At 35.3% G+C, this 72089-nt stretch overlaps 1 protein-coding gene across 2 annotated transcripts; it reads right to left on the reverse strand.

The window, feature by feature from the left end:
• Nucleotides 1-23248: 23248 nt before the first annotated feature.
• LOC111156798 (cAMP-dependent protein kinase inhibitor alpha) lies at nucleotides 23249-51526 on the reverse strand. Of its 2 annotated transcripts, none has more exons than XM_022517859.1 (3): nucleotides 51441-51526; nucleotides 27849-28026; nucleotides 23249-24557 (listed from the first exon to the last, which is right to left on the reverse strand). In XM_022517859.1, the coding sequence occupies exons 2-3, from the start codon at nucleotides 27997-27999 to the stop codon at nucleotides 24478-24480; spliced, it is 231 nt and encodes a 76-aa protein (XP_022373567.1). In that variant the 5' UTR covers nucleotides 28000-28026; nucleotides 51441-51526; the 3' UTR covers nucleotides 23249-24477. The 2 variants fall into 2 exon arrangements, with proteins under 2 accessions (XP_022373567.1, XP_022373566.1); XM_022517858.1 differs by lacking the exon at nucleotides 51441-51526 and adding an exon at nucleotides 34599-34703.
• Between the last annotated feature and the right edge of the window lie 20563 nt (nucleotides 51527-72089).

The following is a 72089-nucleotide window of genomic DNA, read 5'->3' on the forward strand; positions in this document are numbered from 1 at the left end:
AGGAAGCAGGCTCCCTGCCGAGCAAGGAGCCCGATGCGGGACTCGATTCCAGGACCCCAGGATCATGACCTGAGCCGAAGGCAGTGGCTTAACCCACTGAGCCACCCAGGCGTCCTGGAACTCCTGTTTTTAAAAGCACTTCTTAAATTTTATCAAATTGAAGCATTTTGCATAAAGGTCACTATACTTCTAGGCTGTAATTCCCCTCACAGCTGGCAACAGTTTGGTAGGATCCTGGCTACAAATGGAGTTAACCCACAATTTTGTCCAGCCATATCTATCCACAAATGGAATGCAACTCACATTTCTGTCTGGCCTTATTTTGGGACCCCCAACCTGACAGTTACCAAGCCCAGCATCCTTAAAACACAAAAGAAGCTTAGTAAGATTCTGCTGGGTTTTTTCTTTTATTTAAAAAAAAACAATTAAGATTTTATTTATTTATTTGACAGAGAGAGAGAGATCACAAGTAGGCAGAGAGTCAGGCACATGGTGAGAGGGAAGCAGGCTCCCCACTGAGCAGAGAGCCTGATACAGGGCTCAATCCCAGGACCCTGAGATCATGACCTGAGCTGAAGGCAGAGGCTTAACCCACTGAGCCTACCCAGGTGCCCCAGATTTTGCTGTTTTTGATAGATATCTGCAACTTTCTGGACAGAAAATAAGCTGGGGTGCTGAAAGGTGGCATATTTGGCTTTTTAGAATTTAAGGATCCCATTTTCTAGGACTTTGGGCTTCCCAGAGCCAAAATAATAGCTAAAAGGGATATGCTGCTGGGTTGAGGATTGTGTGTGTTTTATAGTGTACCTCATTTCATGGAAGTTTTCTTGGGGTTGGCAGGTAACCTCGTGTCAGTCTAACCTGTTCTAACATCCTATCATAGGAGTTCTCTGGAGGTGGTGAGTGCTCTAACAGCCTCTAAATGCTCTACCCATGCCCACCAATTTTTTTTTTTAAAGATTTTTTTTATTTATTTGACAGATCACAAGTAGGCACAGAGGCAGGCAGAGAGAGGGGGGAAAGCAGGCTCCCTGCCAAGCAGAGAGCCCGATGCGGGGCTCGATCCCAGGATCCTGAGATCATGACCTGAGCCAAAGTCAGAGGCCTAACCCACTGAGCCACCCAGGCACCCCATGCCCACCAATTTTTGAGGCTTTTTGGCCTCCAAGATCCCCTGCCCCAGCAATAGCCTTTATTTGCATAAAACAGAACAAAGGAACATGTGCAACTTAGTGTATTGGCAGTAATCAAGACATGTTACTGAGTTCCGGCCATGAGAAGGCCTTGTGTGCACTATCACCAATTCCTGTGGAAACTTGCTGAGGTTTTCTACCCAGGGAATTGTGGTCTGAAAGGCTAAGGGCTTGGCTCAAGCATATCCTCCTGTCAGCTCAACTGAGCTCCAGGCAAAACTACCAGCTCAGTTTGCCCTGGGGAGAACCACCTGCCAACTCAAGCTTACCTGCCTTTAAAGGAAAGCCAATTCGATAAGGAACTCAAATGCACAGAGAGTGGAACTGAGAACGCAAAGGAGTTTACCCACAGCCCTGAGAAATGGCATGAAAGACAGTGAACTCAGATATTCAGGGTACCATGCCTGTGTTCCTTGTTGTCCCCAAATGCTACTGGATATCCACTTCAGATCCTGTCACTGCCACAAAATCTGATAAATAACAAAAAATTCAACTGAGTAAACTTTAAAGATCTAATTGGCGTTATTAATTCATGAACCATCAGCATCTTCTTTAGCAAATAGGGCCTGCAGAGAGCTACAAAAAAGGAAAGGTTTTTAAAGGTGGAGAAGGAATAGAAAAAAGGAAATTATTAGTAAAGAAACCATTGTTTTAGGCAAAGTTACCCTTCTAATGGGAATAGAGAGGGTCTATCAGCAAATTTCCTGGTGCTGAACAGAATATTCTCATGTTGACCAGTTGAAGTTTACATTTCTGGGGTATTGAAATTATACTCCAGTTAGGCATTAAGTCTTGATTTACTGACTTGGGATCTTAACCTAAGAGATGCAATTTTGGACCTGTAATTTTCTTTTTAACAAGTTAAAACCATCATATGATTAAAAACCAAGAAGTATCATGGAGAAAGTACAGTGATTAATTCAAAATGTAATAATCAATGAACTTCATACATATAAACAAAATTTAATGGGAGAAAAGATCCTATACACTATAGTAAAAACAAAAATCAACAAACCACTCACCACCAAAACCCCTCAAAATTTGGCATGAACTTGAAAAGAAATGCCCAAATCTATTTAGCAAAAACTATAAATTACTTCTGAGATGCAAAAGTAGGATTAAGTGAATAGAAAACAAATCGTGTTCTTGAAAAGAAAAACTGAGTATCAAAATAATGTCGACAAGTTAATGTATTAATTTTATATGATTCCAATGAAAATATCGAAATTTTTTCTGGAGCTTAAATTTTGATTATAAAGTTAACTTGGAAAAACAAATAAGCAACAACTACTCAGGAAGAAAAGGGGGAACAGGTGCAGTGGTGTAAATGATGTCTCCTGAGCTTAGCAGATGTTAAAGCATATTATAAGATCACTATAATTAAAAGGGTGTAGGATGTAAATATAATAGGATGTGAATATAAGATGTGGTGTATACACACACACACACACACACACACACACACACTAGAATACTACTCAACCATCCAGAAAAAAAAAAAGAAGAAGAAAGAAATCATGCCATATGCAATGACATGGAGTGGAACTAGAGGGTGTTATGCTAAGCAAGATAAGTCAGTCAGAGAAAGACAGTTACCATGTGATCTACTCATATGTGGAATTTAAGAAACAAAACAGGATCATAGGGGAAGAGAGGAAAAATAAAACAAGATGAAATCAGAGAGTGAGATGAGCCATAAGAGACTCTTAATCAAAGGAAACAAACTGAGGGTTGCTGGAAGGGAGAGGGTTGGGGGATGGGGTTAAGGAGGGCGTGTGATGTAATGAGCACTGGGCATTATATCAGACTGATGAATCACTGACCTCTATCTCTGAAAACAATACGTTTAATGTTAATTAATTAAATTTAAATTTATAAATAAGTAAAATAAAAAATAAAGTTTGCATAACACAAGTAAAAAAAATAAAAAGGTACAGGATTCTTCCTTGTATAGTCATATTAAAAATAGAAGAAAATACAAATTATAGAAATAGACTCAACTGTATTTGACCATTTAATATATGATAATGGTGGCATTCCAAATGTATGAAGTATAATCTTTATAGTATTAAAAAGACAGACCTTTTAAAAAGTAGTGTTAGTATACCTGAGAACACATATGAAAGAAGATAAAATTTGGGGCACCTGGGTGGCTCAGTTGGTGGAGCGACTGCCTTCAGCTCAGGTCATGATCCCGGACTTCCAGGATTGAGTCCCGCATCAGGCTCCCAGCTCCTTGGGGAGTCTGCTTCTCCCTCTGACCTTCTCCTCTCTCATGCTCTCTCTCACTCATTCTTTCTCAAATAAATAAAATCTTTAAAAAAAAAAAAAAAAAGAAGATAAAATTTGCAGGGCACTTGGGTGGCTCAGTTGGTTAAGCATCTGCTTTCAGCTGGGGTCATTGTCCCAGGGTCCTGGGATTGAGTCCCACATCAGGCTACCTGCTCAGCTGGGAACCTGATTCTCCCTCTCCCTCTGCTGTTCCCCTTGCTTATGCCCTCTCTGTCTCCCTCCACCACCCACCCCTGTGCCAAGTAAATAAAATCTTTAGAAAAAAAATAAAATTTGATTTGTTCTATCATGATGCATTCCAAATGTGCTAGATATTTAAATATTAAAAAAGTGAAATCACAAAAGAAACAGAGAAAGCATTCATTCATCTACAAATTGGGAATAGGAAAAACTCTCCTATGACTCAACATCCAGAAGTAATAGTGAAAAAGACTGATACATTACTACATAAAGTGGAAAATATTTTTTGTAAAAACACCAAAATAAAAATGTTTTAAATGACACTGGGAAAAATATTATACATTAAATATGTTTAACTTAAATCATAAACTAAATATTAACACATCTAATATATAGAAAGATTCTCAAGAGTAAAATAAAAGACCAACAGTATTATAGAAAAATGGGCAAGGAATCTAAATACTTCTAAGAAGAAAATTATAAGTGGCATATCACCTAATGAAACACAAATTAAAGCTGTACTGTCATACCATTTCTCATCTAAAATACTCTGTTTGCAGTCTGTGGGAAAATAGGCATTCAAACATTGCTGATGAAAATGCAAAATATTTCACTCCTAATGAGAATTTGTCATTATCAGGCAACATTACATATGCACTTACATTCAGATCCAGAAATCCGGTTTATAGGAATCTATTCCTAAGATGCATTGGAAAAAAAAAATACAGAAAAATGTATCCACGGTGATATTTGTTGTTGTACTATTGGTAAGAACAAAATATAGGAAACAATGCAGATGTCCATCAATGAAAGATGGGTTCATAAATTGGATGATTTATCCAAATAAAAGGAACTCTGCAGATATAAAAAAGAATGAAGAATATTTTTATAGGCTATAATGGAGAGTATTTTTATATTTATATAATAATATATATATTATATATAATATTAAAATGTTTTATATTTTAATGAAGAATATTTTATTTTATATGAAGGATATTTTATATAAACATATTTATATTTTTATAAAATATAAATATTTTATAAGAATATTTTTATATGAAGTAAGTTTCAACAAGTACTGGGAAGTGGAAAAAGCAAGGTGAAAAAAAAAGGTGTTTATTTTAAGTGACCAAATAAAAATATGAATTTATTTAGAGTAAAATTTTAAAAATACTAAAAAAAAAAAAAAACTGTCTCTCTATGATCTATCTATCTATAAGTTACCTAAGGGAAAGACAGAAAATTGAATGAAGGGCACAAAGTTAGAGGCTTGATTTCTTTAAATGTATTTTGTTTTAGAAACATAAACAGGGGCACTGGGTGACTCAGTCGTTAAGCTTCTGCCTTTGGCTCAGGTCATGATCCCAGGTAGTTGGGATCAAGCCCCACATCAGGCTCTCCACCCAGAGGCGAGTCTCTTCTCCCTCTCTCAGTGTGATCTCTCTCACTTTTGCTCTTTCTCAAATAAATAAAATCTTTAAAAAAAGAAAAAAAATCAGTACAAGAGATACAAATATCAGAGAAATTAAGTAAACACTATAATTCTAAATTTGAAATGTGAATACAAATATGAACTTACGATACACTATCTTTGTTTAGTTATTTCTTGCCTATTTTCACTGAAACCCCTATAAAATTATGCCTAACCCAGTAGCAGTGAGCATCCCTGGCCATTTCGCACGCAGATTGTGCTCTTTAAATAAAGAAATAGCTAATTCAAGATCTATAGCATAAAAGGGGAAGCCTGCAACATCTTGTCCATGGAAAACAAAAATTTAACAGACTGCAGAAGTCTTGGCAAAAAGAACTCTGCAGCCACTAAGGAAGAATAAGAAATGTGCCGTATGAAGACACATTAAATATTCCAATACTTATATATTTATAATGTCATTTAAATATAAAATGGTATAGAAAAGAAAAATTTCCTGGCCACTTGTACATGGGAGACCAGCCAACATAATTTATTTGAAATACTCTCAGTTAAATCTGATGTCCCTTTGTAAAAATGAGGCAGAATTGTCTGGAATGTAGTCTGTCTTAGTCAAAGTCAAAATCACTTTTTGATTTTGAGAAGAATATATATTCTGTTGTTGGATAAAGTAGTCTATAGATGTCAATTATATCCAGTTGATTGATGATATTGTTGAGTTCAACTATGTCCTTACTGATTTTCTGACTACTGGATCTGTTAGTTTCTGGTAGAGGAGAGAAGTCTCAGACAATGATAGCGGATTCATCTATTTCACCTTTGAGTTCCATTAGTTTTTACCTTTCATAGCTTGACAATCCGTTGTTAGGCTCCTACATACTAAGAATTTTAGGTCTTTTTGGAAAATTGATCTCATTATGATTATGTAATGTCCTTCTCTATCTCTGGATAACTTTCTTCGATTTGAAACCTGCTCTCTCCAGAATTAATAGAACTATAGTTGACTCTTGAACAACACAAATTTGAGCAGATATTTTTACAGTACAGTATTATACAGATTTTTTTATAGTACATAATTATAAATTATTGTGGCTTTCTTAATAACATTTTCTTTAGCTTTATTGTAAGAATTTTAAAAATATACATATATAAATATATGTTATGTTATATTAAGTATATATTAAAATATGTTGTCTAGGAGCGCCTGGGTGGCTGAGTGGGTTAAAGCCTCTGCCTTCAGCTCAGGTCATGATCCCAGGGTCCTGGGATCGAGCCCCGCATCGGGCTCTCTGCTTAGCGGGGAGCCTGCTTTCCTTCCTCTCTCTGCCTGCCTCTCTGTCTACTTGTATTCTCTGTCAAATAAATTAAAAAAAAAGAAAAAAAATATGTTGTCTATTATATATGTATATAATATATGTTGTATATTATATATGTTGTATATTATTAATATATATTGTATATTATATGTGTATACAATACATATAATATATACATGTAATATATGTGTGTGTAATACACATAGCATACAGAATATGTTTTAATTGACTGTGTATGTTATTGGTAAGGCTTCTAGTCAACACTAGGCTATTAGCTGTTAAATTTTGTGGGAATCAAAAGTTACATGTGGATATTTGACTATGGGGCAGTTGGTGCTCTTAACCTCCACATTGTTCAAGGGTCAACTGTATTTTTGCTTTCTATTTATTTATTTACTTGACAGAGAGAGAGAGGGATCACAAGTAGGCAGAAAGGCAGGCAGAGAGAGAGAGAGGGAAGCAGGCTCCCCGCTGAGCAGAGAGCCTGACGCGGGGCTTGATCCCAGGACTCTGAGATCATGACTTGAGCCAAAGGCAGAAGCTTAACTACTGAGCCACCCAGGCGCCCCTCTGCTTTCTTTTGATTAGTGTTAGCATGGTATATTTTTCTCCATCCATTTACTTTTAAGCTATATATGTCTTTGTACAAAGTGTGGGTTTCTTGTAAACAGCATATATTTGGGTCTTGATTCCTGATTCACTCTGAAAATCTACTATTTGGTCCATTTAGAGCATTAACATCCAAATTAATTGCTTTAATTCAATTAATAACTATTATTACTGTTTTCTATTTCTTGCCCTATTCTCTGTTTCTGTTTTTGTCTTACATACCTTTTCTGCCTTTCGTGGTTTTTATTTTTTTTTATTTTTTATTTTTATTTATTTATTTTTTTTTTTAAGATTTTTATTTATTTATTTATTTGACAGACAAATCACAAGGAGGCAGAGAGGCAGGCAGGGGGGGAGGTGGGGGAAGCAGGCTCCCTGCTGAGCAGAGATCGCGATGTGGGGCTCGATCCCAGGACCCTGAGATCATGACCTGAGCTGAAGGCAGAGGCATTAACTCACTGAGCAACCCAGGCGTCCCAGTGGTTTTTAACTGACCTTTTCATCTGATTCCATTTACTCTTCTCTCTTAGCATATCAGTTTCTTCACTTTTTTCCCTCTTTTTACCTTTTTTAGTGGTTGGCCTAGAGTTTCCAATATACATTTACAACTAATCCAAGTCCACCTTAAAATAACACTATGTCACTTCCTGGATAGTGTGAGTACATTTTAATAACAAATAATTCTAATTCTTCTTTCTTGTTCCTTGTATCATTGTTGCCAAATCAAATACATTATTGCTCTTTTTATTTTAAACAAGCTGTTACCTGTTAAATTGATTAAGAATAAGAAAAATAGGGGCACCTATGTGGCTCAGTTCCTGGAATCAAGCTCTGCCTCAGGCTCCATTTTTGGTGGGAATCTGCTTGAGAATTCTCTCTCTCCCTCTGCCACTCCTCCCACTCAGATGCTCACTTTCCTCTCTGTTTCCCTCTTTCTCTCAAATAAATAAATAAGTCTTAAAAAAAAAAGAATAAGAAAAATAATAGTTTTTATTTTACCTTCATTTATTCCTTCTTTGATGCTCTTTCTTTCTTTTCATAAATCCCAGTTTCTGATCTTTACCATTTTCCTTCTCTCTAAAGAATTTTTTTTAACATTTCTTGCAAAACATATCTACTGGCAACAAATTACCCCATTTTTGTTTGTGTGAGAAAGTCTTTATTTCTCCTTCTTCTTTGAAAGATAATTTCAGTTATTTTTGTCAGATTTCTCCTTGGTAAACTTATTCCTTTCCCCTCTCCAGATCATGAATAAATGAATGTTAGTCCTTGATAGTTAAATATTTCTTTTAATGAATTTATTATTTCCTTCAATTATTTAAGAGGACATTTTTCTATGATAATACAACTCATATGCTCAAAATAATAGTAAAAAAAAGTTCAGTGATTTGGGTTCGGTTAGCTTTATTATATTTATTAGTTGTATTAAAATAATATATATTCAGTCCTTTCCCTTCTGCAGAACACTAATGAAAGGAACATTGTGAGGTATGTGAAATAACTCCTAAATATTTTCTATATCACTTTCCTATCTAAATCCTCATTTTGCAATCAAAAATGTTCTAAGTACTTAGTCTTGAGTTAATTCATCTAACAATCTCAAAATTACAGATTTTGGCAAATTAATCTTAGCCACTAAGATCTTCTTTTGAAACATGAGACTTGTATTAAAAAATTATTCTGTATCATAAGCTTATAAGTAACTTATGTTAAATATTTATTAGTGACATGACATATAACATATTTTGCTATTATTGCTACTGAGGCAACTCTTAAGAAATTGAATCAGATTTTGATAAGTCATAGTTTTAAAAATTATTTTGACAAAACCTCCTGCATTTCAGTTTTAGTAAGCAGTGCTATGTTCCTGTCAAATCATGTTTGACACTTACCAAAAGATTTTATTTTATTGCCAAGCAAAGGTACTTAAACAAAGAAGCATACATTTCTGTGGCCATGTCAGATTGACACAAGGGACCTTACATCAGGAGGTGTATCAGGGGGTAATAAATAGTATGAAGAATATTCTGTTCGGCTAGAGGTAATAAAGGCATGTTGCACTGTAACCTTAGGACCTTGAGACTTAAGGGAAGATATTTGTAATAAACATATTAGAATTACCAGCTAAACTTTAAAATTTTATCACAACTGGTTTTAATGAGGACTCTTTGGAGTTTATGTACATATATTTATGGCTTATAAGCCAGTTGAGTCTAAAAGGAAACTATTGTGTTCCACAGTGTCCTTGGAAGGCACTGATGTTGGCTACCATTGCTGCTTTTCCCGTTCTTGGTACCAAGCTGACCCACCATTGCTTTCCAGAGTGAACAGCTTTCTAAAAAAATTCTGAAACAAAATCGCTGTTGTGTTTTAAGAGACATAGGGTATTTTTTGCTTTTAGAACCGCATATGGCCACCAGGAGGCAGATATCTATAACTTACTATTTATTAATATTTACAGAAATACAAAGTAGACAGTAGAAATATGGGAAAATGTAGAAACATAGGAAAATATAAATGTATATTTTTATTTTTCACTTGAGATATGTGCAAGGAAAGATTGGTTTAACTATTGCTAAATAACTTGATTTTCCTATCTGACTGAGAAATGTACCTTAACACAAAAATATTTATTCAAGGACAATTATAATAAATATTTGATTAACCAGAATATCTATTATATAGAATTTGCTTAGGATTAAGAGGAAAATGCTTTTTATTTTGAAATTATTATTTATAGCAATAAAATTTTAAAAGTCTACTTTTCTGATCAGGTAAATAGACTTATAAGCTTCATAACCCCTGTGTATGCTGGTTGAGATTATGAGGGGTTTTAGGACCTTTTTTTCTTTATTAATCAACAAGAAAATACTTATATGTGAGTGCTAAATCAATCATGTAATTATGTCTGTATGGTGGATAGAGATACTTATTTAAAGATAGCTTTCATGAGCTATCTAACTAGTAAAAGAGGAATCTCTTAGTGCAGGAAGTGGGATAGGAGAAAGCATCTATGGATGAAAAGGGAGAATTTTCTGGACAGTGTCTCATTACCTTTTAAAGGATCTCATGAGTAATGGGAAGACCTTGAGATATCCTGGAATATAGTTAACTAGACTGAGAAATGAGAAATGGAAAATGAGAAAATGAGAAATGAGAAAACTTCCTTTAGTAAGCCAATCAACTAAACTATTTTTCCTCACTTTGGTCTTTTTGGTGCTTACCAGACTCTGCCTAATCTCAGTTTTACCAAGGGGAACCAAGAGAATCAGTTTTTGTCTGTGCTTGAATCAGAAGACTAAAAATAAAACAGCTTCCCAGAGGTACCAGTAAGAGATAACAGAGGAAATCAGTATCATCAAATGCCTAAGCCTGTCCAGTGGTCCCCCCTGTCCTACTGCCAGTCTCTCATGGCTTTGCATTTTATTTTATTGAGAACTTATGTCTCCTACTATTTATTGACATTATGAAACTTCAAAGGTAACAGTTCTAAGAAAAAAATCAGAGATGAACTTGAATTGTCCCTAAGAGAGTCCTGAAGTTGTTTCCCTGTCTCTTTAATCTTTTTTTTAAAAAGATCTTATTTATTTATTTGACAGAGAGATCACAAGTAGGCAGAGGGGCAGGCAGAGAGAGAGGGAAGCAGGCTCCCCACTGAGCAGAGAGCCTGATGCGGGGCTCGATTCCAGGACGCTGAGATCATGACCTGAGCGGAAGGCAGAGACTTAACCCACTGAGCTACCCAGGCACCCCTCCCTGTCTCTTTCATCTTGATTGGAATTTTGCTCTTCACAATTTGGCTTTCCTACAATAGATTAGATTAAATACTTTATTTCATTTGCTAGGATTCAGCTAAGCCAGGCTTTACCAATCTGTGAGCTTTACATGGCTGGAGATCATTCCTATGGTTAAATTATTGTTTAGTTAGCATCCTGAAAGTACCTGTCACGTAGAAGGAACTCATTCATATTTGTTCAATAAATGAATAAGTTAAACCTCTTTGCCATTAGGTGGCACTACTCATTTAGAGGTAAAAGGGGGTGCATGGGTGGCTCAGTTTGTTAATCATCCAACTCTTGATTTTGGCTCAGGTCATGATCTCGGGGTCATGAGATGGAGCCACTCATCAGGCTCCATGCTCAGTGCAGAGTCTGCTTGTTCTTCTCCGACCCTAGCTCAAGTGTGCTCTCACTCCCTCTTTCTCTTTCTCTCTCTAAATAAATAAATAAAATCTTTAAAAAAAGAGGTAAAAGCCATTTGACTCTGCTCTCTGAATGATCTTAGACTGCATATCTCATATAACAACACAACAATAATAACATTAATAGCTAACATCTATACTATGTGCCCAGCACTGTTCTCAGTGCTTTATATGTACTAATAATCTCAACCTTTTAACATTCTTCTTAATATTATTCAACATTCCTAAGAGATGCTTTTATTATTTCCTCTTACAGATAAGAAACTTATACCCAGAGTAGTTGAGTAAATTGGGAGCGATCATACATTGAATTAGTAAGGAATCTGGATTTGGAGCCCATTTTATTAAATTCGGTCTCTCCTACATATATTTTCTGAGTGTTTCCTAAAATTATCAATGACTTGGAGTCTCAGTGAATGGACAAATGAAAAATTAAGGTCTCTCTCTGATATTTGGCAGATTTGTATAAAACTTGTAGTGGTGGCAGTTGGTGGCACGGGGTATCCTCTACCCCCTCTCCTATAGTTGATAAATGGCTTAGTGGAAATCTATAGTATTAGAGGTGAAAATTGCCCTTGCCACCATGTTACTTGCGCCTTTTCCCCCTTCATTTTTTTCTTATGCTCTTCTTCTCCAATACCTCAGATTTATTTCCATATTTCCAGCATACTTCAGATTGATCTTAGAAGCCTCAATATAGAACTTCTTTCCTTTTTCTCTTTTTCCCACATAAAGTTAGGTAGGACTGAGTAGACTGTAGAAAGTGTGAGGCAGAGGGCTTAAGGGAAAAAGCTGGATTTGGGAGGATGGAGATTGGAAAGGAATTAATTGAGTATTCTTGAGGGTTGTAGGAATTATGAAGCAATAAAATGGAGGAAAGTTCTGAGCAGGAGGAGAGGAACATGGAAAGACATAGTGTAAGTGAAGAAGTTCAAATGGGAAACTGGTGGAACGAGGCAAGTGGGCAGAGAAGAATGGTGTCATGGAGGAAGACAACTGTGTTAGGATGTTGTCAGATTGAACCATGAAGGGAAGAGAACAGATGGTCATATTTTGCTATTTTCAGCTGCAGATGCTGTCTTTGCAAAGTCACACTCATTCAAAATATTCTTGTATAGGCTGGAAGTACAACAAGACACTGTTCTGAGAGCAGGGAAAAAACCAATACTGTGAAGCAATTGTAATTCTGACAGATGACAGGCTGAATATTGCTGGATATTTAATACTTTGAAAAGTTGTTTATTTAGGACTTAATTGTAGCATGGAACTCACAGATTCAATTAACTTTATTTGCTCAGGCTGGCCTGAGTTAGGAAATGTTTTAAATTTTTTTTTTTGTCCTGATTAAGCCAATGAGGGAACACCTGTTGCAGACATAGTTTAACTTTTCTTAGAAATGCACTTTAAATCACTTGGATCTGGGGAAGGTAAAAGATCAGCAGAGAGAAAAAAAAAATGCTGTTTCCAAAGAATTGAATTTATAAGACCAGAGGCTCTCTGTGGTAATGAGAAGACCTGGAGCAGAAGGTTGGGCAATTAAGTACCAAGGTAAAGGGCATTAACTTGGGACTTATATTAAAGCCTGTTCAGCAGGACATTGAAGTATTACTGGTTTCACAAAACTGTTGTCCATATGATCTGTTGCTAATGAGGGAGGTAAAACTCAGGTGAGAAAATAGGTGGATTGTGCAGGAAGGAGGAAGTCCAAATCTTTGGGATTATGCAACTAAGAAGGGCTGAATGAAGACAGAGCCAGTGGTTCTAGACAAGTGGAGATTGGACCTGCATGGACCAGGGGATATAATAGTTTCAATGACCTGTTTCCTTGGGTAGAAATCCTCTAGAAGGTGGATGGGTTGGCACAGGATTCATTATTTCTGGGACTACAGATTGACCTGAGAAACCCAAGCATAGGACCCTGCAGAAGAGCAACCTGCAGTGAGCATTAACATATTAGGTGACAGTTTTGGGCTGAACTCCAGGGCCTGCTCTGTAAGAACAGATTCAGTCTCAGTGGATATAGCCCTTTGCAGGGGGTGGTGACTAGAAGAGAACCTGATGAGGACTTCTAGGGTATTGGAATACTCTTTTTGATCTGGATGATGGTTATCTGCATGTGTTCATTTTATGGGAATACATAAGACTGCGCACTCATGAGCACTTTTTAATATTTATTATACTTCAGCAAAGTGAAAAAAAAAAAAAAAGTTGATGCCCTACCCTGCAATAAAACCAAAATCCATAGAAAGGAGGCCAAGTTCTTAATATGTTTAAAAGTTCCCAGTGATTCTGACAGGAAGCCAAAGTTGAGAGTCATTGAGAAAGGATTAAACACAAACATGCACACTCTACACCCCCCTGTCCCAAAAGTGAATCCCTTCTCTGCTTAATTCTTGGAAAACAGAATCGGGCTTATAGTTTGTGCCCTATGATATGTGCTCTTTGGTACGGATATGCCATATGGTAACCAGACCATTTGAAATGTAGGTAGTCTGATTTGAGATATCAGTATAAAACAGACACTGGGAGGTGCCTGGGTCACTCAGTCATTAAGTGTCTGCCTTTGGCTCAGGTCATGATCCCAGGGTCCTGGGATCAAGCCCTGCATTGGGCTCCCTGCTCAGCAGGAAGCCTGCCTCCCCCACTCCCACTGTCCCTGCTTGTGTTCCCTCTCTCATGGTCTCTGTCTCTGTCAAATAAATAAATAAATCTTAAAAAAAATTAAACAGACATTGGATTTTGAAGAATTGGTACTAAAAAAAAGAGAATGTGTTGTTAATTTTTATATTGATTGTATATTAATGTCAATCTTTTTGATATATTGGGTTATTTACTGCTTTCTTATTTTGACGTGGCTACTAGAAAATGTAAAAATGCATGTTTGGCATGTTCTATCGGACAGCTCTGGTGTCCGATAGAACACGTAGTTGACAAAGCGTGGGAAATTGTCATCAGAGAAGTTGAACATAGGTTTCAGTCCTGGCTTAGCAAAACAGAAACTGCTATGGCCTTGGACAAGCCACTTATCTTCTCTGCACCTTAGGGTGGTCATTTATAAGGATAGAAGTATATTCATATTTTGGAGTAATTGTGAGAAATAGAGTCGATTTAATCGAGTGTCCAGTACATAGTCAGAACCTGATCGTTATTATTTCCCTGAGAAAAGGTCACCTTTCTATGGTGCAATATAAAAAGACCTCTTTCTGTTGTACTTAAACCACATGTCAGCAGAGAAGTAGGGTAGGGTGCCTTTAAAAGCTGAGGAGTATGTCAGGGCCCAAGTGGAAAGCATGGATGAAGGACAGCGGCAGCTGCTTTGCCAGGCAGGATCCTGTCTGTGTCTCTTATATGCACCTCTGCTTTTTGCTTTTCCTCTGACGCCTGCTTTTTGCAGGCACCGGATTCTTAACCTTGGAATACATCCTACTTTCATCTCCAAGCCCTTAACCTCTCTTCAGAAACGTAATTCCCACTTTTAGAATTCTTTCGATTCTGTGTTAGACTCCTTGGCACGGATGCCCTCTTTCTCAGATTCTCTGTGCCTGACATGTGCCCTGATGCCCATACTCTTCCCTCTGTGTGACCTCATGGAGCTGGTTTGTCAGCCACACCCCAGGGTCTCACCTCAGACTTAACATATATACTGTGCTCTAGAAAACTGGGATTATTTAAAAAATATATGACCCTATGCTTTCCTACCTGTGTACCTCAATTTATGTCATTTTTTTCTATGTAGAATGTCTAATCTTTTTCTTCAGTGAAATGAATATTTCAGGGAATCATTCCATCACATCCTTCTCTATGATCTTTCCTGTTGAGTGACATTTCTCCCCCAGCATATGGGATGTTCCACGTTCATCTGTTATTGCTCATCATATTCAGACATTTATTATAAATATGTATGTACTTGTCTTGCCATTTGCTATTAAATGAATATACTTTAATAAGCCTTAGGGTCTCATGTGGCTCTGTCTTTGCATGGAGTCACATTAAAAAAAAAGTCTCACCTAAAAACCAGAAATAATTGAAAAGTATTCTCAGTCTTTACATGTATCTCTTAGAAGGTCTAGTTCATAGCCTATAAAAATGCTCTTTTTAATCCTAATTTTCTTTGACTGGTTCTTCATTGAAATCTCTTGTGAACCCTCCCAAACTTTTAGAACCCCCCATTTCATAGATTTTCTAATTTTCCCCCTAAATCTTAGCTTTTTATTGTGCAAATTGACTTAAACATGTTAACTTAAATTTTTTTTTTTTTTTTGTCTACTTCAACCATTACTTGATTTATTTTCGGCAAAGAACAACCCTTATATTAATTCTTCATAAAAAAAATATTTTCCTCTTACCACTCTAACCTGTGTCTAGATCTGGTTTTCCAATTCTGTGTGACAAAGTCCTGGGAATCAGCTGAGCAAAAAGTAAATTCTCATTACATGGTGGGATTGAAGGAAATTCCTTATAATAAAGGGATGGAGTGGCAATGGGAAAAGGCTAGGAAGATGACAAAAAAACCCTTATGTTCACTATCACATATTCCAGTTCCTATTAGTCAAAGATTTTGTGGTATTTTTTTTTTAATTTTACTACTTACTCTACCTAACACAGTGACTTAAACTTTCTAAATGCTCAACAAATATTTCCTAAATAAAAGTGATTATTTACTGGATTTTATTTAGGACCATCCAGGAAGGCAGGTTCTGTTTAAGTGGTTGCTCCCTAGCTATAGCTAATTTTTACAAAATTTTTTGCTCTTAAAATTCATGACTATATATTGTTTTATGGATTTTAAAGAACATATGGGATAAAAGAAAACTTAAAAATTCAACAAGCCAGTCATAATAGTAACACCATCCTACTCCAGGGAAATGTGTAAAGTTAATCATGGTAGCCAGAGTGCAAACTTGTGTTCTGTTAGGAGTAACCTACATCATTTCCTTGGCTATTCTTACTTTTTAGTTTCAGAGTCAAAAAGTACACAATGCTTCTTTAGTTCTGCCAGTTTTCCAGTGTTAATTTGATCACTACTATTTTTCTGTGTTTTTGAAAAGATAATATTCAGGAAAAGGACCTTAAGGTTTTATACATCTACATCAGTGTCCTTTCCTTCTTGATTGTATAAAGACATGTCTCTTGGTCCCTTTGTATTATTTTCTTTTTTTCCATGAATTCCTGCCATTTTGAAGTTCATCATATTCTTTCAGAACTCTCATTTCTTTAGCCTATTAGAGTACATTAGTTTTTATTTCTGCAAAGCATATTCTTAGAAATTTCAATTCCCCTTGTTTAAAGACCAAGTCTCCCTAGAGATCTTGGTCTCTGACTAGTATGTTGCTTAGGCTGGGAAACTATGGTATAATCTCCTTTTTTCTTTTTTTTAGTCTATTCCCAATTGTAGCAAACTGAAGGGAATTTGTACTATAGAATGCCAAATACCTTTACCAGGTCACTATTTAGCTGAATGACTTACTCTAATTTGCTCATTTATTTATACATTATCCTATTGGACATTTCATCTCTGTATGCCATATCAAATCTGTGTGTTGTGTAAATGTGCAGCATACAGTTTGAAAATCAAATTTAAAAATAGTTACATTAATGGGCCATCTGGAAGGCTCAGTTGATTAAGCATCTGACTCTTGATTTTGGCTCAGGTCATGATCTCAGGGTTGTGAGATGGAGCCAGCTCAGGCTCCCTGCAGGTGTGGAAACTGCTTAAGATTCTTTCTGTCCTTCTGCCCCTCCCCATTCCCTCTTAAAAATAAATCAAATTAAATTAAAAAATAAATAAAAATAGTTACACTATTTCATAAACTAGAAAAAAATTAAGCTTTTACATTCTTTAAGGCAATATTATACAGGCTTTACTATTTTCAACTCTCAACTTTATCTCTGTATTGCATTTTCCCTAATCAATCTGTGTGTACTTTTGTTTCTTAACTACCTTGTGAGCTTCAGCAGGGCAGACATTCATTTACAAATTTACTGAGTATTAATAGACAATGAGGAGACAGAGATGAACAAAACAGGGCTTTTCCCTGAAAGAGCTCATATTGTAGTTGGAGAGATACACACGTAAACAAATAGCTATGATCTAACCAGATACATTTGCAGATCAAGTATTAGGGGATTAAGGAGTATAGAATAGCTATTTCCTAGGGTGGGGCTTGGGAATGAGGATGCAAGTCAAAAAGGCTCTTTTTGGGTAAAGTGGGACACAATCTGAAAGGACCAATGAGAACTTGCTGCCAAGCATGAAGAACATCTTAGGAACAGGGAAACAGTAAACACAGAACAAGGAGTTATATAAAAATAATATGTAGCACTTACACCAAAAAGTTTTTTGTCTGGCTAAATTTAAGGATTTTTTTTTTAAGTTTAGGGGAGTGAAACAATCACACTTAGGTTATTAGAAGGATTCATCTGGATGTGAGAATGCCAGACAAGGCAGGTCCTGATCAGCAGGTTATTGCATTATATTAGATAAGTGATGATTTAAAGGGTTATAATGCAGACAAAAAGAAATGGGACATTTCAAGAAGAATTAGAATTGATGAAGTGAAAAACAAATTGGAGGAACAAGAGTTAAGAGAACTGTAAGAATTATAAGATTGCTGAGAAATCAGTGCTTCCATTATATGAGATCTGCAGCATATGAAGAAAAGTAGTTTTGGGACTGGGGTCATACACTGGACTTAGTGTTGGAATGTTGAATTTTAAGATGCTTCTGGGAAATCCATATTGAGCTGTCCAGTAAGTTGGGTGATCAGGAATGACCTCTAGGATTCATCACAGCAAAACCGGTGATTGATGTTAACCTAGAAGAGGTCATGTGAACACTGGGATTAGAGAGGGGTAAAGATAGAATCCCAAGGAACCACAGTATTTAGTGGGGAGATAAAGAAGGAGGGATTTGTCAAAGAAGGTGAGGAGTTGCCAGAAAAAAGGAACAAAGGATTAAATACATACATACATACACCAGGGGGTGGGGGAATGGGGTAGGAAAGTAAAGGAAACATCTCAAAAAAAATCCCACGGTGAACAGGATTAAATGCCATAAGATAGGCTTGTAAAACATACACAAACTATCCATTATATTTGACCACTGGAATTGATATATTCACTTAGTTCTAATTCAGAGAACTAGAGTGGGACTGGGTACAAAGAAGTTGAGTGGTTTTGCTTATACATGGCTGCCTTGAGAGAAACTAGTGATACTGTTGGCAGTCATCCTGGAATATAATGGAATGCAGAACTCTAAAACTTCACAAGCTAATCTTGCCCATCTCTGGATGTCCAGGCTCAAGGCTAATGCCTACATATGTGCAACCACCCCTATGAAGAAATGAGGATTGTAGGACTGGAGATGTAGCAAATATTATGGGGAGAATGTGGTGGAAGAGAAAAGACACAACCATATATGATGGAAGATGTGAACCTGAAGAACTTTTTTCTTGGGATACATAGATTCCATCCTTAATGATACAGCTAAACCCTGCCAAACTATCAATTAGAATTATAGAACCATTAAATTTTACTTTAGGAGAAGCTTGAGTCCTCTGGAACATCATCATTTTTTAATTTCAACATTGACTGGGGTTTTTGTGACAATTCTAAAAGTCCAGGAACTACTTAAGATGTTATTGGTAATAAAATGTAATTGTAGGGGCGCCTGGGTGGCTCAGTGGGTTAAGCTTCTGCCTTCAGCTCAGATCATGATCTCAGGGTCCTGAGATCAAGCCCTGCATCGGGCTTTCTGCTCAGCAGGGAGCCTGCCTCACCTCCCCACCCCCCACCCGCCTCTGCCTGCTCTCTGCCTACTTGTGATCTCAGTCAAGTAAATAAATAAAAATTTTTAAAAAATGTAATTGTAAGTCAAATTGCAAAAGGATAAGAAATGAGGAGAAAGATGAAAACAAGAGCAAAGATTACTATTCTTTTTTTTTTTAATATTTTTTTAAAGATTTTATTTATTTATTTGACAGAGATCACAAGCAGGCAGAGAGGCAGGCAGAGACAGAGGGGGAAGCAGGCTCCCCGCTGAGCAGAGAGCCCGATGCGGGGCTCGATCCCAGGATCCCGGATCACGACCCGAGTCAAGGCAGAGGCTTTAACCCACTGAGCCACCCAGGCGCCCCAAAGATTACTATTCTGAGAAATACAAGTAGTGAAGTTAAGAACGGAACTAAGGACTTGAGCACATTTGTAGAAAAGGGTGAAGTCAGTGAAGAAAAAATGAGTAATTAAAAGACCTCCTGAAAGAAAATGGTTTAAAAATGTCAGATGACTTGGGAGACCCGGGTGGCTCAGTTAGTTAAGCGTCTGCCTTTGGTTCAGGTCATGATCCCAGGGTCCTGGTTGGAGCCCTGCTTCGGGCGCCTGTTTCTACCTCTCCCTCTGACCCTCTTCCCTGTTCATGTGCTGTCTCTCTCTCACTCAAATAAATAAATAAAATCTAAAAAAAAAAAAAAAGATCAGATGAAAACCTACATTTTAGACAGTAGTGGGGAAACTTCCTTTATCCCCAGGAATAGGACCAAAAAAGAGCTTCATAGCACTCATGTCTAAAATGCAGTTACAAACAATGAATAAGCATTGTTAGAAACTTTTTAGTCATTCTGAAGGCAAGTAAAGTGAAATCAGATGGTTTGATGGTTCTGATTGGGCAGAGATGACAGAAAGACAAGAAAGTAAGAAAATCAGGAGCACTGAGGAGGTTAACAGTGGATTTCAGAGTGGGAGGAGAGCTGCTATGGAAAAATTCATCTTGATATAATCAGAAAGTAGATGTGGTACAAACTAGAAAGTTAACCAGTTATAGTCAGAACATTTTATTAATTTTGACTTTATAGTGAGATATGGCCAGGATCCCAAATCCCCACATTCTGGCCTAGATAGAGGCAACAAGTATACAAAGAGAAGAAACACCAAAGACAATAAGAACTTGTTTTGCGTGGCTAGCATTTTGTGCCAAATCCCTGTGTAGTATTTTATCCTTGTGACCTAAATAACAGGAACCTAAAGATCTACACCCTCTCTTACCCTGTCTGCTTAATTCCTTGCCTGAACTCAGGATGTTATTTGATGCTTACTTTCTCCTGGGTCCCACCTTGGATTCTGCTTGGTCTTTCCCTCCCTTTATGTGATTGAACAGAGAGCAACAGCAAAATAAAAGAAGTTAAACTCTCTGCTTTTTCTACCCCAAGATGTTATTCTTAATAGAGTAAAAGCAGGGTTGTCTGTGAGCACTCCATTTTTGTTACTGACTCATTTTAAACATTTTTAGTGGCATAAACAGAGCTGGTGCATCTGGAAACTTTGAATTTTTTCTTAATCAGTGGTTCTCAGGTTGTGAGGGTGAGGGTGGGGCAGGAAAAAGATGCCAAAGTTACATAGGGAGTGTTTTCAAGGTGGAAGAGTGTGTGTGTGTGTGTGTGTGTGTGTGTGTGTGTGTGTGTGTGTACGCGTGTGTAAGAGAAACAGAATGTATATGGGTGGAGGAAGGAGTATTGTAAAATTTTCAGGGGATTCTGATAAATACTGGTCTTTCTTCTGATTAAAAATCAATGCCCTGCAGACGAGCAAGTAAGAACCACAGGAAGACAGTGGTGCTTACAATTTAAGATTTGACTCTGGTAGATGTTCTGAAGTCCAGGAAGTGGGCTACCAGAGTGGAATGGAGGTGAAAATTATTGGAGTAAAGGCCCAGAAAACGTGAGGCCAGAATGTCCTGTATGTCCACCACAGGATGGCTGAGGCTTTAATTTCTCCTTCTCACTTGAAGCACTTTCTCAAGCACCAAATACGTAGTTTATGTTCAATAAATACTCTTAATAGACTGTGCACATTTCAGAAAAAATGTATTACTTTTAATATCAATTATGTGAGCATGCAACATTACTAAATACAAGAGTCATACAAGCTCACAAATGACTTCAGAGACTGCCACTCTTTGATTAAAGAACAATTTGGGGCCTATTAAGACATCATAAATCATAGATGGTTTCCTGTTTTTACCTGATAACTACACATTGTCTTCCTATTATGACAAGCTTTACTCAGAAGATAAGCTACCTGGCAGTGACATTTGTTTACCCATTATTGCTTCTCTGAAGAGAAAGAGCAAGATCATTCATCTTATTAAATGGTACATTTTAACTGCAAGTTTAGGGCATTTATAGTAAGCAGTTCTTGGGATGTTGCCTAAAAACTGAAGACTGCTTGTTATATATTGGAAAAACATTTCTATGAATTATGAAATATGTTGGCATAGGATGTTTATAATTGATAAAAGGTAAGTTTGACAAGTTCATACTTACTACAAATGAGTAAAACTGAAATTTTCGTATTTCTAGTTAATTAAACAAAACAAGTAGCATGGAACATAAAAAAAAATCTGAACCATGCTAAATTTATAGACTACATGCCAGAAAAGTATTCTGAAGTATAACACAAAAAAAATAAACTCTAATTGAAGTTCTTTCGTTCTTTTTTTTTTTTTTTTTTTGGAAATATACTTTCTATGATCTGGTCACATCTGTGTTTTTACTCATCTAAGTAACCTTGAGAAAGACAATTCCCCCTTCTGAGACTCAGTTTCCCTCTATAGTATATGGAGGATGAACCAGTTCATCTCTAAATGTTCCCTTACAGATAAAGATGCTCTATAATTGGCTTTAATTGTATGGCCTGTGCAGTAGAAAGCTCCTTGGAAACCGACAAAGATAGGTTCAAATCTTAATTTCATCACTTATTAGCTTTTTAAACTTGGAAAAGTTATAACTTATTGAGCCTTAATTTCTTAATCTGTGAAATGGGATAACACTACCTCTTTAATTAAATTCTCTGAGGAGAAATAATTAAATTGGAGAAAATGTGCTGGAAAGTGATTAGCATAATTTTAGTTGGTTAGAGGGCATTCAATACATATTCTCAAACCGAATGCCTTAGTTTTCTACCTTTTCCTTTTCTCCTTAAAAAATTCCATGTATATTATTGATTTGCAAGTAAGATATTACAATACAATTTGGAAGACACTTTTGCTGAGCAACATTTGTAGGATATGGATATTTTGGAAAGTAGATTTTTATCTTCTAGCTTGGGACTCTCTCTGGGTTTTAATATAGCAGACAAAGTAGCAGTAAGAGGTCAAAATAATTCAAAAGCTCCATATGACTTTGCAACTTAGCACTATTATATATTCAAAGACAAGCATGACACCACATGCATTAATAATAGTATATCACATAGGAATATAAAGTCTCCACATACACTCAGCACTAGTCCTAAACTTTACAAAATCACATGTAATCAATTTGGAATTCTACAACTTTAAGGATGGAGAGAACTTTACCTAGATTCACAAGAAAGCTATGAAGATAGTAAATGAGGATACTGAAAAAGTGATTTTATGGGTTGGATATTTTAAATGAACTACCAGAGATTGTCTAAAAATGTCTCAGGAACCTTTCTTCCCACTTGTGAGTCTATTAATAGGTGGAATTATTTGAATTTTAACTGGGCATTTTGGACCCCAACTGGTTAGAATGAAGTACTCTAATATTTACTCTTCTATTTTCTGAGAGACTCACCCTATTAACATTTTTTCTAGTAATACATGATTGAGGACCAAATGATACCCATGCCCTTATCCTACTCATTTGGAAAGTACTGTAAGGAGAGATGAGGGCAGACTGACCTTTCATCCTATAGGCAGCTATGGAGGAGGGCTGAGTTCCTGGTACATGGAGATTATCTGTGGAAATGTTGTTTAACCGACCTCAAATGGGACTGTATCTAAGACCTCGAGGATAATTTAAGTGGGCTCTTTATTGTAAAGGGTCTTCCTGTTATCTGTTATTTGTCCAGTAATCCATGAGCCATGGGCATATTATCGGTTCCTTATTTATTACTACTGATAAATGATTTTATAATACTGACCAATGGGATTACACAGCTCACAGAAACTTTCCATATAAGAACCATGATGTCAAAACACAGCAGAGGCTATCAACAGTATTAATGAGGATTTTGTTAGCTTCTAATGATGATTATTATTGTATCAGAATGCAATTCACACTAATTATTAGTAAAAGTTTACAAACATTAAAAAGTGCATAATAACATTTGTATCTGATAGGGCTGAAAAGACATGAAAAACACAATGCAAGGGCTTTACTTTTGTGATTGGTGTCCACATGATTGCAAGATAATTTTTTCCATCTGTTACAGCTCCATGCTGATAAGTTGTCCTCTCAATTTAAATAGTAGCATACAGCATTGAGTAATTCGATTCCATTAGAACAAAAAGCTTCCTGTTCTTAATATTATCTTATCTTTCCCACCATCCTGATTCTCTAAAATTCTCATAATTAAAAAATTTAAAAAATTTATTAATTGGGAAAAGTTCTCCAATTGAAAATAAAACAAAATATGCATATTGAATTCTGGTCTATACAGACATCAAACAGACTGAATTCAAGTAAAATTCACATTAGTGGATATTTTCAAATGCCTCTGTAATAAAGCAAAAAAGTCTTGATGAATTGGTTAGATTTAATTCACCAACAGTGGATCAAGGGGAAAGATTAAGTTAAAAAAAAGTATGATCTATCCTGTGTACACCACCACACTGTGGAGAAGGAAAAAGGCAGCCCTTTTAAAAATGAGTGGTATAAAAATTCACAGTAACATACATTATTTTTGTTTCTCATGAGCAATCAAAGAAGGGGGCAGTGCTGAGCGTGTATACTATACAATACAAAACAGTGTAAATAACACAGCAGAAACACACAGATACATAATGCTAAAAACAGTGCTTTCTGGATGGTTCTTTTACTGGGTGAATACTTAGACCAGAGATATTTAAACTCTGGGGTTCAACCAACCCTTTGCAATTAGACACAATTAAATCCTCTGACATTTTGAGGGGCCAGATGCTGCAGGAAGAATCATCATCTAGGTCAGTGCTACTCTCTACAAGCATTTTATCATATGGTCAAGTGAAAGGATCCATACAAAAATGACATCCAAACACAAGCCACATGATTTCAACCATTGCTAATGACAGAGGTAGAGAAAAGTCTGTCTGCAGCCACAGCCTCTGCCCCCATTTTTGACATGATAATGAGCAGATTCCTATAATGCAGCACAGCTACTTTTTTCCCCCCTCTTTCACTCTTGGAAACAAATGCATTCCAGCCAGGCCTGGAGATTTGAGACATTGTCAGGTGTTGCTGAAGTTATCAAAGTGGGATGTTAGCTTTCAGATTTTGCTGCTTCCCCCTGGGCTTCCCCACTTTGTTCTGTGGAATTTCGTTGTGCATCTTCTTCACCTTCTGTAAGAGATAATAAAAAAAGGATAAAGGCAAAAGAAAAACTATTGCCTATATTTACTGACTCTTAATATATCATATTGGAAATTTCAGAAATACTGAAAACGTCTGAAATTCTCATAGAGACAAGTATATTTTATTGGTAATCAGTTCCTCAATTAGTGTTTTTTAAGGTTGGCTAATTCTGGTTCTATGAACTTGGGACAGCATGGCATAAAACAAAAGAATAACAATTTTTACAATGGTCAGTGATGATTTATGCTAGGAAATCTCAAAGCCAGATCATGGCACTTCTAGTTTTACGGGTTGCAGAAATCAGAATTCATTTTAGACAGAAATCAAAAGTGGGAAGCAAGTTTACCTTTTCACTCCTTTCTTATTTTAAGAAATATTTAAAAATTGCATTTTACATTATTTATAGTACTTGTTGATAACCCATCTGATTTTTTTAGAGTTTTAGCAAAATATTTTTGGGTGTTCAATATATAACTATATCAAAGTTTGTTGAGTGTTTGTTACCATAATTCAAATGAACAGAGGTGAGTGGGTTGTTCCATTCTTTGAATGGAAATGTTGAAAGGCAATTTCTCCTTTGCTCTTAACAAGTATACACAAAACATTTCACCAGACACCATACATTAGGGAAATTAAAAGCAGTTCTACATAAATACATATATATTTTTTTTTAAGATTTTATTTACTTATTTGACAGAGAGAGATCACAAGTAGGCAGAGAAGCAGGCAGAGAGAGAGGGAAGCAGGCTCCCTGCCGAGCAGAGAGCCGGCCCTGAGATCATGACCTGAGTTGAAGGCAGAGGCTTAACCCACTGAGCAACCCAAGCACCCCAATACATATATTTTCCGTTTCTAAAGGAGTTCTCTGGGTATGACCAGGCATGTATATATGTATATATATGTGTGTGTGTGTACATATATATATATATTATACACATGTACACACACACACACACACACACATATATATATATAGTTCATAAACTACTTTCGTTATTACAGCAATAAACAGCCTCCCAAGATGTGTAGATGTGTAGATGGCCTGAATCTGAGATGTGTAGATTCGCATGCAACAAAAACTTGATCAACAGGAACAAGAATGAAGTCAAATTAGGGCAGGTACAAGACAGTAGAATATTTAAGGATGAAACTGACTGCATAAATACAAGATGAGGACTTTCTAGGTGTCTCGGAACACTTCTCAGCCCTTAGCATAATGCTGCAATTGCAAAGCCATTGCTAAATACATGCTTGTTAACAAATCAAGGTAAACATGGGACAGCAATATTGTGGAGTATAAACTAAAAAGAAGTTGAAACATTCATGAGTTACAGAGGAAGTCTCTCCCACAACTCAGCTATTGATATTTCATTTGTCATTTATATATTTGTCAGTATTGCAGTTACTATTTTTAGTTCTTTGTACTTAGAATAATAAAAAAGTTACTACTGCTTATATTTTGCCTGGCTCTGGACTTTAGGATTAGAAGACAAACAAAAATTTCTAGGAGCCTGGAGAATAGCAATTAAAATCTACAAATGTTTAGAAAAAAAGACATTTGGTAGCATAAAGATATTTTAATTATTCTAAATTGTTTAATAATACCATTAATATAAAATATAAAATAATTTTATTATATTTATTAATAAAAATCAATGTCTTCCATTGTTATATAATAATTTAATATATTCTCTTGTATAAGACAGGTCTTGATGCTGATGAGTCTCAATTTCAGGGAAGACAAAAAAAGAAGAAATGGAACTGCTCTGTCAATAATATTAGGGGTGTCTAAAATTAATGCAGATTATTTTAAATAGAATATTAATATATAAAGAAAAATATAAATCTTGGGGTGCCTGGGTGGCTCAGTGGGTTAAAGCCTCTGCCTTCGGTGCGGGTCATGATCCCAGGGTCCTGGGATCGAGCCCCGCATCGGGCTCTCTCCTCAGCAGGGAGCCTGCTTCCTCCTCTCTCTCTGCCAGACTCTCTGCCTACTTGTGATCTCTGTCTGTCAAATAAATAAATAAAATCTTTAAATATATATATATATATAAATCTTATAAAAGAAAATTAGCAAATTCTCAAAGACCACAGAAAAAATTTTACTTGCCTCATGCCACCAAATTGCAATAATTTCCTTAACCCCTTCTGAGAGCTGCTTTGATAAGTAACTTCTGGTAATAAACAGTAGGGAAACAACAAAATCTAAAATATACATAAGTCTATATATTCCAAGGTGGCAATGTTAAAGTTTTATTTTCAGTTTGAATTTGAAAAGACCAATATGTGACCTGCTGACCTTTAGCCATTGAATAAAGTACTGTCCCTAGGTATGTTAGGGTAACATTGTTAAACTGTTTCATTAACATATACTCTGACTCAGTTTTCCAGTAACTGGAAAGCTCTGCCATAAAAATTCTAATAGCAAATTAGTACTGAGTGGTTACCATGAGCCAGAAACTGGTAAGTGCTTTTCATATATACAACACTGTGGTTCCTTGATCGTGAACTCCTTTTTTTACTTTTAAAGGTTATTTCTTTTACAAGATTTGTTAGGGAAATACATTCACTTTTAAATCCTGCAAAAGCAATGAATGAAAGAACTACTGGCATTCTTTTATTTTATTTTTTTTTTAATTTTTTGGCAGCGGCAGCGTCTGTTTATTTGAGGTGTTGCGGGGAGGGGGCCGGGCAGCGCCCCCATGGCATTCTTTTAAATACTCAAAAGTACTTTGATATTACAATCTTGTTTTACTTTTTCATTGGTACTTGGGTAAGAAGACTGCAAAGCCCAGTAATAAGACAAATTTTCCACAAACCCATTCTATCATGAAAAGAAAACTGAGAGACCTTTTTACTGAAGACATTGATGTAACAAACAATTTTACTTCCGTTTTCAATAAAATTGGTCCCAGAGACCCTTTCCTTTGAAATGGCCAATGTTACTGAAGGTAGGAGTTCCAACATTGTTAAATATTCTATGTAGAAATTTCAGAGCTTTTATAGATTAGAATTTTTTTAAAACCCATGTGCTTTATTGATTGCATTAGTAATAGAAGATTAAGAATTCTGCATTTGAGTGGGAAACCCTATACAGAAAAGTCACTGAAAATGGAGTAGGAGTGATGAAGAGATTAGTCACTGACTTTTTTCTTGCCTTAGACTGTTTGTAACGCTATTAGATTACTTTCAAAGGTGGCTTTTCACGTTTTAATCCTCTTCAGTGAAATGCTACAAATAATCCCACCTTGGAAGAAAGATGTGTGTCAAACAACTCACCTGTCTTGTTGATATCAAGACCTGCTAATTTCAAGGCTAATTCATTGCTGTTGCCACTTGCAGAGGAAACCAGGATATCATGTATTGCATTTCTTCTACCTGTTCTTCCTGAAGCAATGAAATCTGCATATGTAGTTTCCACATCAGTCATTGCTAACAAATATCCACATAGCAGGGACTACAAAACAAAGAAAAACTAATAGGTAAATATAATGTTGGTCAATGATAACATTTCACAAAGACACTTGTTAAATTACTGGCCTACAATATGAATGTGAAATGATTGTCTTGCTTACATGTCTACAAAGCAAGTAATGCTTTAATCCTTGATCCAAGGTCAGTGAATTTTTTCTGTAAAGGCCTGATAGTAAATAAATTAGGCTTTGAGGGGTATATGGTCTCTAATCCAACTACTCAATTTTGTGGTTGTAGTGCAAAAATAGTCCAAGTAAAATATGTTAAATAAATGTAATAAACTGTGTTTGGAAAAATAGTAATGGGACCAGATTTGGCCTGAATACTGTAACTTGTGGGCACCTAGTTTAGATCATAAAATTCTCCTTCTCTAATACCATTTAGTCAGTCTTCAACTGCAGAGAGAAGAACTTGAGATTGGTAGCATACCAGGGTTGGGGGTGGAATAGAGTGGTCCATCCTAGAGTACTTTGTCTGAATGCAAGTACTTTGTCTGCAGAGTCTAAGAACAATAATGAAGTTTACCAAAATTTAGTTTGCTTTTTAGATCACCATATACCAGCAATTCTTATTTAATTTAATTTATTTATTTGAGAGAGAGTGTGTGCAAGCAGGTGTTGGGGGCCGAGGGAGAGGGAGAAGCACAACCCCGCTGAGCCTGGACCCTGACAGAGGGGCCGATCCCAGGACCCTGAGATTATAACCTGAGCCAAAGGCAGATGCTTAACCAACCGAGCCACCCAAGCACCCCCCAGCAATTCTAAGCAATGTCAGTGACCAAAGAGCTACTTCCAATCCAGGAGGATGGTTCCCTGTGGTCCCCTTATTAAGTGATTGCTTGAGAGGAATAACAATCTTTCTTGACTGAATCTTCGAAATAAAATATTCAAGTTTAAAAAAGACTCAATGATGGGTACCTTTGTGGCTCAGTTGGTTAAGTCAGACTCTTGATTTCAGCTCGGATCATGATGTCAGGGTTGTGAGATCAAGTCCTGCGTTGGGGTCCATGCTGGGCATGGAGTATGCTCGAGATTTTCTCTCTCCCTCCCTCTTTGCTCCCCCTCCAAAAAAGGAGCCCATGAAAATGAGTCTTCCAAAAAAATATTTTCAAGGTAAAATAGGATATATGTATTAAAAAAAACCCACCAAATACAAATCTTTGGTTTTTTTCTATGTTTAAATTTATGTCCTTACCTAAAAGTCAAAAGAAGGATGTATAGCAAGGTAAGAAAAAAATACATTTATTATTGAATTAATTTATTTGAACAGAACTTTAAAATAATTTCCTCCTATTTCTAAATATTCCAATCATATTTTATTGTAGTTTAAGATTAAAAACAGATCAATAATCAAGAGAAGGTATCTTTTCAAAATATAAGAAATATGGGAGAAGCAAAAATGGTGGAACCCATACATCATCATGGGCATGCATATTTGCACTCTGAAATAACTTGATAACTTGATTTACACTGCAATTTAGGATGGCAGTCAGTAGCACATTCTTTTAGGCTGAGTTCCCCTAATGCATACTGATGAGGGAGCTATTAATTCAATCTAGAGGAAACTTTTATATTTTCTCTTCTTAAAGAGGAAGATGAAACAGGAATGAGGGGGTAACACCATAATACACTTTTGAAATAGAAAATATATCTATACTATATGCTTACTGTGACTATATTATAGATAACATTGGTTTTCATTCATTCAACTATATCTACCATTATTTTTTAAGGGAATATGGTAATGGCTATTATTTTATTTAAAACTTCAAAATGCTCTTCAGAAGATCCTGGGTTTAGTCATAGAGTGACTTTTGGAAAATCACTTGAACCTCCTAGTCTTCCATTTTCTAATAAGTAAGGGGACAGCTGAAAGGCATGATGAGTAATGCTACTTAAAGTGAAGATGTAAAAACTATCTCATTTCTAAAACTATCTCATTTCTTAAATTCTGAATTTGGAGATTCCTTTCGTGGCTATAACCACCTATTCTTTTTTCTATCTCTTCTTCTTAATGACTCTGTACTTCGCACTGGTTATATTTTTAGTTCTTTTAACCCTTTTTTAGCTTCCTCCAGGTTCAGTCTGGATCAATTGCCAACCAATTTCATGTAACTTTTTTTTGGCATCAAGTAGTCTCTTTGACTTACTGTCACCTTGATCTTCCTAAACCTCACTTGGGAAAACAGCATCATGCACTCCGATCTCATTAACTGGGTAGCTGAGTGTTACCAGAAAAAGTCACAAAATTGTGCCAATTGGCTCAACTAGAAATTTTTGACTCTATTATTAGTATACACTCTGAGTTGTTCAGAAATTCTTTTTTTCACCTCTGGTTGACTCTTCCTTACGCTTTTCTCTGTGGGAAGAATTCCAAATGCTTTCCAAGCCACACAACCAGATACCACTGCCTTAAGAGATGACTTTACATCTTCCTTCTCTGAGAAGATATAGGACATCTGCTGCATATTCTCTTAAATTTCTTCCTCTCTCAAACACATTGCTCTGTAAAATACTATTCTTTCTTTCCTAGACGAACTAGCTTCTTTCTTTCTAAGGCATGCTATTGATTCTATTTCCTGCTGCCTCCTGTAGGACCTTGCTCCTTCCATTATTTGTTTTCCTCAATAATTTGAGTCTTCTTTCTCCTCTGCATTTCTCCTGTAAGCTTGTAAGCGTGTTCAAGTCCTCTTACTAAAAAAGCAAAACCAGAAAACAACAACAAAAAAACAATCATTTAACCAAATATTCTTTATTCAATTTTCATACATCTTTGCACCATCTTTTTCCTTTATTAAATTTCTCAGAAAGGTTCAGCTACTTTTATTTTCTCACTTTCTTTGAACAACTCTTTAAAAAGTCTGTATTCCATTGGTTTTTATGTAGTATGTTTTATGGAGATTACTTTCTTAGAGATCACTAAAATGATTTGTATTAACATTAAGTGACTGCTTAATTATTACATTTCTTGTAAGTGCCCATCCTGGTTTGGTCTCTCTATAATACATGACATTTACAGTTACACTCTCCTTGAAAATCTCTCCTAGCACATATTGCAAGCTATAGAGGCAAGAATATTACAGGTAGTTTTATAGGTATTATTATAGCTATCTGTATTCGAATTTAGACTTTCCATTTAGTTGTTATGCTATATCTAATATTTCTGTACTCACTGTTTCATCTATAAATTGTGATAAATATACTTAGCACTCAAGGTAGCTATGAGAATTCATTTGGATTATGTATCCAAAAAGCCTAATAAATGTTAAGCATATGATGGGTGCTGATAAAAAACAGCAACAACAATAACAGCAACAACAACAAAACACCACAACTGTCACTTTACTATCCTGGTTCTATCCTATTTGACTTTTGTGTTCTTTACAGATTTCTCTTCCTGGGGACATTTTGTAGGAATTTAAGATCAGTCCTTGACCCTTTTTCTTTCTTTCCTAACTCGTAAAAACTTATCTAATCCATGGCTTCTAATTCCTCACAATGGATAATGCAAAAGTATGCATCTTCTCTTTAGACTGTTTCCCCAGGCTCCTCACACACAAGGGCAACTGCCTGCTAAATATTTTCACCTGGTTTTGCTTAAGCATTTCAAACTCAATAAAACAAAGTAAGATGACAACAGAACACTGAATAAACTGGCCTTACAAATACACTATGTTGGAGCATACTTTTGCCTATTTCTCTCACTTGATAGCCATGTCTAATCACTTGCCAGGTATGTTGATTTGTATTGGATGTCCCTCATATTTACTGCCTGTAAAACACAGAAAAGCTCTTCCCAGGATTATTGCTGAGTTTTTCCATAATCTGGAAAGAACCCTCTTTTGTTGCTTTAAGTTCAAACACTAGTTCTCATACTTGGTATGTTGCAGAATAATGTACAATATTTTTCCAGAGCTGCTCTGCGGCACTACTGCTCAAGTCTGTGATTCTACCTGGAATGCCTTCCTCTGACAAACTTGCTTGTTGAAATGGGTTTAGCCCTCAGAATTCAGCCAAATGCCACCTTGTCTTTGTCTTCTTTTCCCTGTCTTTTCAGCTGGCAATCCCATATGGGCCTTGATTTGTGCCTGTCATAGAGGGCACTTAAATTCTAACTAGCATTATAGTGACCTCTCCTTCTAGACTGAACATAAGCTCTGACAAGACAGGAACTACATTTCAATGTTTTAGTTACATACAATTCCTAGTAGAGTCCTTTGCATACAGTCAGTGCAAAATAAAAGTATGTTGAATAAAACTAAACAATGAAGAAAAAATAGACGACGTCCTTCATCAGTAGCCACAGAGAAGTTCCCTCTTCCCTGATTATACTCAATTACCAAATCCTAAAAATCCAGAAAGTTGGTGAAGAAGCTGAGGACTAGACAGTTCTATGATTTGCCCATCTTAACACAGTTAATTGTCTGGCATGAAGGTCTACAAAGTCTCACTTCATTTTTCTACTTTACCAGGTTGCCTGTCTGCGAGTGAGTTACAAGTCTGAATAAGGGTTTTGACCTTGGAGTAATTTAGTGTTTTTCATTATCTATTCTACCACCATTAACCAATACAGTATCTAATTTCTATGCTATTTTGGCGATTTAGAATTAGACATGCATATCAACCTAATATTATCTCATAAAAGTTTAAGGAAAGGTGGAGTTACAGGAGTAAGTTTGTCTTATAATCACTCTTACTGTTTCTCACTCTCAGTCCCTTTATGGCTTTTTAAATCACAGGCTTTTTTTTTTTTTTTTTTTTAAAGCACAACTGCTATCATTTCTCATCTGATAGCAATGCTATGGAGTAGGCAAAAATATCCTTATTTTCAGATGAAGAAAATAAGTCTCAGAGATACTAAGTGACTGCTAAATAGTACACAGAACTATGACTTAACCCAGGTTCTATAGGTTTTGCACAGAAAACATTGTATTTTGCAATAGAAGTTCTTCTTTTTTTTTGCCATTATCATTTTTCTACATAGACTGTCATAATAATACATGTGACTATGGGGGTTTAATATCTAATTCACTGTGCTTTTAATAGTTTTAAGGAGATTTGAAATATCAAGAATGAGAGATAAAAGTGGTGACATTTCCCATGAGAAGATGTGAATTAAAAGAATGTGTGCTGTGTTATGATTTGTGTCTCTGGGAATGTTAAAAGATCCTGGCAGTAATTCTACTTTTAAACAGGGGAGCCAACAACTTAATTTGAATTTTCACTTAGTGTTCTCTTAAGTAACAAGTACACGGAATAAGAAACAAGGTCTTGACAGATGTAAACGTATATTGTGTTCACCTTTAAAATGTATATATATGGCTTTCAATTGGCTTGAAAGACACTAATGGCATTTGTGAAAAGAGCTTATCCCTATAAACTTCTTTCTTTAAGTACTTATAAAACACAGTTACTAGATTGATGTGCTGAGTTTGGAGCATTCAATTATGGTCCATTATAATTATTATAATAATAATCATAAAAGTAGTATTTCATTTTTATTACATTTTTTCCTCTGGACAATAGACTTAAAAAAATACCTGACAAATAGCACACATGTAAATACATGAATGAGGAAGAATACAGTTACATTTTTAAACAAAATGTATAGATGCTTTGAACTCTCTTTTTTCCCCTTTCTTTCCATGATTATAGTGCTTTTAGCGAATTCTCATTAGGTACTGAAAAACAGTTATTTTTACATGTATGGCAGCTATGTTATTTTTTCTTTCAGCTAAACATTTAGACACAGGTCTTTAGTGATATGACTGCCAGAGACCGGAAATATCTTTTACACCAAATACACCACTGTATAATGGCTTTGTAATTTTGCTTAGCTATTCTGGGGATGCTATTGCTAAATGATTATGTCTAATAGATAACAAAAAAATGATAAAAGTTAAAAATCTAATGTAAGCAGCTGGTAGAGGTTTAATAGAATAGCAATTAGCATGCATTCTGGCCTTATAAAAATAATCAGAATAAAACCTGCAAAATTTACCAAAAGTAGACTCCACTGAAGTTTCCTGTTTATGTTGCTATAATTAGAATTTTGTAGATAAAGCAAAATGGTAGTACTGGATATCAACAAGATAAAATGGTATTTTTTTGGAATACAGTTATAGAAAACAACTAAATTATACTAATATTCATAGTCTGATTAGAGAGAAAGAAACGCATTTTATTATTTAAGTACTATACCATTTAAAGTTATACTAAATTTTAAACCATAAATCTCCAAATAATGATAACTAAAAAGCCAATCAAAATTCATGATTAAGGAACAAACTTGCTCTTTCTTTTCTCCCTTCTTAAAAAAAAAATCTTACTTTCTCACTCTTTAACAAAAGAAACAGTATATTGGTATTCTAAAAATTCTTCATTTGTATAATGGATTTCTAAACTGAGATTCATGTTGGTCTTTCCCTTGTTTACGCTCTTTACCTTTTAAAATATCATATGTACAAATTATGAAAGACTAAACCAAAAGATTTTACTCATGTAGGTTTCACAGATTTAGATAGATTGCAAGAGGCTAGGAAAAGTATGTACTTACGTCTCCTATATTAAATAAATTGAAGCATTCCACATAGATGTGTATCTTAAAAGAAGTTGGGCCTATGAAGCTGCTAAAATGATTTTTATAGTGACATTGAGTCATGAGCCAAATGGTGACTAGATAACATGCTAATTTTACTCCTGTAAATGGGGACACATGAAATGAGACTCACAGACTTGGAAGAAAGAATGGAGAGAATGCCATCAGCAGGCACTGAAGTCTTCTCTATAGTATGAATGGTATGGTTTCTTTTAGTTTAAAAGAGAAGGAAAATTCTTCCTGTCCCATATTACAAATGCAATTATATAACTTCTCAATTGTTACTTTATGAGATCATGTGAGGTGTGTTAAAAGCTTCTGAGTAGTTTACTATGTGCTTAGGGCTTGATCTACATTAATATTTCTGGAGCATTTTGGTCTCAAATATCCATTACATTCTCAAAAATTATTGAAAACACTAGTGAGTTTTTGTTTATGTAATATTTATTTGAGATGCTGCTAATATTTATATGAGAAATTAAAACTGAAAAATTTTTAAATATTTATTAATCTGCTTAAAATATAAATAATAAACCCATTACACATTTCCATAAATAATATATTTTTAATGAAATGAAATATGTTTTCCAAAGCAAAAAAAAAAAAAAAATAGTGACAAGAATGGCATTGTTTTACATTTTGCAATTCTCTGGCTTAATTTTGTAAATGTCTGGCTTTATAAAGGACATCTGGTTTCTCGTATCTGCTTCTGCATTCAATCTGTCTCAATATGTTGTTTTAGTTGAAGTATATGAGGAAAATCTGGACTTACACAGTTTTTTTTTTTTTTAGTTGGAAATGTGAGGAGTTTTAATAGCCTTTTCAGATGATTGTGGATTTTTTTTTTTTTTTTACAATGTGGAATCATACAACCATATCAATATGCTTTCCATACTGTTTCATTAAAATCTGTTGTCTACCTTGCACTTTAAATGGATCTTATGCATATATATATATGTATATATGTATATATATACATACATATAATCTATACTTTTAATATCAAGCATTGGTCATTTGGAAGACACTGGGTCGCTGGGTTATGCAAAAATTCCAAATGGCACTGTATTATACAATATCACATTTGTTAGTAACACCACCTATCTCAGCAGGAAAGTCTTTAAGGATTGGGAAACTGACAAGTTCACAGGGGCAGATAGTAAGTTTTCCAAAATTGTAATTTTTGTTTGAAAGCTCAGATTTCATCATTGCCAACAGATACAGTTGGATTTTTCTTCCCTTGAACTGACAAGCTCATTTTGTTCATTTTCAATGAAAATCTCTGCCAAATACCCAAGTTTGAAAAACTACAGTTTGCCTGTCAGTTATTCTTTCAAGTAAAAATGGTGACTTAAGAAAAAGTGGCTAGTTCAGCTCTCAACCCCAGTAGTCACCGAAGTACTTTACTTGAGACAACCATCCACTTTGGTACCTGGCAGAGATGCTTCTTGTGACTTCCCAGTTCATCACAAAGATGTTAAACAGATGTGTACTGAGGGGACAAGACTTGACATAACATTTTTTACTGCTTCATCAAGTATATCTGTAGGTAAATCTAGCATTTTAAAAATATTAACTGTGAGTGTGTGATGGTGAAAAATACCAGGGTTACAGTAGAGTTTTGTGTTGCTGACTTGATTAGTGCTGAGGTGCCAGCAGTTTTTCCCACCATGCTTCTGCACCATTCATGCAGTGCCAACCAAGTAAAAAGGCAAATATCATCAGTATTATTATGAAAATTATTTTGAATTTGTGAATCCAATGAGAGTATCTCAGAGAACTGACTGAGAGGGTTTGGGTGACCTGCAGGAGTCCGGGGACAAAATTTTGAAAATAGTTGTATTCATAGTAGTAGGAAACTGTCTGATCAACACTATAGATTTTAGAAGAAAACTCTTTGGTAAAGAATTTAACTAAGCAAAAAAAATTTTTTTTAACTAAGCAAATTTTTAAAAAAGATTTTATTTATTTGACAGACAGAGAGAGATCTCAAGTAGGCAGAGAGGCAGGCAGAGAGAAAGGGGGGAGCAGGCTCCCCGCCGAGCAGAGAGCCCGGTTTGGGGCTCAATCCCAGGACCCTGAGATCATGACCTGAGCCAAAGGCAGAGGTCCAACCCACTGAGCCACCCTGGCACACCTACCTAAGCAAATTTTTGATTCCTAAAATGATCTAGAAATATCAGCTCCTCTATTTCCAGGCTAAGTACTATACATCTTTTTCTCTTTCCTTTTCCTGTTATAATTTCTTGTTTATGTAATTCAGGCTTAAGAATCTAATAACTTGTTTCCAAAAAACAACCCCTTAATCTCACAGATCAGAGGGCTTCACACTAAGTGTGGAGACTAGAACAAAGTTCTAGAACTCAAAGCTACCTCAATTCCCTTTTTCCTTGAATTGAGCTGTATTCTAGTGACACTTTGGAGTGAATGACAAAGAAGAAGTAAAAACCACAATCCTATTAACAGCCACAACTTAAAAAAATTCTATAAGAACTTCCTCTGTTAAGGCATATTTACAATTCCTGCACAATATGCTCAGTATTACATAGTATAACAAGAACAGGTATTGCACTTCTGAAGAGTTTGGGTAATGTCCCATCAAAAGCATTCTTTCAAAAAGCAATCTCATACACTGAGTTATATCACACAGAGAGATGGCAATTTTTATTAACTAGGTGAAGTCAAATCCTTTTTTATTCTGAATCCAAGTCATTGACATTTCTATCACAAAAACATTGCTAGAATGAATCCTGCCAAATATGAGAAAAAAATAGAATGTCTTTGATGGTTTTCACAATAAGATTTTGACTAATATTATTAGACATGGTATCCCATTGGCCTTAGTTGAAGGAAGTTCTTCACTTTCTCCCTGATTTTCAGTGTATATTAAAAATTCTCAGGTTCAGAAAAGTTTCAGTATTTAATACTAATGATTATTCTTCTCAATCTTTTCTCTATCAATTCATCTCTGATCCCAATGATGTGATAGTTTTGACCCTTATGTCTTCATTCAAGGGTTTATATACAGATATCCACCAAGATATATAATATCTATACCTATCTATCTATCTATCTATCTGGATATACATAGATATACATTTCTTTTTTTTTGAAATGGAAACATTTTCACATTGGTTTTATAAACTCATAATCTACTTATTTTTATCATTACTTAAATTCTCTGAAACTTCTTTTAGCTCAGATTCAAATCTTTTTTTCTCCTTTCCACAATGCCTAACAAATCAAAACTTTGTAATGAGAAATCTAAGCCTAATCTAAGCCTAAAAATGTTACAAAGTCAGAAGTACAGGCTGTATTCCTTTAGAAAATAATTTCACTGTCTAATTAGGTGACCTCAAAGTGACCTCAAAGCTACTATAAATCTCTTTGTTCCTTTCTAGCTGACCTCTTTACCATCTCTAACAACACCAATTTCTTTATTTTTTGTGCTTCTTCAGTCTTATTTATATTTCAAATTCTTTCAAATTCTTATTCTCCACAGAAAATCTTGCCTAATGAATTTATGAAGATGACCAAGGTCATCCTACATAATTTTCAATTCCTCTTTCTTTAGCCTCACATTGAAATTGTCTGTTTCTTTATTAAAGAGTTCTTTTGCCCAACATTAATACCTGACTGGTGCTTTTGATTCTATCTTCTGTCCCATTATTATTCCTTCATTTCTGCCCTCTGCTTCTTCTCCCTATTTCTCCAATGCCTATAAAATTGCTTACATTTTCCCCATTAAAGATATATTTCATCTTTTAACTCTGTATGTTCTTTTTTTTTTTTTAAAGATTTTATTTATTTATTTGACAGATAAAGATCACAAGTAGGCGGAGAGGCAGGCAGAGAGAAAGGGGGAAGCAGGCTCCCCGCTTGAGCAGAGAGCCCGATGTGGGGCTCGATCCCAGGATCCTGGGACCACGACCTGAGCTGAAGGCAAAGGCTTTAACCCACTGAGCCACCCAGGAGCCCCAACTCTGTATGTTCTTAAAGACATCTGTTTTACTTTCATTTACCCCCAAAACTTAGAGGAAAAGAGGTAGGTACTAATTTTTCCTGCTTCCCTCTATTTTTATTTTCTTTGCAATTTGACTTAAATATTTACTAATTTAATAGAATTGCTTTCTCAAAGAAAAACCATTACAGATTAATCACAAATTCAAGGTTTTTTACAATAATCACATATATAAAATTGTATACAGCATTTTACATTGCTATTTCTCTTTTCTTGATGTTTTTCTCCTTTAGCTACCAAAGTTACTGCTCTTGATTTCCCTGTAATCTTTTCTTGTATTTATTCTTGTTCTTTCCTCCACTTACCTCTTAAAGAATATTTACTCTTTTTGTTATTATGTTCTGTTTGATAATCTCTTTTACCCCCATAGTCTTAACTGCACCTGTATATAGATGACTATCAAATCTATAATTTGAGGAGCCTGATAATTTTCTGAAGTACAGACTGATAAATTCTTTCTTTTTTCTAAGATTTTATATATTTATTTGACAGAGAGAGAAAGCAGAGGGCAAGGGAGAAGCAGGCTCCCCACTCAGCAGAGAGCCCGATATGGGGCTCAATCCCAGAACCCTGGGATCATGACCTGAGCTGAAGGCAGACACTCAACCAACTGAGCCACCCAGGCGCCCCTAAAATTTTTTTTCTTAAGATTTTATTATTTATTTATTTATTTTGCACACAGGGGAGCAGGGATGGGGACAGGGGAGAGAATCTGAAGCAGACTCCCCACTGAGCACTGAGCCCAACATAGTGTTGGATCTCACCACCAGGAGATCATGACCTGAGCTGGACCCAAGAGTCAGATGCTTAACCCACTGAGCCACCCAGGTGGCCCTAGCTTGAGAATTTTTATTGTGTACTAAATATTCCACCATGATTGTCCTCAAAAACTCAAGTTTGGTAAGTTCAAAATGGATTCTCTTTGCTGTATTCTCCACCTCCACCCCCAAACTATTCATTATTCTCATTATTTTAGTGTATATTAGCATTATTTTCTCAGGCACCTATGACAGAAATCTTTTAACTGTCTTCAATTACTCCATCCCAATAATTATTCACATTTCATCTTTACATCTAATCATTTCTCAAACCTCATTGTTTTAATTCTAACTATTCAATGTCTATTTTATATTCTTCATTTCTATTTTTTCTCTGGTCACTGGTTTCATCATCTCTTTCCTGACTATTGCAATTATATGCTAATTACTTACTTAATGTATTCTCCAACTTAACATTCACACTATTACCAAAATAAACTTTATAAAACATAAAGCACTCAAAAATCTTCAGTTGCTCCTGGGAACCCACTCCAAACAGTTCAGTTTTGGTTTTTTTTTTTTTTTTTTTCTTTGGCCTTCTAGAATTTGAAACCAACTTACTTTACTAGTATTTTTCCCTAAACTATCTCTCTCATGCATACTAATTTTCATCCATAGCTACCACTTGCCATATATCTTATCTTCTGTTGGTTTTCTAATGCTGTTTTCTCAACGTAGAATGCCCTTCTCTTCCAATGACAATTCTACTCATCTCTCAACCTGAATTTATAAACTACACTCTCTTTCTATCTCCAGGTATAATGAATAACTTTATTATAGTGTTTGTTTAATTTGGCACTGTGCAAGAATTAATTATTTTCCTGTTGCTCTTCTCTTATATTTTCCTTAAGATTTGGGTCTTTAGTTTTTTAGTCCCTTACAGAGATTGGCACAGGATTTTCTATGTTGTTCATACATCTATAAAAAACATTTTGTAGATGTGTTTTTAATTATCTTACTCAAACTCCTTATTGGTTAAATAAATTTGTCAAGGTTATACCATTGTTAATGGTAAAGGTCATCTAAGAAAGTGTATTCCCTTTTTCTTATTCAGTTCTTTTCCTTTCTCGAAGACTTTCCCGCAATTTAGGGAGGTGAACTATAATCATTTCCTCTAATATACTTTTTCTTCTATATATTCTTAATTATAACAGTTTTTTCTTTTTAATAACAGCAATAAAAAGCACTCTAGAATTCCTAGTAATCTATCCTATTTTCACTGTACTGAGGGCTACCTCTTTTTAGGGGTGTTTTTTAAAATAAAAATATATATGATTAAGTAGCAAATTAATGCATAGAATAATGTGTTCTGTCCTCTTGTTAGAGCTTTTTACATCACTTATTTAATATTTCAAGGGGTTTATAAATCATTTATCAGCTAATCTTTGCAACATCCCTGCTGAGACAGTCAATTAGCTGAAGAAGTACTGCTGGCTGGCAAGTGATAAGTAATATTACTTGCACTTTACAGATGAAGAAACTAAAGCAGAGAGAGGTTAATCAACTTGACTATGTCTTACACAGTCTGTGGTAGTACTGACATTAGAATAGGAGCTTGGGGTTATTCACATCAAAATTACAAAAGCATTAAAAGCCTAGGGCTGGTGCTATTCTTTATTATATAATGCTTTCTAAATCCTTTGTCTTACCTTTTTTTCTGGGTATGTAGGATTCTAAGGAGGAAAGATATTTTTAACATCTATTCTTTCTCATTGAACTAAGACTACTTTTTTCTATATTAAATAAATATTTAGCTTTTGAAAGGACGTTAGAACACTGACACATTTCAAAATAATTAACTATTAACTTTCCCATCTTTAAAATAACAATGAATGGTCAAATTAAGCTCAGTAGTATTGTCTGGTCTGCTCCAAGTTGCAACAATGACCATAAAAATAATGAAACAGTTATTGCTTACTAGTGCTTTATCAATAATAACAAAATATTGAGTATATGCCGATTCCACATTAAACAGTTCATGAGAATTATATAATTTAAATTTCTCAACAATTCTGTCAAATAGGTATTCTCATTATCTCACTTTTAAAGATGAAATAACAAGGATTTAGAAACATTAAGTAATGAAACTAGTAGGTGATTTAACCACTTACAAAACCACCTGTCATTTTCCAACATTTGTTTTGGAGCATGCTAAACTTCTTCTTCTTCTTTTTTTTTTTTTTTTTTTTTTTTTGGTCAGCAGTATTTCTTTTTAAGTATGTAAGAAGTTCACATACTGTTTTAAGACATTACCGAATGATATTTTATTAACATCCCTATAGTACCTGGCTTTTTAATATTATCATCTGATACACAACATAACTGACACCACTATCTTTTCCTTGATTTCTAGATTTGTTCGAGAAACATTTTACATTCTAGCTCCCACAGATCTGGTACTCATCCAGGTGATGGTCCTTTAGATGCCTCATTCAGGGCTGTCCAGCCTCTGACAGTAAAAGCACACTCACCAGGGACCAGGAATTTGAGAAGGACTTACTAAATTGACACCTTAAAAAAAAATTGTTTCAAAATATGAAAAAAATCTGCAAAACTGAGATGAAAATTTTAAGTAATTTTTTCAAACATTAATATTTGTACAACTCATCAACTACATTGCTCAAGTCTCATAGAGTTATCTATAAATTACACTGAGTAGGTGATGTGGATACATTTTAATACATCTGATAAGACATCGTGTAAAGCTTCCAAAAGTGCAGCTGTCTAGGACTGAGGAAGGTTTAAAAATGATCCTGTTCACAATGAACTAGAAGTGATTTCAGTAGAAGGCTGAGGCAGAGGTGTTCGGACTAGACAGGGAAAGAGCAGGCTATGTTGTAGAGAGCTGTCTGGAATAGGAGGGCCAGGAATTTGTGACTTATTGAATGGGGAACATGAAGGTAGAGTGCCCCTCAGTGAGAATCCTGGGATTGCTCCTAGATCTCTAACTTGGGTAAGATGGCATTTTTTGGTAAATGCTAAAGGAAAAGCAGCAGCAGAAATAAGTCTAAGAATGGTACTTTAACATTTCACAATGTCACATTTTAAAAAATCTGGCATTCTTTTCTTTTCTCAATGAATGAAAATGCATTAATTGAAAACACACATTCACACACATGCTATTATCTCCTCTTCTGCAATCAAGTATTTTTTGCAAAATGTTTAACTATCTATTCCAATTGAAACAGTGCTTAAGCACTCCAATATGCCTCTTTTCAGCCAAAAAGAAAAGTTGCTATGATTATGTTATCACATATTTTAATATATGCATCATCATTGCCAATTATCTGCTTTGCAGATATCAGTTTTCTATATAGTATTTAATATCCTCTTTTATTGAAAATACCATTGTTCAGAGGCACCTTGGTGGCTCAGTTGGTTAAGTGTCTGCCATTGGCTCAGGTCCTGATCCTGGGGTCCTGGGATTGAGCCCACTGTCAGGCTCCCTGGTCAGCGGGGAGTCTGCTTCTCCCTTTCCTTCTGCCTCTGCCGCCCACTTGTGCTCTCTCTCTCTCTTTCAAATAAATAAAATCTTTTTAAAAAAATGAAAAAAAGGAGAAAATGTCATTGTTCAGTATTATAATGTTTTTAATGTTTATTTTATGTACAGATGTTAGAAGCACTTATTAATCTCTTTATTAATGGAATAATCTTCAGCACAATGTTTAATACTCTCTTTCTCTACCATCATTATATTTTAAGATTTTTCATACATCACTTCATGTGGGATTTTCAGAATTTTCAGGCTTTTTGAAATTAGTAGGATAGGCTCCAGAGAGAAAAGGGAATGCTGAAGAACAGCAACATAAATTAAATAAATACTTAAAGAAATAAAAAATGTATTAGCCATTGAGAAATATGTATGAATATTTACATCATATATAGCAGTTATATAAAGAATAGTTTTAAAATGAGATAATCACCAAGCAAACTATATTAAAATATGAATTTTATGATGTGGTAAAATCACAATTAAGTTTTTTATAAAATGAGAAGACAAATAGTAAGTGCTTTTTTGTCTAGGAAACAAGTTGTTATTATGAAAAACCTCGTGACATTTTGTAGATTGTCAAAATCACCTTGCTATCAATATCAAGCATCTCTATTATCAACTCTATTATCAGTACTGAAAATTATCATTATGGCACAATTTCATTATTAGGAACATTTAAGAAACATTTAAGGTGATAAATATTGATTCTAATAAATAGAAAAACAACTTATATGATGAAGTTACAATAAATTGAGAACTTCAAAGATCTCAAAATAGAGATATTTCATCAACCAATGTAGAAACTACTTGAGCATGGAGAATTTCTATTTCTCTTGTTTGTCCCCCAAATTTCGGAAGTGTTTTAAGTACAGTGCAGGGTACTAAGTAAGTATTTAACAAATAACATTTTTTGAGTTCATTACCTTTGTGGTACAAATTAGGATTTCTTTTGTACTGACATAACCAGAAGATTTTGATTTCAGCACAATGAATTATCAATGTCTTTAATTTCCACAATGTTTGTGTCAACAAAACTTATTCGAGTGATAATTAGAAGTCCCCATGCTTATCCTATCTTGTAGGCTTTCGTTTTTGCATATCACTTCATTAATTTACACCAGCTTTTGGTATTTTTATAGCATAGCTAAAGAGTATTAAAATACATAGAAGCATTTGCCAAAGAACTCTAAATAAAAGACAAATATCATATGATTTCACTCAAATGTGGAATCTGAAAAACAAAACAAATAAACAGGCAAACAAAAAGCAGAATCAGACCTATAAATACAGAGAACAAACTGATGATTGCAGGGGTGGATAGGCAAAATGGGTGAAGGGGAGTGAGAGATACAGGCTTCTAGTTATAGAATGAGTAAATCACAGGAATAAAAGGCACAGGAATATAGTCAATGATAATGTTAATAGCATTGTATGGTGACAGATGGTAGCTATACTTGTAGTGAGCAGAGCATAATGTGTACAGTCTTGAATCACAATGTTGTACACCTTAAACTAATGTAATATTGTATATCAACTATACTCAAATTAAAAAAAAACAAACAGATCTCAGATATGAAATTAGAGCCGTGCTTGCTTATACTTCTAAGTGCTTCAGCTAAAGCAAGACCTTCAATCCTGCTGCACATATAAATCACCTAGGATGGCTTTTAAACTTACCAGTGGCTGGCCCCACTATCGTATCTGATTTTCACCTAGATGACAATAATAACTTTTTTTTTTTTTTGACAATAATAACTTTTTGATTGAAAACTTTATTTCATGTTTGCAAAGGCAGCACAGCAGTTAATACAAAATGTGTTTGTATGTGTATTTGCACACACACACAATCCCTAGTGCTTTGAAAATTATGGGACAGGAGTAGTCATAAATATTCAGATAAATTCCATTTATCAGTTTATTAAAGTACAAGGAAGCAGGGAAAATAATTCAAAGACAAGTCTTTTGGTTTCTATTTTTTAAAAAAAAAAAGTCATGTAGAAATCTTTAGGAAATGAATACAAAATGGTGGAACATAAAAAATCCTGTTGTTTTGTTTACTCCCTAGTCTATGGCAATGCAAACAACAGAAGTTAATCTGGAATTTAAATTAAGTTTAAATTAACAGCCAAACATTAACTTGCCATGTATTTTTTCTGAACAAATCACATTTTTGTTCTCTTCCTTCTGTCTTCATCTCCCTTTAAGTTGTGTCAACCGTACTACTCACCATGTTGCCCCTAACACTTACTTTCTCTACTAGAATGTGTTTCTGTACTTATTATTATTCAATAATTCAACAGTAAAAAATTGTAAATGCAGGCAGAGGCATTTCAAGAAGGAAAGAAAATGTCCTTACATATTTTTAACAACAATGAAAAAAAAGGCAGCTCAAAATGAGTTATAAAACAGCAAAATTTTTAAAATTTAGTTATAGCTAAATTTTATAGTGAATTATCCCTCTTAAAGAAGCAAAAAGGGTAAGGCATAGAAGAAATGTGTTGTTCGGGGAGATGAAAATAAGAAGGTATTACAAGCTACTACATGCCATCCATGTTCAATGGATTTAGAAGACAGAGGTTTGAGTGCATCATTATTACTTCTTTTACCATATTATGCTGGGCAAAATACTGAATTTATTGGGCTTCAGTTTTCATGTCTTCAAAATGTGGGTTCCCGAACTAAGAAAATACTTCAAAGCTTTACTGGGCCTAAAAGTCACTGATCTTAGTGTCCTTGTGCCCTTTACAAAGGCCAAGTTTCACAGAAGATAGCATATTTCTAAATGCTTTTAGAGAAAGAAAAAGCTATATTTAGAGAGTCTGTTCAGTGTTCATGGGTGTCCTCAAGTCTTAATTCTATTTTTAGCCAGGTGTAGAACAGTAGTACAAATCTGCTTTAACTAATAACTGCCCAGATTTCTTGGAGTTAAAGTTTTTCATTATTCCAAATGTTGACTTAGGAAATTGCTGAAAACAAGAATTGTTTTAATTTATTTACTGAATTGCCCCACTGTTACATGGCCTGACCTGAAATGTGATTTACGGGGTAGCATTTGAGTTTGGACATGCAGTCTTTATCCTTTTGTTTCATTGTAGACCTCTTATAGGATAAACATGTGCAACTGTTTTGAGTTCCTTACTATGAATGTTCCTTACAGTTTTTTGTTTTGTTGTTTTGTTTATGAATTTCAGGCTGATTTACTCCAATTTGAATGTAGGTAGGAATTTATAAATTTCTCAAGAAACTATTTTCATTCTTATGAATCTTACTGATTTTATTTTAATACAAAGAAGACTTTATCAGATTCACATACATTTGATCGAATAAAAAACAAAAGAAAACAAAAACAGCATTAGGAAAAAAACCCAAAAACCTCAAATGGAAAATGATATAACTGGCAGAAGTTTATGATGTTAGTAAGAGATATCCACATAAATAGACTGAGAAGAGGACTACCATTGAAAAATTTTAACTATGCTAGTCTCCAGGAGAAGGATTACCTGAATTCAGCAGTTCTACTTTTTGGTATATATGGTTAAAACACATCTTACAGGGGCACCTGGGTGGCTCAGTGGTTAAAGCCTCTGCCTTCAGCTCAGGTTGTGATCCCAGGGTCCTGGGATCGAGCCTCACATCAGGCTCTCTGCTCAGCGGGGAGCCTGCCTCCTCCTCCTCCTCTCTCTCTCTGCCTGCCTCTCTGCCTACTTGTGATCTGTCTGTCAAATAAATAAAAATCTTTAAAAAAAAATAAAAAAAAAACAAAAAACACATCTTACACATGTGTTCCAAGAAACATTAAAATAAATGTTCATATAGGTGCTATTCATGTTATGTCCAAAACAGCCCAAATATCAACAGAATAATAAATAAACACAATGAAATATTATATAGTAAAAATTAATGAACACTAACACAACATGGATGAACCTTAGAAACATAATGTTGAGTGAAAAAAACAAACACAGAAGGCTACATAAAATATGAGATCAATTTTATAGAAAATAATAAACAAAATCACATATATAGTTTAACAAAACATAAAAACTAAGTGAATGTTGAACATAAAACCAAGGTCAGTTATTTGTTTGATGAAAGCAGGAAGGTGGGATCAGAGTAGAGCACAATGATTCAGCAGTTTAGATTCTAGTTCTTAGTTTTAGTGGTGTGTTTGTAGTTTATTTTATTATTATATCTCATAACCTAATATATTTGAATATATTCTTTTGTGTGCATTAAGTATCATATAATAGTATTTTTAAAGTTAAAATCCCCAGGGTGCCTTGTGTGGCTCAGTCAGTAAAGTGCCTTTGGCTCAGGTCATGATCCCAGGGTCCCGGGATGGAGCCCCACGTTGAGCTCCCTGCTCAGCAGGGAGTCTGGTTCTCTTTCTGCCCCTCCCTCCGCAGCGCAAGCTCTCTCTCTCTCTCTCTGTCTGAAGTAAGTAAATAAAATCTTTAAAAAAAAAAAAAAAAAGTTAAAATCCCCTACCGACCAAAGATAACCCCTAGTCATTAGTTATAGAGAGGGAGTCTGCTTTGACACACATAACTATTTACTCATTAATCTTTTAAAGTTGAAATCATCCAACTATGAAAGTTTTCCCTCTTCATATGAGTACTTTATTTTCCATAAAGAGACCTACTACTTTGGGGCAATTTTCTGTCTTTATTTAAGTGATAACTAGCCCTGTGGCTGCCAGGAATTTTAAAAACAACTGATAACTGGAATCTCCTGCCCCAAGAGAATACAAAAAAAAGGTGGAGTGGTGGACAGACCTGTACTCCTGGGGCTAGTAATACATTATATGTTTATTAAAAGTATTTTGTATTCAAGAGAATACAAAAAAAAGGTGGAGTGGTGGAGGTATTCTCATACATTATTGATAAATACATACAAAGATAAAAATGTTAGAAAGCTATTTCCCTAACTAGGAACTTAGTTTTATTAATAAGTACATTGGAATATCATACATTATTAAAAAAAATAATCAAATATGAGTAGATTTCCTCTTATTTTGCAGTGAGTTCCTGGACTATTTTATTTTATTTTTTTAAGATTTTATTTATTTATTTGACAGAGAGAGATCACAAGTAGGCAGAGAAGCAGGCAGAGAGAGAGAGAAGGAAGCAGACTCCCTGCTGAGCAGAGGGCCTGATGCAGGGCTCGATCCTAGGACCCTGGGATCATGACCCCAGCCGAAGGCAGAGGCTTTAACCCACTGAGCCATCCTGGGTGCTATTTTAGATTGATACTTAATCTTCATATCTGAGAGACAGAAAGAGAGACATTGTGTGTGTGTGTGTGTGTGTGTGTGTGTGTGTGTGTGTTTGGTTTTGCGGAAGCTGCATTATGTGAAAATTTACTTTTTTTTTTTTTATTTTTTTTTTAATTAAATGGCTTTTATTGTCCCTTAGGAATGCAAAAGACAGCAAAAGCAGATTACAGAGAAATAGCTAATGCAGTACTATAGCTATACCTGTGGAAAAGTATAAACAACTTTAGAATTTATGATTTTGAAATTGTCCTTACCTTGTCATTATAAAAATGCTCCAAAAATCATGTTTTGCAAATAATATGGCACAGAAGTTTATGAGGGGATTTTCTGTCTATATGTGAGTCATTTAATAATATGTCTAATGTAGGTACTATGCCTAACTGTAATGGGATGATATATAAATGATGAAAACTAGAGAGATTCTCTACAAAGCCGTAGTAATCAAAACAGTATGGTACTGGCACAAAAACAGACACATAGATCAATAGAACAGAACAGAGAGCCCAGAAATAAGCCCACATTTATTTGGTTAATTAATCGTGGACAAAGCAAGAATAGCAATGGGAAAAAGACTGTCTCTTCCATAAATGGTGCTGGGAATTGGACAGCTACATGTAAAAGAATGAAACTGGACCACTTTCTTATACCATATACCAAAATAAATTCAAAATGGATTACAGACCTAAATGTGAGCCTGAAACCATAAGAATCCTAGAAGAGAAAACAGGCAGTAATTTCTTCAACAGCTGCAGCAACACTTTTCTAGATATGTCTCCTGAGGCAAGGGAACAAAAGCAAAAAAACTATTGGAACTACATCAAAATAAAAAGCTTTTGCATAGCAAAGGAAACCATCACCAAAACAAATAGGCAACCACTGAATGGGAGAAGATATTTGCAAATGATATATCCAACAAGGGGTTAATATCCAAAATATATGAAGAACTTATACAACTCAATACCAAAATGACAAGAATCTGCGGCGCCTGAATGGCTCAGTCAGTTGAGCAACTGCCTTTGGCTCAGGTCATGACGCCAGGGTCCTGGGATTGAGTCCCACATCGGGCTCCTTGCTCAGCAGGGAGTCTGCTTCTCCCTCTGCCCCTCCCCTGCTTGTGCTCTCCCTCATGCTCTTCCTCGTGCTCTTTCTCTCTCTGACAAATGGATAAATAAAGTCTTTTTTAAAAAAATTAAAAAACAAAACAAAACAACAATCCAATCAAAAAATGGGCAGAGGACTAGATAGACATTTTTCCAAAGAAGACATACAGATGGCAAACAGACACATGAAAAAATGTTCGACATCATAATAATCATCAGGGAAATGTAAATCAAAACCACAATGAGCTGTCAGAATATCTAAAATCAAAGACAAGAAATCACAAGTTTTCATGAGGATGTGGAGAAAAAGGAACCCTAGTGCATTGATGGAAATGTAAATTGGTACAGCCATTGTGGAAAACAGTATGGAGGTTACTCAAAAAATTAAAAATAGGTATACCATATGATCCAATAATTCTACTAGTGGGTATTTACTTAAAGAAAACAAAAACACTAATTTGAAAAGATGTGCAGCCTATGTTTTTTGCATCATTTTTTCCAGTAACCAATTATGGAAGCAACCTAAGTATTGATTAATAGAGGAATGAGTAAGAAAGATGCAGCACACACACATAAAGGAATATTACACAATTATCAAAAAGGATGAGATCATGCCACTTGAGGAAAAAATGGGTGGATCTAGAGGGTATTATGTTAAGTGAAATAAATCAGACTGAGAAAGACAAATACCATATGATTTCACTCATAAGTAGAATCTAAAGAAACAAAACTAAACAAGTAAACAAAAAGCAGAATCAGAACTATAAATACATAGAAAAAATGATGATTGTCCTAGGAAAGGAGAGTGAGGCGTGGGTAAAATGAGTGAAAGGGAGTAGGAGACACAGGCTTCCAGTTATGAAATGAGTAAGTCACAGGAATTAAAAGCCCAGTATGAGGAATATAAACAATGATATTGTAACAGTATTGTATGATGACAGATGGTAGCTACACCTGTAATAAGGTAACTTATAGAGATGCATAGGGTAACTTATAGAGATGTCAATCACTATGTTGTACATAATGTAACATTGTGTGTCAACTGTACTAAAAAAAATTTTAAACTAGATAAATTCTTCAGCTATATCACCAGTGTGATAGGCTTTCATCTCATGGATACTTTTGCCATAGAGCCTCACAAATACGGGGTCTGTGTTGGTCTTATAATTATCCTTAGAATCATGGGGACTTATCCATTCTTCCAACAAATTTTATTGCTTACATTCCATGTGTCAGTTACAGTGCTAGGTCCTGAGAATATAGAAGTCAACACACAAGGAAATACAAGGATAAAAAATATTTTCTATCATGTTAACTTTTTTCATTCATTCATCAGTAAGTTATTCCCCAGGAGTCTTATATTGAGTACTGAGTAGGGATCAAGTGATATGCTAAATACTGAGTATGTAACTGCAAATGAAATGGATAGACCCTGATTTTGATGTCACTACTGCCTTTTGTCTTGCCATATAATGAGACATCTTTATTATTCCTTTTGCCTTAAGTTTTTATCTCAAATTTTGCTAATGAAATATATAAAATTGTTAGTAGGATTTTGACATGCATAAATAAATAAGGTCCTCTTTCCCATGCCCCATTTTCCTCCCTTTTAACTCCTATGTGCAGTCACATTTTGCCAAGACCAAAAATAGATGTATCCCAACAAGAACCAAGCTGATTTCCTCACAAAACTAACTGGAGCTGCTCCTCACTTAAAAGACTACTTGATGTCATCATGGCCATTTTTTTAATAAGCAACTAGAAAATCATGAAGACAACCTAGAAAATGACTTGACTTAGGAGAAAGTAACAAAGAGATTTATCTGCTGCTCCACATGTCTAACCTCCTAGGATTAAGCCAGTCACCAAGATCACTACATGTACTAGGCAACAAGGAGCTAAAAATGGAAAAAAACATCATACTGTTATTGTATTCATTTTCCTCCAAGGTACTCTGATAAACACCACAACTGCCAAGGGAATTGCAAACAGCTTTCTTGTAGGTTATATATCTGTCTTTTTCCAAGTAGTTCTATCCAGCCATCAGCACACTTTATTTAAGGTGGTTGAATGTGTGAGATTAGTGTTCCTACCTGATTGGAAACCTTCTTGTCCTTAATTCATTGGCTATACTTGATTTTTTTTTTTTTTTTCGTGGATCACACCTTCAGACTTCTACCAGAAACTGCTCCTCTGGGAAAACCAGGCCTTCCAGAAACTCAATAACCTGAAATAGAGACAGCAAAAAAAGGGACATTATCTGTACTTAGAGATTTCAATTTTAAAATTTAAGTAAATGTCCAAACATAGATCTCCTAAACAGTATAATAACTTAAGGGGAATCTACAGCTTATAGGTTTGAATACTCACAAGTGAACATATTATGACAAGAATACAGGCTGCATTTTGGGCTTTCAATCCAAGCAAAAAAAAATCCAAAAACAAATAAGCCATTATCCTTTGTCTATTAAACACGAAAGGCAAAAAGGGCAAGTTTTCTTTTTCTTTATAATTTACTTCCTTTCCTTCACAGACCTGTACTCCTGGGGCTAGTAATACATTATATGTTTATTAAAAAATTAAAAATTAAAAAAAAATTTACTTCCTTTCTTCAGTCTTCATCTAGATCTTTAGTAAATTATTGATTTGACTAAATTTAATTACTCATAAAATAAACATACAAATTTAACAAATATATTTCAGAGACCTTTAATATGTAATATCCATTGCACACATGCACCATGAACTTGTCTTTTCAAGCACTGATGCACACAGAAGTGTCTGTGTCTCAGGGGAGGCACACACACGTTTCTTTTGTGCTGGGGTGGTAGGGAGAGAATAAATCTGTTGACTGCTAGTCAGTGATTTAGAAAAATAGACATCAAGATAAAAGGAAAAACTGCAAGTAAAGAAAGCTGTGCTTCCAAAATAATATTAGCAGTTTTCTGAGTAGCTGAGGAAACAGTCTCCTCAAATTATAGTCACACCTGTTACAGACCATCTGCCCATAAATTCCACAGGACAAGGGGAGATGGAGAGGAAAAGGGAGTTGAGGGAAATTGGAAGGGGAGGTGAACCATGAGAGACTATGGACTCTGAAAAACAATCTGAGGGTTTTAAAGGGGCGGGGGATGGGAGGTTGGGGGAACCAGGTGGTGGGTATTAGAGAGGGCACGGATTGCATGGAGCACTGGGTGTGGTGCAAAAACAATGAATACTGTTACGCTGAAAAGAAAAGAAAAATCTTATGTGAAAATAAGAAAAAAAAAAATCCACAGCATCATTAATGGAAAACAAATGGCACTATATTATCTTTCCTTTATCCATTGGCCATTCTCGTATAAATTATTTTTCTCTTCAAAGTCATGTTCTTTCCTGTATGTTTACATTAGGATCTTGGAAGAGTGACATATAATGTGCCATGCCTTGGTACATTTACAGTGATGGCTCTGTAAGGAGCACTGGATTATTAAGAGGCTATACATTGTTGAAATTGTTTTAGGTTGAGTTTCCTTAAATCAGAACCTGAGAAAAGAATTTGAATGCAAACTGTTTATCTGGGAGGTAGTCCCAGGAAACTCTGAAGTGGAGTAGAAACTGAGAATACAGGCATAAAAGGAGGCAAACAGTGGTGCATTACTGAAGAGATTACTCTGGGGGGACTACTGTCCTTCAAGGGAGTTCTGTGAGATATAGAGCATGACTCAGAGTTATCCCAGTAATGGGTGAGAAACTTGAAGTACTTCTCTTCCAAACCCCCTCTATCATGGTTGAAAGCCACACCCAGATACATTAACTCTTGGACACTTCTGGCCAGCTCTAAGGTAGATAATTACAGGTAACAGCATGATTTTATCAGTATATACATAATGATGAGTGCTGAGGGAGATAGGACAGGAGCACTGACAGCATCTGATAAGGGGGGTGGGTAGGTATTAATGACTAGCTCGCAAGTCCAAGTGGAAAAAAAAAGTCCTTGGGTTAATGGTTTAACTTTGGGGAATTTAAACACTGATGTATCAATAACAATTTCCTTTATTAAATCTTTATTAAGTCTAAGATACTAATGATGTGGGAAACAAAGGCAGAAGAAAAATTATTAAATTTCCTTACCACCTACAGCCATTGACAAGTCCTTGAAAAAGGCAGAGTGACATTCTTCTAGGGACTCAACTGCCTAATTTTTGAGACTTTGCTAAGGGCAAAAGGCAATACTGGCCCGACTCCCAGCCTGCCCCCAAGATCCTGTAAGCTTACTTTAACATATATAAATTCTTTTGGAAACTTCCTTTAACTTTACCCTCCCCCATTCAAGATACATGTTGGCAATCATCCCCCAAGCATATAGCCCATCGATACACATCTGAAGGGTCTCATGACTCAGGTTTTATTAGACATTAATAAATGACCTTTTCCCAACAATAGCTAGCTCCCTCAAGGTGCTGGAAACCTTGCTTCCAAAATTTCTTAGAGACTTATGCCTAGCCCCTCCCAACTTGAAAGTACATAATGGGGCACTCCTCATGACCCCAGTGCAACACTTTTTGTCCGCGGGTGCTGTCCCCATGCTTTAGATGGGAATCCATTGAAAGATTTTTTTTTTTTTAAGATTTTAAGTAATCTCTACAGCCACCATGGGGTTCCAACTCGCAACCCTGAGATCAAGGGTCTAAATGCTTTATCACCTGAGTCAGCCAGCCCCCCCACCCCTGTCCAAGGATTTTAACTGGAAAGTTAAAGTTAGAAGAAAGAGAAAAGTTGATTCAAATAACATGATCAGTTGTTTTTGTAAGAAAAATTTGCTTGTTTGTTTCAGTTTTAGAAAGAGCACTCTGGAAACACTGTGGCTGGAATGCTGGGGAAGGGTGATGGCAATTCTGGATATAGAAAGATTAATTAGCAGTCCATTAATATAAGTCAAACAAGAAAGAAAATATAAAATTTGTGGATTTGTGACTGACAGTTCTTTCAGTACTTGAAAAATGTTATGCCAATGTCCCGGCTCCAAGTTTCAAATTAGAAATATGTTGCTATTGGAACTGGTGTTTCTCTATAAGTAATATATTGCTTCTCCTTGTCTGCTTTCAAGATTTTTTTGTCTTTATTTTTTATAAGTTTAATTATGATGTGTTTTGGCATGGATATCTTAGTGTTTACCCTCTTTGGAATTTCTCAGGTTCTTAAATCTGCAAATTTATGTTTTTTAAAAATTTGGGGACTTTTTAGTCACTCTTTTTGAATACTCTTTCAGTCTTGTTTCTTTTCATTCTGGGACTTTGGTGATATGAATGTTAGCTCCTTTGTTATTGCTCCACAGAATCTTGAGATCCTTTTCCTTCATCACCTCCATCTTCCAGTCTATTTTTCGGATTTGATGAATTCTATTGATCTATTCTCAAGTTCATGATTCTATGCTTTGTCATCTCCACTCTACTCTTGAGCCAGTCTAATGAGATTTTTATTGTGGTAATTGTTTTTTCCGTTCTATTTTCATTTATTTTTATTGTTGTAACTTCTAGTTCTTTGCTTACATATTCTATTTTCCCCCATTTATTTCAAGGAGTATGTAATTGCTTACTGAAGCATTTACAGGATAGCTTAAAATCCTCGTTAGATAATTTTAACATCTGATTTATCTTGGTGTTGGTACATGTTGTTGGTCTTTTCTCATCATTTTGTGATTTCCTGGTTCTTGGGATGATGAATAATTTTCAATTATATCTTAATATTTTGAGTATTACATAGCTCTGAATGCTATTTAATCTTATTATTTTAAGCAATAAGACCCCTGTATTGAGATGTGGCATGAGGACTGGAGATGGAAATAAGTATATACAGCTTTCCACTGGGCCCTATTGACAATATCCCAGCAAAAGTGGGCACTCACATTGTTTAATTGCAGACAGATGGAATAGAAATTCAGGTCTCCTCTTGCCCTGCTAATACCTGCCCCCCAAAGTGGCACTATTCATATCATTTTGCTGCCTTTAAGTGGGACTGGATGTTCAGCTCCCTAGCAGGTTCCCTGACATTAGGGGAGGTGGAAGTGAAGTGTTAACTGTCCTTCTTCACACCATCTCATTCCATTTTGTTGATGCTGGTTGTGGGTAGAGGCTCAGCTCTCTATTGATGCCAGGGTGGGAAGAAGAGAACTGCCAACTAGCCCTGCTTTGTGCTACCTCATTTTATTTTGTTGCTTTAGGATAGATACAGGTATTCAGCACCCTACTGGGTCTCACTGACACCTGGCATCAGGGAAAGCAGAGTGCTTACTATCTCCAATTTGCAACATTCTGTTATTACTGATTTCAAGTAGAGGCGGAGGCTAAGCTCCCAATCTGGACCCTAAGACTATGTGAGGGCAGTTCAGTGTTAATTAGCCCTATCTTATGTTTCTTTGCTGAGGGATAGGTGTGGAGGCTCAGCTCACTGATGGACCACACTGAAATAACCTTCATAGAAGAATCAGAGTGCTGCCTGCTTTTGAAGGGCCAAGAGTGAGATGGTGTGGAAGATCAGTTCTTCACTTGGTCCCACTGAAACAGGGGGGTATAGGTGGTAGGTGAAATTTTTCCATTGCATTTTGGCTTGAGCACAATGTGTATTGCCAAAATGGTTTTCTTTTGTTAGCAACCCTTTTCCTCATACTTTGGCTGAGGAAACCAGATTTTCCTTGAAGCTTTTTTTGTCTCTTGTTTTGTTGGTGTTTATGGATTGAAGGAGGTTCCTGCAGTGCACTGTGCAGGAGAAATGAGAAGCAGCAGGAAACAGGAAGTCATCACCATATTATTCCTCAAGTCGCAAGGTCCTTAGTAAGTCCACCTTCTTATTTCCATCTTTCAGTGTCTTCCTACTCTTTTTTGTTATGTTATGTTCAAGGTTTTAAGTTTTAAGCCAGTTTTAAGTATAAGGAGAAGGGAGAAATGAACTACTCTATCTTGTGGGGAGCAGATGTCTGGTAGTCTACAGGTATAAGAAGGGCAAATTTTCACACTTTTAATGGAGCCTGGATGGCTCAATTGCTTAAGTGTCCAACTCTTGATTTTGACTCAGGTCATGATCTCAGGGTCATAGGATTGAGACCTGCATCAGGTGCCATGCTCAGCAGGGAGTCTGCTTAAGATTCTCTCTCCCTCTCCCTCTGCACCCTCACTCCCACTTGCTCTCTATCTCTAAAAATAAATAAATATATATATTTTTTTAAAAGTACTGATTTTTACACTTTTAAAAGTCAAGTGTTTTATTGGACTTGAAATTTAAAAATAAGCAAGGAATGAGCCAAGAATGATAATAATAATGGTAATAGATCAGAGTTGGAAACTTCAGTATACATTCATGATTGGCTTAATATAGACACACATGGTTATATATAGAAATGTTTATAGATATGAGTATATACATGGTTAGTGTAACACATATATTTCTTTGCTCAGTCAGCTAAAAAGACCTAGAAACAATGACACCCCACCAGCAACGAGCATATCTTCTATCCTGGTCTTAGAGTCTTCTACCATTCCCAATAAAAGGATCTAGGAAAAATGACTGACGCTAGGGCTGGGATGGTAAATATAAAAGATGAGCCTAGACTATCTTTCAGAAAAAAGCTCTCCATTCCTTAGTTGTGGGCTAAGCATTATGACTTTCTTCCAAAGTGTACAGTATGGAATTGGGAAAAAGAGTAACTTTATAATAGAGAAACCTGAAAACCCTACCTCAGCCAGATGATCAAGGTCACCCTCAGCAGTCATACATAAATCATGTTGAGAGTATGTATGCTTGATGTGATCTGACAAAATGGCCCTTCTACTCTGCAGTCTTTCCCCCTAGACACATAATCCTAATCTCATCATGAGAAATGCATCAAACAAATTCCACCAGTGGTATTGTACAAAAACCTGATTTATACTACTCAAAATTCTTGAGATCATCAAAACCAGGAAAGTCTGAGAAACTATGAAAATCAAGAGGAGCCTAAGGATATATGGCAACTAAATGTAATGTATTACCCTGGATAGAATCCTGGAACAGAAAAAGGACATTAGGTAAAAGCTAAAGGAATCTGACTAAAATACATACTTTAGTAAATGATAATGTATCAGTATTTGTTACTTAAGTGTTAACAAATGTAACATACTAAAATAAGTTGTTAGTAACAGAGGAGAACAAGTGTAGTGTATATGGAAACACTTTATACTATCCTCTCAAATTTTCTGTAAAATTAGAACTGTTCTAAAAAATAAAGTCTATGAAAAAAAAGTTGTTTTCTTGTTTTATCATTATGTGCCTGTATTTTTAACGAGGATGTAAATTCGCTTTACTTTCATTGATATTAGTGTTAAAGAAAAAACTAACTCTGAAAGGATTTGTAATTCCAATTCAATAAGCAATGATTCTTGGTATCATCTTTTGGAAGAAGCACGGCAGAAATCAAAGCAAATTGTCTTTAAATGCCGAATTCTTTTCAGTGCTTCATCTTTTATATGACTAATGTGTACCAAGGCCATGATCCCACTTCAGAGGGCAGAGATGATTGTAGGCAATGTCTAAAGTAGAGTGAAATATTAATGGAAGACATAACAATTTTGGTTAACATATTTTATGTTTTCAAAATGATGTATTAGTATTTCAGTCTATGAAGTCTTTGCTGTTTTACATTCCCTACCCACCTTTTCCCATTAAACATAAGAAAATGGGTGCCTGAGTGACTTAGTCATTAAGCATCTGCCTTTGGCTCAGGTCACGATCCCATGGTACTGGGACCAAGCCCACATTGGGCTCCCCGCTCATCAGGAAGCCTGCTTCTCCCTCTCCCACTCCCCCTGCTCATGTTCCCTCTCTCTCTGTTTTTCTCTGTGTGTCAGATAAGTAAATAAAATCTTTAAAAAAATAAGAAAATGTTACTATCATTTAATTGTATGTTCATCAATTTAAACTAAAGTTAGTTGGCACTTGTAGCTAACAGTGATAGTGGCATGTGTTACTTTTGTAACCATTCCATGACAAAATATAACCTTCACAAGGGAAATCTTTGACACAGTAGATACTTAATGTCATATGACATACAGCTTTATAGCTAGATTACCAAACGTTTTAATTAGGGGCACAATAGAATGTAGAAAAGGCCATCAGAAATGTCCCATAAATTTAGAGTACATAATCTCATTTAATGTGATTGTACCTCAGCACTCTTATCTCTAATATGGCTAATCCCACATTATTTTCATTGGTGCCAAATAAAAAATCATCAGGGAATTTAATGCTTAACTTTTAAAAATAGTTAAAGTAAGTTATTTTTTAATTTTTAAAAGATTTTATTTATTTATTTGACAGAGAGAGTGAGCATGAGCAAGGGGAGCAGTTAGAGGGAGAGTGAGAAGGAGGCTTCCCACTGAGCAGGGAGTCCCATGTGGGGCTCAATCCCAGGACCCTGGGACCATGACCTGAGCCAAAGGCAGATGCTTAACCAACTGAGCCACCCAGGCACCCCTAAAGTAAGTTATTTAACAAGGTCTCCTTTGTGTGGGCTTTTTTTTTCTTTTTAAGGTTTATTTACTTTAGAGAGAGTGTGTGAGTACAAGTGGGGGAAGGGGCAGAGGGAGAGCACCCTCAAGCAGACTCTCTGCTGAGTGAAGAGCCCAACACAGGACTTGATCCCAGGACCCTGAGATTATGACTGGAGCTGAAATTAAGAGTTGGACGCTCAACCAACTAAGCCACCCAGGTGCCCCTCTCCTTTGCATTTTTCAAAACAAAGCAGTTCTTTTAGTCTGACCCTGGACACAAAAGTGAGTTGGCCATGTTTTCCCCCATGGATCCTTTTCTCATCTGTTCCACTGTGTCATGTGTTCTGCCTTCTCAAGAAGTAGCATTTAATCATTCGTCCATGCAGTCATGTATTCAATTATTTATTAAATAAATCTTTATTGAACACCTACATAGGGCAAAAAAATAAAAATAAAAATAAAAAATATAGAAAACTAATCTGGGTTGCGCTGAAAAGTAATCAACTCAGTAAAATCTTTGCTGATAACAAGAGTTACTCAATTTACTGGAAATTGCATTTCATTATGGAGACTCAGAAACTCAGGGAAAAGCAAGACCTAAATAATAAAAAAGTAATAAAAATCAGGCATATAAAGTACCTGCTTTGTATCTGACTCTGTAAAAGGAGCTCTAAAATGATTAGGGATGTTCTGAAGATTGTTATAATTGAAATCTCCATTTTACAGATGACAATAAAAAGGCTCACAGAGTAGGTTACTCACCTAAAATGAAAGTCCCAGAAACAACAGAATTGGAACTATAACTTTAGACTTTATAATCCCAGAGTCTGTGCTCCTAGGTATAATACGTGGTGTGTGTGTGTGTGTGTGTGTGTGTGTGTGTGTCTGTGTGTGTCTGTGTGTGTCTGTCTGTGTGTGTGTGTGTGTGTGTGTGTGTGTGAGAGAGAGAGATAGGCAGGGGGAGAGAGAGAGAGAGAGAGAGAGAGACTGAGAAAGAGTTTAAACAGGGAACTTCTGAGACATCGTAAGAGTACTGCCAGGTATCCAACCAACAATTTAGATTGTGAGTTTAGAACTCCTAACTATGCAAATAATCATTAATCATAATGCTGAATTAAGGATCTCTCACTCTTAAATTAAGAAGTTAAAAGGCTTCCAGAAGCTGAGTCCAAATTTTACTTTACATAAAATAATTATTACAGAGAGTCAAAGTATAATTCAGTAACTGAAGAGCTCTGAAAATACTGGAAGCATTCATATCAATGCGATTTCATAATGTGGATAATAGAGGATTTAAGAAATTGGCAGATGTACCTGCAGACTCATTTGTTATCATTTCTATGAATATAGGTGAATAAAAATGAGAAACGTAGAAATGAATGGCTAGCAATTTTAAGTAGTCTTCCTAATATCCATACTAGGAAAGACTAAGCACACAAAAAAATGATCTTGAAATATTTTTAAAGCACTTACAAGTGCATCAGGTCTTTTTATACCAAATAACTTGAAATATGAACTGTAAAATAAATCTAGTCTCTGATGATAGAACTGTTGACTTTATTTGAAGCTATGTAATGAAACATGATAAGAAAACCAGAAAGTCTTGAGAAAACTCCTTCACTACTCCTCTCAAAAAGCAAAATTATAAAAGGACCATGTTAAAACATATTTTGAAACAAAGAGAAAATTCCCAAACTGTTACATGGCTTTTAAATTTTTATTTTGCTTTAATTTATAATAAATATTCATACGTTTACATAGTTGTCACAAGGTGGACACAATTTTGAAATCCGCTTTCTTCATTCTTTCATTAAACATCCTAGTTTGCTGCATTGTCTTGTAATTATAATAACTGTAATTTCCTAAGAAGGAGATATAATTAACTAAAACATTCCCCTATTGTTGATTATTAAAGATGTTTTAAATTTTTTTTATTAAAAATGACATGGCAGTGAACACCTTTATATAATAATTTTCTAAATATAATTTATTAGAGTAAGTTTCCAAAATTAAAATTAATGTGTAAAACCTCTGACATTTTTTATCTTGCTAGACATTACCAAATTACTTTTCAAAAGATCAGATCAAATTATATTGCCAAGAACTTTGCCAACATATTATATAAAATTTTTGATTTTGCTAAATTAATAAACCTCATGTTCCATTTCTCTGAATTTTTTGATAACTACTGAGGTTGAACATCACATATGTATTTAAAATACTAATCGTATTTTGGGCACCTGTGTAGCTCAATTGGTTAAGCATCTGCCTTTGGCTCAGGTCATGATCCCACGGTCCTCGGACTAAACTCCACACGCAGGGAGCCTGCCTCTCCCTCTGCCTCCGTCTCCCTGCTTGAGCTCGCTCTCTCTGTCAAATAAATAAATAAAATCTTTAAAAAAATACTAATTCTATTTTTTCTTGACTGTCATCTCTCACATTGTTGTCTCTTGCTAACTTATAACCAGGTAGCTGGAGAAAAATATCACATGGCAGGGCAAATTGGTATTCCAATAAACTAAAGATTACTAATTTCAGATGGGTTTTTCAAGACTGGAAATATGGCTCTGACTTAAAGCAAGTTCTTTCTAGTTCTTAAAGGACTTTTTTTTTTTTTTTTTTTTACAAATCTTCTCCAATCTTCTCAAATTTCCCTCTATCCTCTCTACCTCCCTTGCTCTCAGATGAGTCACCTCATATGTCATTAAGCAAATAGAAGTCAGTAAATATCTTACTGTCAAATCCATTAATTCATTAACATTTGCACTGATCTTTCCTTTTTTTTTTTTTTAAGATTTTATTTATTTATTTGACAGACAGAGATCACAAGTAGGCAGAGAGGCAGGCAGAGAGAGAGAGGAGGAAGCAGGCTCCCCGCAGAGCAGAGAGCCCGATGTGGGGCTCGATCCCAGGACCCTGGGATCATGACCAGAGCAGAAGGCAGAGGCTTTAACCCACTGAGCCACCCAGGCACCCCTGATCTTTCCTTTTTAAGAACTGAAGTTAAAAAGCTATTCACATTACACATAGTGTGTATTCCATTTTCTCTCATCTTTTAAAGTACTTCACAGAACAGCATTCTCTACAACTCAAATACTCCTTATGAATTATTACCATCAAAATTCAACTTATTCTAGACTAGTAACTTCTATTTAAAATGTTAAAAATTATACATGCAACATTGTCCCTTGATCCCTGCCTACCTTCTTTACCCAATTCATGGCTCAGCTTTTGAAAATTATCTTCATTTATTGTTTCCATTTTCTCACATCCCATTTACTCTATAATTTAGTTCCATCTGGCTTCTCTAACCCCAACCTCTTTGCCCACTGCCTTGAAATTTTACTTATAAAGGTCACCAGCTGTCTCCAAGTCAGCATAGCCAATGGATAGTTTTTGTCCTCATATTTCTAGGTTCTTTCCTTCTTTAAAAAGGAAAACAAAACCAGAAAACTTTATTTTTATGCTTTTATGCTTTTACAACCTCATAATCTATCTCAGTATATTTTGGTGGCTCCCCTTCTTTAATCTGATTTCTAAATATTCTATTAGTTCTTATTTATCCTCAATGGAATATACAACTATATGAAGGATTATTCTCAACATTAGTTCTCATAATAATACTAATGGCAGTAATCAGTACTTCTATAATGCTTTCATGTGCCAGAAACTATTCTAAGACCTATATTAGAATTACATAGATATATGTAATTCTTATATATATATATCCTATATATAACCTATGAGTTTTCTATATATACCTCATATATATATATATATATATATATATATATGAGTTTATTTTCCTCATAAACCTGTGAGATAAGCCTTATTATTATTCTGATATTACAAATAAGGAAACAGGCCTGAGAGGTTAATTTACCCAGTGTCACACAATCAGTAAATTGGTGATATCCTGGGCTGAGTTAATGCTGGGTAAGTAAAGAGTTTAGAGTAGACAAATTAAATAATGTCTCATGGATTGGCCTTAAAGTATGCAAAATTTAATTAATAATTGTAAAGGAACCAGAAAGCAAAGGGACATTTTTTATTGAATACAAACTTCTAAGTCAGATATCAGTCACTAAGTATGATTGATTCTTATTGAATGAAATTATTTCTCATTCCTCTGTTCTTTTGAAAGAGAAATGTTCTAGTGTTTTTTTTTTACTCATTGTAGAATTTTTTTCATTCATTCACATATTTACTCATTTATTAAGCACACATTTCCTCAGCACTTTCCATACCCCTGTCTCTTTTGAAAGCCTTGGAGGATTCAGTGGTTAAGGACAATCACAAAGTTCTTGCTCTTAAGCAAATGCCCCAAAGGTGGGGGAAGCAGAGTAAACATGTAAAGAAATTTCATATAGTGACAGAAATTTAACTGGATAATGGGATAGAGAGGCACCGAAGAGGCACGTCTCTGGCCAAAACAACAGTAGCAACATCTGAATTGAGACATTAATGATCAGAGGGAAAAGTGGTCTAGGTAAAAGGATCAGTGAGTGCAAAGATGTGAGGCAAATGTGCCTAGAACCAGTGAAGGTTGGGGAAAGTTGTAGCAGGTGGCCAGAGCATATGGTGTCCATAAGCTTCACTCAATCTTTTATATTTTAGTCTCTTCAGAGTAGATAGTCTTTAGAGGTGAGAAGCAGGCCAATAATATCATGATTTGTGTTTTTTAAAAGATTACCTTGACTGTTGAGTCTCCTACAAAAAAACAGAATGGTGGGGCACCTCGGTGGCTCAGGTGGTTAAGAGTCTGCCTTCAGCTTAGGTCATAATCCCAGGGTCCTGGGATTGAGTCCCGCATCAGGCATCCTGCTCAGTGGGCTGTCTGTTTCTCTGCTCCTCCCCTGGCTCCTGTGCATTCTTTCTCTCTCTCTCTCTCTCTCAAGTAAATAAATAAAATCTTTAAAAAAATAGCTGGGCCTCTATGAAGTGTGGATAATAAATTTTTAAAAGCCCCAATGATCTCATAAATGGTTCATTAATTTTCATCATTAGTCTCAACTAGATTGTATTAATATAAGCTTAGTGACCCTACAGTCCTGGGGCATGTTAGATTAGTGAAACCCAACTATTTTCAAATAGTGTGATTTGAAAAATTCTCAACTTGCTGGGGTTCAGGAATATTATTATATTGATGGGGGCTGGATGAGAGGTTTAGAGTAAGAAAAGAACACATAAAATTTATTTTATCTTGGCTTCTTCTATTTTCCCTTTCTGTGGGAGAAGTGATAGGAGGGGGGCTATTACTCTGCATTGACGCATCACTTGAATTTTAGAACTAGTTCAATCTCCAAAGTATTTGCTAAAATCTAGTCTATGTTAAGCACCTTGTTGAGACTGGAAATACAAAGTGAGTAACAGTAAGAGCAGCTATTACTACTAAGAGCGAGGCACTGTGCTAATGCCCAAACTGTACCATCTCATGTTATATTACTTATGCGTTAACTCTATGCAGTAGGTGCATTTATTATCCCATTTTCCAAATGAGAAATCTGATGCTTTTAAGGGGCTTCAAGGTTAAATAGCTAGTCATAGGTGTAGGCACTATTTGGACTCAGAAGATCACCAGTTCTCTTAACCATGATGCTGTATTGTCTACAAGGACCCTACCAGAGAAGTGCAAAATTATACGTATATGGGTAAAACTGACCCTAACACTGCCTGGCACAAACCAGCTGCTTGAAAAGCTTGTGTTTATGTAAGATGCTCTTGGAGAGAAGACTATGAGAGAGGATCACAAAAACATGCTCTTCTGTACTAAGGGGCAACAAAAGTGAGGAAGAATTAGCCTAGGGCACTGGACCAAGAGGCAGTGTTTCCTCTCTTTTATCCCCTCATAATTACTAAATTATGTCTACTTCACAATAACAGAAAGAAGTCACCATGTAGTGGACAGTTTGTAGGAACATCTTACCTTGAATCCTGGCAGATGTAAGGTATATAGTATAATACTCAATACTGGCATCTAAGTGTAATTAAAAACAAACAAACCAACAAAACACTTTTCATTTTTCTTTTTTTTTCCTTAAGATTTATTTTATTTAATTTAGAGAGAGAGTGTGTGTGTGAGCACAAGCAAGGGGAGGCAGAGGGAGCCTGAGAATCCTCAAGCAGACTCCGGGCTGAGAGGGAGCCTGAGGCAGGGCTTGATTCCAGGACCCAGAATTGAGGCCAGAGTGGAAATCAAGAGTTGGCTGCCTAGAGACGCCTGGGTGGCTCAGTTGTTAAGCATCTGCTTTTGGCTCAGGTCATGAACCCAGGGTCCTGAGATCTAGCTCCCCATCAGGCTCCCTGCTCAGCTGGAAGCCTGCTTCTCCCTCTCCCATTCCCCCTGCTTGTGTTTCCTCTCTCGCTGTCTCTCTTCTCTGGGAAATAAATAAAATCTTAAAAAAAAAAGAAAGAAAGAAAGAGAAAGAAGAAAGAAAGGAAAAAAAAAATAGTTGGCTTCTTAACTGACTGAGCCACCCAGGAGCTCCGAAGCAAAATAGTTTTCTGATATGTATAATTTAGGAAAGTCTTCAGAGAAAATATTTAAAGCATTCTATCTCAGAGGAAAGTGATTTTGCAAAAGATCTATCAGTAGAAGCGACTCCAAACGCACCCATCATTTAGTGATATATCATCCCTCATGTTGTTTCTTTATGCATTTTTCTGGAAGGAAGCTGGTAAGAGTTCATTAATTCTCAGAGATAAAGATCCCACTGATGGCAGAAAAGAGCTTTGCTCTGGAATTAGATCAGTTTAGGTTTTCCTACTTACTAGAATTAGGTAACATTCTTAATCTTTCTGTTTCCTATCTGCAAACAGGGATAACACTACTACAAAAGAGTGCATTTAAACTAAATGATGCATATAACCTTCCCATGCCTAATAAATGTTAAATGATGTGCAAATATCCTACTTTCTTGAAATGAATAAAACCTATTTTTATGCTCTTCACACTATTTCTTAGCTACTGGTCTAAATATCAAGGTAATGTTAGTTAAAAATAATTTTTGTTCTGCCACTGTCCATTTCTATTTCCAACATATTCTCCTTGATGAATCAAGTCTCCATATCAGTAATACTTATCACATAAGCTATTATTCTTCATATGTTTAAGATATTTCAATGTAAGATAAGTTATTACTCAAAGGGATGCTTAAGCTGGCTTTGCCAGGATTTCAATGAGATATAAATACATCTTACTCAGAACTAACTTTCAAAGAAGAGGAGAGCAATGACTCAAGATGAGGAGAGGAAAACCATTTCTTTTTTTTTTTTTTTTTTTTTACAAAATGTTATTTTCTTTTGCTTTGATGGAGAAAAAAGTATAGTTAATTTATAATATAGCTGTACTTATAATATAGTTATATATAATAAAATTAATAGCTTATAGTCTAAAATTTTGTGGTTGGCTTAGAAGAAAGTGTCAAATTTACAATAATAAATCAGTTTTCTTTAATCAGTAATGGAGATTTACAAATATTCTTTTCTGAGAGTAACTAAAGGAAGCACTGTTTTTCCTTCAAGTCCAAAGACTCTGTTAGTTGTAAACACTAGTAACTCTCAAATGCAAACAGAATCAGTATTCCACATATGGCAATCAGGAAACGACCTGTACACCAGGTATTTTAACAAAAGGCTTGCAAACACATTAAATGAGTAGTGAAAGTAAAAATGATGCCAAATGTGTGTGAAAACAGAGCATACGGAATTAAAAATTATTGAGGGGGATTAATTATAATATTCTTTCAGAAAGATTTGTGTGAGTTATTATTTAAACACAGGGAACACGGGGGCACTTGGGTGCCTCAGTTAGTTAAGTATCTGGTTCTTGATTTCAGTTCAAGTCATGATCTCAGGGTTTTGGGACCAAGCTCCACATTGGGCTCAGCACTGGACATGAAGCCTGCTTAAGATTCTCTCTCTTTCCCTCTGACTTTTCTCCCTCCCTCTCTAATAAACAAACAAACAAACAAACAAACACATAAATGGAGAACACATTCAGATGATCTAAGGTATCAAGCTGATACCATAATAATACCAAAAATCTTCATGTGGCAATACATGCTGTAGGAATAAATAAAATTTTATAGGAAGAACTAATTAAATGAATTATAAATTTCATTTTATACTTTGGCATGAATTATAAACTTCATTTTAAACATTGGCATAAATTTATCAAGCTGGGTTTTCTTGACTAGATGAATAATAACTATACATAAAATGAAATTGTGTTTGTTGTTGCTGTTCTTTTTCCAGAGTGTAAAACACTTTCTTTCCTTCCTTTCCTTATTCCTTTCCTTTCCTCTCCTTTTTCTTTTTTTTTCTTTCTTTCCTTTCCTTCAATCCAATTAATTAACATATAACGTATTATTAGTTTCAGAGTTCAGTGATTCATCAGTCTTATATAATATCCAGTGCTCATTACATCATGTGCCCTCCTTTATGTCCTTCACCCAGTTACCCCATCTCCCTACCCCCCTCCCCTCCAGGAACCCTCAGTTTGTTTCCTGTGATTAAGAGTCTCTTATTGTTTGTCTCCCTCTCTGATTTCATCTTGTTTTATTTTTCCCTCTCTTCTCCTATAATCCTGTTTTGTTTCTTAAATTCCACAAATGAGTGAGATCATATAATTGTCTTTCTGTGATTGACTCATTTTGCTTAGCATATTACCCTCTAGTTCCATCCATGTTGTTGCAAATGGTAAGATTTTTTGACGGCTGAGTAATATTCCATTGTGTATATATACCACATCTTTTTTCCTTTTTTAAGATTTTATTTATTTGACAGTGAAAGAGAGAGAGAGTGAGTGCATACAAGCAGGGGGAGTGAGGGAGGGAGAAACAGACTCCCTGCTGAGCAGAAAACCCAATGCAGTGCTGGATCTCAGGACCCTAGGATCATGACCTGAGCCAAAGGCAGACATTTAACTAACTGAGCAACCCAGGCGCTCCTATAACACATCTTCTTTATCCATTCACATGTCAGTGGAAATCTGGGCTCTTTCCATAGTTTGGCTATTGTGAACCTTGCTGCTATAAACACTGGAGTGCAGGTGTTACTTTAGGTCACTATATTTGTATCTTTGGGGTAAATCCCTAGTAGTACAATTGCTGGGTCATAGTGTAGTTCTATTTTCACAGAGTGTAAAACATTTCAAAAAGGAGGATAGGGAGATGGGGATGTATTTATGGACTTGGGAGGAGAGCTCCATGGACTCTACCTCTGTAATACAAACATTTATTCTAGATCTGAAAGAGAATTTGGATCCATTATTTCAACACATTCATAAAAGTCATGTTCAAACATGAAGAGATCAAGAGATACCAGTTTATATTTTTTTCATACTGCAAGGAGAAACCCACCTTTCAGTTTTCATTAGAACCCCAGTTTTCCCCTTATGAGGGTCCACAGTTCTTAAGCAAAGCAGTACAGCGCTTACATTAGTGCTTTCTCCTACTATGAATAGCTTTCTAGTCCTCTCACCAGTGCTCATCCCTTCTCTTAATGTCTTGGTCAAAACTCGACCATCAGTCCAGGAAGTTTGTTCCCAGTTTCACTGCTGGCACCTGATCATGTTATTTCAATCACTTTAGCACATTTATACAACCTACTTCAGAGGGTAGGTAATATATATGTGAGATTAAATAAAAGAATGCCTATAGAGTACTTAATGCTCAGCTTCAAGCACAATATGAATATTCAGTAGCTGCTGGCTGGCATTTTTATTCTAGCATCTACATTAAAACCAATCTGTACTCATTGCTTCTTGATTTCCTAATGGGGTAAAGGAAATAAATGGACATGTATTGATTATCTACAATGAGAGGCACTGCAGGGTATAGAATTAGTAGTTCTCAAGTTGAAATTGACCTGGATTTCAATTCCAACTCTGTCACTTATTTGGACTTCTCTATGCCTCATTTAAATCGAGATAATAGAGATTTGAGGGATATGGTATAGATTAAAAATAATTGTAGGGCTCAGTTGGTAGAGCATGTGACTCTTGATCTCAGGGTTCTGAGTTCAAGCCCAATGTTGGGTGTAGAGATTGCTTAAAAATAAAATCTTAATAATAATAATAATAATAATTATAGCATTTGGATCTAGAAGAAGTATTCATTACATCATTACATATAAACTATTAGATAATGTTTAATTGCATTTTGAGAATCTGATAATGGCTCTGTATCCCTTCCCTAAAAATAAACAAACAAATAAATAATTCTTCACATCATTTTCCATGTAATTCCAGGGCTTTGTTAATATAAAAACCAATCAAAACCTTTTAGTTGGCACAAATAACTCAGAAAAATTGTTACAGGGTAAAGAATTATAGTTGCTCTTAAAACACAGACTATCATCCTCAAGAAAGACAAACAATATGTCAAAATTTGGGTCAAAACTCTGAGCTTACAGAATGGTATCTCCACCAGGTTATGATATGACCAGGAATGAAATTCCTGCCCTGACTGTCCTCATCACAGGCTTGAAAACCTGGCAGATAATTAAGTGCAACCTGTAGCTGAACAGCCTCAGTCGATTTTCTATAAAATGGATACATTGATACTATTCTGACAATAGTATTATGAAGATTAAGTAAGCACAAGTAAACTCTCCTAGCACCTGACAGCCAAGAAATAAATGTTTCAGCTCTTTTATTTCTCTTTTTCCTTCTTGCTTTACTCATTTCTTTCCTTGCCCTGAGTTATTTTGTTCATGATCTACAATGGTGAAGTCACTGTAATGCTTTTACTCCAATACGGACAGATAATTTCTAGCATAATAAGCAAAGAAAGCCTAAGAAATGTTTGAGGTAAACTGTACCATTATTACTTCATTTTGTTAACCTCATTTGTCTAGAAATGTATCTGGGCCTCCTTTACTACTAGTTGTTCATCCATAGGCACAAATTGGATGTGTATCAGATATATTAAATCTCTGGAAAATTATCTTTGGTGCCATTTGGGGTTCCATTTATATACTATATAGCTTTCCTAAAACTAAACTATCATTTCTAATCCTCTTCTGTTTTAATACCCTAAAATATGGCTTCTAATTAATGGTTATATTGGCATTATATTCATTCCTCTTTGCTTTTTCTCTGGTTATAACAGGTATTACTGGACAAGTTAATGACACAGGGTTTCTGAATATGAGGAAGGTCAAAGAGGAAAATAGGATGAGTAAGGTAAGATAATCACATAGAGAACTAGTGGAGCTTTAGCAATAACAAAGCCAGTGAAATTATAGTTAATTAATCAGGAGTCAGGAAAATTTTGTCATATGTTGCCATTAATTGGCTAACTAGAGTAAACAGTCTCACAATAAAGAGCAAAGAGCGGAAAATCTATCTTTCCTGTCAGCTTCTTTTGCTTGTTATCAGAGCAATTATCTCCTAGTTTGTGAAACAATAACAATTTATTGTGTGATTTAAATGTTACCAGTGTAAGATATGGATATATATGAAACCTATAAAACTTTATTCATAAATTTAGTATTATAGCATCATATATTCCACAGTAAAAATGGTTTAGGAGAGATGTAGAATTCATGCAAAGTATAATAATTTTTAAACTTAAGAAAAACTTTAAAAAGATTGCTGACTGGGCGCCTGGGTGGCTCAGTGGGTTAAAGCCTCTGCCTTCGGCTCAGGTCATGATCTCAGGGTCCTGGGATCGAGCCCCGCATCGGGCTCTCTGCTCAGCGGGGAGCCTGCTTCCTCCTCTCTCTCTCTGCCTGCTTCTCTGCCTACTTGTGATCTCTGTCTGTCAATTAAAAAAAAAAAATCTTTAAAAAAAAAAAAAAAAAAAAAAAAGATTGCTGACTATGTCTTGGCATACTTTCCTTTGTAGAATATGTTAGAGCCAGTCTTTTTTTTTATTAAGACTTATTGTACTATAGAGAAAGCCTCTATTCATATTCATAATCATCAGGCAAATCAAGGAGCTGACTTGCTTAGAATTAGTAACTGCTTTTTTCTTCACTTCTTAACGAAGAAACATTTGACAAGAAAAAATAAAAGCCTACTTTTGTTAAAAAAATAATAAATGATGGAATGTTAGAAAATTAATTTATTTTTCATGAATAATGATCAATAACTACTAAATACTGATCCATGTAAATGAAACAGTCTTCTTTTGCTATCTGATTCTAAATATGAAATGCATTCATGTTCAGGAATCATTTCAAAGCAAATGTGTTTGTTTTGGCTTTTTTTTTTTTTTTGGTGACTGAATGAATAACCATATGTGTTGTAAAATCAATCTGTTTTAATTTACATAATTGCTAAATATAAAATAAAATTTAGAGGTCTTTTCACTTTTCATTTTAACTTTGTAAGGATACAAAGAAAACTGTGCTTTGTATCATATTATAGTTTTTGCTCAACTACTGCTGCCAAAATCCTTAACAAGTAGTATTATCTATCTGTGTCCTTTCAGAACAACCTCCTTGCACAAGTCTCATTTAAAAAAAAAAAAAAAAATCAATAGCCTTAGGAGACCTTTCAAAGAAGTCATTGCCAATGATTCATTTCTCAAATGTGACCCAATTTAGCAATAAAATGATGTCAAACTTTATAGTTTTTTCTCAGTACATTAACTTTGGATGCCTTTTCCTAGATGACAGAGATGGCTTGTATACAACACACATGGATACACATAAACATATCATTTGACCTACTTTCCCTCTGTAATTCCACACTGAATTCTTCTTGCCATTCACCAACACCAAGGCCAGTTTATCAAACTCCTTTTCTCTGCTAGCCAGTTTGTTTTCAGGAAACAGGGGTGTACTCTTTAAGTTAATCTACATCTTATTTATGAGCCAAGAAGACATTATTTTTATTTACTGGTATCTTGATCATTTCATACAATCACTTCTCTCTAACTATATATGGCTTGCAGGACTAGTCTTATGATTGGAAATACAAGAAAGATCCAATGCCTAAAAATGTCTTCCCATCTACTAACAGATGCTTGCCAGTCAATTCTCACCCCTTTATCTCCAAACCTCATCCCTTTAACCTAAATCTTTCTTTCCCATTGAAATTCAAATATCCATTGTACCTTAAGATCTTAGTCATTTTTTTCCTTAGCCTGAATGATCCAAAAGCAAATTTTGATGATGTGTAGGAGGGAAGAGAACTTGAGGGCATTAGCTTTCTGCAGAGGGTATTAGGTAACAGAGGGAATAGAATGATAGGCTCACAGGGGAAAGACTCAGAAAGGGGAGTTTGAT

Source organism: Enhydra lutris, unplaced genomic scaffold, assembly GCF_002288905.1.
Source record: "Enhydra lutris kenyoni isolate GAN:26980312 unplaced genomic scaffold, ASM228890v2 scaffoldscaffold49, whole genome shotgun sequence".
NCBI classification, from domain to species: Eukaryota; Metazoa; Chordata; class Mammalia; order Carnivora; family Mustelidae; genus Enhydra; species Enhydra lutris.

Coding starts and splice junctions, on each gene's coding strand:
- LOC111156798 (XM_022517858.1), bottom strand. CDS start 34,703: ATGACTCAATGTCACTATAAAAATCATTTTAGCAGCTTCATAGGCCCA. Junction 28,027..34,598: donor ATTTATTTAATATAGGAGAC/GTAAGTACATAC, acceptor TTTGTTTTGTAG/TCCCTGCTATGTGGATATTT. Junction 24,558..27,848: donor TCTTGATATCAACAAGACAG/GTGAGTTGTTTG, acceptor TATCTCTTACAG/AAGGTGAAGAAGATGCACAA.